This window comes from Lycium barbarum, chromosome 3, assembly GCF_019175385.1.
Source record: "Lycium barbarum isolate Lr01 chromosome 3, ASM1917538v2, whole genome shotgun sequence".
NCBI lineage: Eukaryota > Viridiplantae > Streptophyta > Magnoliopsida > Solanales > Solanaceae > Lycium > Lycium barbarum.
In genome coordinates this window covers 104567620-104632576 of record NC_083339.1, presented here as the reverse complement: position 1 = coordinate 104632576, position 64957 = coordinate 104567620, and the positions used below count along the sequence as shown (strand labels likewise).

Here is a 64957-nt window from a genome sequence, read left to right as displayed (position 1 = left end):
GATAGCATTGTTGCCCCGGTTAATTTTGATAGCATTGTTGCCCCGGTTAATTTTGATAGCATTGTTGCCCCAACTGATATAGAGAGTAATTATTCCTTTTTATAAAGAATGACGTATAAGCGAGGACACTTCTTCTTCTTCCTTTTTTTTTTTTGGGTGAAAACTATTTTCATTAGAGAACGTTTTCACAAATTCACAATTATCGAGCACTAAAATATACTGTAACTTTTTTCAGGAAAAAAAGTACTTTCCAAGAGTTAGAATTCTTCTCGGCAAGATATCAAAAAGTGTTCCATAAGCAGACGCGGCCATAATTGTATTGAGACAAAAAGTTAATTAATACAACATTTTTACTAGTGAAGTTAATATTACCAAACTAAATAAAATTACCATAATTCTTAAAAAGATTGAAAACAAAAAATTCTCACATATATAAGTCAACTCTAAAAATAATTAGTATTATATTATCCTTTCATATGATTACTCTAGTATGATCGTCCAATTGAACTCAATCTCGCCATCCCAATACCAAGTTGGGCCAAGTTTATATTTTAATTAGGAGGAAAAAATTTATATATGCAAAATAAGACTCATAATTACAAAATATAGTAGGAGATTTCCGTTTACAATTCATAACATTAGAATTCTTACCAAAAATATTCAAAGGCAGTGAAAACAAATACAGTACGAGAGATTTAATACCTCGAGCGAATCACGCTTCTAAAATATTCAGCGTGATCTTCTTCGCCAAATTCTATCCCACCTCCTCATGTTTTGACATGTTGACCTGAGGGATGCCTTTTTGGTCAAACAAGAGTTGACTTTGACTCTAGAACTTCCTAAAATTGTGAGATTAATTTTTCTTGACTAGCTTGGACTTGTTAATGTAATTTTGAGTAGATTGAAGCCGTTGGATGTAAGCGAGTTTGATCTTTCAAGATAGGTTTGCGTGCTAGATATAAGACAAGTGAAACTTTAACTCTTAGGGTGTGTTCGGTATGGACGAAAATATTTTTTAAAAAATATTTTTTAATTTTTTCATATTCGTTTGGTCAAATATTTTGAAAAATATTTTTCTTAAAATTGAAGAAAATGACTTCTCAAATAAAAATAGAGAAAACAAGTTCACAAGTTCATTCTACCAACCACTCTACCACCACCCAACCCAATCCGAACCACCAAACCCCAACCACTCCCAACCCCCACCCACCACACCCCCACCCAAAAAAAAAAAAAAAATTGAAAAGAAAGTTTTGACATTTTTTTGGATTTTTTGCACCCACCCACCCAAACCCCATACCCCCCCCCCCAAATATTTTTTTTTGCACCCCACCCCTCCCCCGCACCCCCTACCCCCGGCAAAAAATATTAATATTTTTTTTAAAAAAGTTTTGACAGTTTTTTTGGTTTGTTGCACCCCCCACCCTACCCCCCCCCCCCCCCCCCGCAAAAAAAAAATTTGAAAAAAAACGTTTTGACATTTTTTTTGGTTTTTTGCACCCCACAACCCCCACCCTACCCCACCCCAAAAAATATATTTTTTGAAAAAAAAGTTTTGACATTTGTTTTGGTTTTTTGCAACCCCCCCCCCCCCCCCCCCTTCCCCCCCAAAAAAGAATTGAAAAAAAGTTGACAATTATACAAATTGAATGTTTGCGTGGTTAAAAATTAAAACTTTTGGAAGGGGTGATGGGGTATTCTGGGTGGGGGGCGTGGGGGTGTGTGGTGAAAAGATTTTTTTGGGGTAGGGGGTGTCTGGGGGTGTAGAAACCCGCAAAAGACAATAAAAAACTTCAAAAAAATGTTAGGGTTGGGGAGGGGGGGTGTTGGTGTTGTATGGGTTCCACGCAAGGGGAGAGGGGGATGATGGGGGATGTGGTCGTGTAGAAAATTTAGAAAAAAAAAATTAAAAACTTCAAAAAAAACATTGTGGGAGGGGGTGGGTGGGTGGCGAGGTAGGGTGCGGGGAGGGGGGTAGTGTATGGGTTACGGGAGTGGTTGGGGGTAGGGGTGTAAAAAACAAAAAATAAATAGAAAATGGAGGGGGTGGGGCGTAGAGGTGGGTGAGTGGGAGTGGGGTGTGGGTGGGGGTGGGGGTGGGGGTGGGGGTGTGGGGTTGGGTTGGAGTTGGTGAGGGTTGGGTGGGGGTACAAAAAACAAAAAAAAAAAAAAAATCAAAAGAATTTTTTTTTTGGAGGGGAGTGGGGGGTGGGTGGGTGGGTGGGAGTGGGGTGTGCGTGGGGTTGGGGGTATGGGGCTGGGTTGGAGTTGGTAAGGTTTGGATGAATATTTTCCAGAAAACGTTTTCTATCAACCAAACGAACATGAGAAAATAAGTAAGAAATTCACTTATTTTTCACTAACCAAACGAACATGAGAGGAAAATATTTTCCAGGAAAACATTTTCCTCCGTACCGAACACATCCTTAGTTTACTTGCTTTTCTTAAAATCATAACATGTGGTTGCTTGTATGTATTTAAACCATCTAGTTCATATATGTGGACAAGCGTGAGCTGGGTTGGATAGTTTTAAAATATCAAAAAGTTGATCGTGAGGGTCTTGAGTATGTTTTCACATACTTTTAGAAGATTCAATGTCATGATATATAGATACACGCACACATTGGTTAGTTGTTTAGCGTGCTTTATCTCTCTTTCAGTTTTCAAAAATTTATTGAATCTGGATATGATCTTGTTTAGTAGTTTAGCTTGCCTTATCATTCATTCAATTCTCAGAAGTTAATGCTGTATCTCTATGTGATAATTGCTTAGCTACTTAACATGCTTTATCACTATGTTAGTAGCGTACACAATGCCTGGCATGAGGATGTCTTTAGCCAGCAGTAGTTGCCGGTATTACAGAGACCCGAACAAGATGAACAGTCTGTAGCGTTCAGTGGTATCATGCATACTTTACTTTATTGTGTGTTTTCATGATCTCAGATTCACTTGTTTTTACTGGTATATCATTCCTATACTTGTATATAGGGTTAATTATACTAAACATCTCTATAATATGAGGTAGGCTGGGAGAGCGAGTCGATGATCTTATTCGGTCTTTTATGATCACAGTTATTAAGTGTGTGCATGTGTAGTAGTCGGGGATTCAGTCACTGACCAGTGACTCTAGCTTGTAGTCAATTCGTGAGCCACCACTAGACCGTCGAGGCAGCTTCAGCTCCTATCATTTCATTATAGTATGCTTTCTTTATTTCTGGAGTTGCTTCTGAATTCGGTTGTACTCAGATCTTAGTTTCTTTAGGGTTGACTCTCTATCTTTTTTCATTTCGTTTTCCGTACCTATTTATGATAAGATAGCTTTAGTAGTATTTCATTCTTCTTTTATTCTTTGTTATCCGTAAGATTTAGTCAGAGGGCTCGCCTAATGGGCGGTGGCGCATTAGGTGTTTTTGTCACAGCCGAATACCATATTTGGGACGTGACAAATACTCCATCCTGTCTCAAAATATTTTTTGTCCTTATTAAAAATACTTATCATTTTATTTATTCAAGATAAAATTAAGTAGTTTTTCCCTATATTACTCTTGTATTAATTACATTAATGAGTTGATTTTGTGAGTTCACATACCAACATTTAAGATGTTTCATCATTAATATAGTAAATATTCATTGAGGAGAGAGAACATGATGACATATGTTAAGAGGGTAAGACAGTCAAAATGTTACCCTTATAAATAGGGGTGTCAATGGATTTCAAAAAACCAACTTAACCGACCGAACCGTACCGTACGTACCAAACTGATTTTTAGGTCTTTTTAATGAAACCGATGGTTTTTATATAAATCTATGCCGTACAGAATAATTAGGTTAGTTTTTAATTTTATAAAAATAAACCGAAAAAATACCGAACCGTACTGAATAAGTTTATATGTGTAGAATATATTCTATTTATTAAATCTAAATATAATAAAATATTGAAAGTTTCGCCTTGGATTCGGGATGATGAAAACGACTACAAGCGGGCAACATAATTAACACCTAAAGTTTTAACGCTGAAACCTATTATACTACTCCTATAAAAATTAAATTAGTTCTAGCATGAAAGCTACAAAGTATTAGATATCTTTCTTCTCGTATGATTTTGAATTTATCTTATTGGATACTTAATATTAGTAGACTTCGTTCTTGAGTCCCATCTTGATTGATCTTTTCCCTCTCGTGCGATCTAAATTATACTTTTTGTCTTTGGTTAACGTTGTTTTACACTATCGTAAAATAGTGGGATCAATCTTTACTCTTGCCGTCTTTCATGTTTTCTTGATTCATCATCCTTTTGTCAAAGTCATATAGAATTATGCATGATATCGTATCTTTAACTTTTACTAGTGACTATAACATGATGTTCTTTTCTAAAAAAACCAAAAATTAATCAAACCATATTGATACCGAAGAGAAACGGAGATGATGAGATGGTTTCGAAAAGTCTAATTTTGGTCCTACAAAATCAAATAACCGAAAAATTGGTATGATATAAAGTATATAAAATAACCGTCCGAACCGTATCATTGACACCCCTACTTATAAATGCTTTCTTAATGGACGTGTAAATGAAAAATGCGATAAATATTTTTAGACGGAGGGAGTATGAAACACAATTAATGAAAGAATGACTTTTAATGTTCGTATCATTCAAAGGCGACTTAAGCAGGTTTTATTTTCGTACAAAAATATGCAATTAATGAAAACGATGCCTTCCTCAGCAAGTGAAATCGTGCATCATTTACATGGTTTTTGCCCCTTCTGACGATGAAATCTAGCAGTTAATGAAATTCAATTACTCCTATTTTTTTGGTACCCCATTGATGAAGGGTACGAACTACGAAGTCTATTCTCAGTCCTTTGCTTGTTTAAATGACAAATTTAATGCAATAAATCATTACTTATTCATTTTGTCAAGTGTCCTTTGAATTCGAACAGATATTTAATTTCTTCAATGCATTTACATAGCTCATCTACTTATCGGTTCAACACAAATGACCAGCGAAGAGGAAAGATACCTTGAATACCTGGTTTTCGTTATTTGGGTTAATAATCTAATCATACAGCGGTTAAGGCGTGTTTCCTAAGCAATGTACTAGATACTAGTTTGCTATAGCTGTGTATTTTCAACAAGTAGACTTTGGAAAGAAAAATCATCAATTTTTGACAATTAAAATTACACTTATCGTGTGATATAGATTCCTGCCGATACCATTAGAAGGTAAGCATCCACAGAAGAGTTGTAGCATACACTTAATCGTGTGATATAGGTTCATATCGATACCATTAGAAGGTAAGTATCCACTACAAAAGTAACTCGAGGCCAAAAAACAGAATAGTCAAGCTATGCTTGGAAACGACGACTTAATAGTCTTAGTTACTACGTACTAGTCTATTTATAAGTTCCCCTAAATATGCACTTCTCATCCAATGATGGACTCATTTGAGTCGGTGTTTCTTGGAGTAGCCAGAACTAACCAACTTGCAGCTCCCTGGGGCAAGGATGTGGCAGAGGAAGAGCAGCATTTGCTTGCTTGTTGCTGAATCTGGCTAGCGCTGTCGTCAACTGAAGCTTGCCGTGGTTTGTTGATGTTGACTCCCTTCACCAGAGAGCAACGTACAGAATTAAGGTGGCAATCAATTATCAAGGAACATAAGTAAATAACTAGATTGAGTGCAAGGTATTAGGCATTGAGACAGGATAAATTATACTCACATGATGAGGCATGACAGTAGTAGTTGTGGTTATAGTTTGTCTTGATGTTGGGGTTTGGCGAAATCCTTCACCAACATTGTTAAGAGGGACATCATTTAAGTTGATCATAGTAGTTGTCTTGTTTCCAGCTGAGTAATTCATGTTATCCCCAGCTCCATAGCAAGTTTCACTAGAGATGGTGGAGACAGTAACAGTGACTGCTCGTCTTTCAGGGACAGGCTTGACAGGGGAAGCTGGCAGGCTGTTCTTATGAAAAGGCAGCAATGAAGGAGGAGCTATGGCACTGGAAGAAGACACTGAGGGTGGTGTTTGGACCATATGAAGATCTTCCACCTGGACCACAACCTGAGGGGACATGTTGTTACCACCATTCTTGCGGACCATGTTTGGCCAAAGGAAACTACCCTGGGGTTTACACAGTCTGAACCCACTCTTTAGCCTTTGTATCTTGGCTGCTTTTTCCTCAGCTCTTGGGGCACTATTTCTTGCTCTTTTGGGGTTAAATGTTGCTGTTACCTCCTTGCTCTGATCAGCAGCTACTTTTGATCTCTCCATTGCTGCTACTGCTTGCTCTCCCTGTTTCTCACTTTCTTGTTCCACTTGCTTTTCCTTTACTTCAGCTAATCGCTCAGTTGACAACATTAATGTCGAGATTGACCTTTCCTTTTTTTCCATTTTAGACACCAGGTTCAGAATTTTTTCCTGTATTCATAACTCAATTAACAGTACTCCACAGTCCACAGCAATTATTATTAATAATACCACAATGATCCTGCTTTAGTAACATGCATCTCTACTTCCTCATCTAATCAAACATAAGCACCACCTCTCCCTTTCCCCTTCACTCCTAACCAGAAACAAAAACTCAGAAAACCAGAGAGGAAATAATGCATGTTTGACACTAGATTAGAGAAATCAGAAATAATTAAGTTGGGTATCTCGAATGTAAGTTGAAGCACAATATGAAACTAATAAGGAAGTGTTAGTTGCATCTATTTTCAAGCATTATATGTGCGGCTACATACACCACAATAGCAATATGGGTCCATCTGACCAATTTAGGCTCTGGGGTCCATTAATAAGTTAAGAAAAGTGGGGAACTAGAGTTTATCCAAAACGGGTTATAGTAATTAATTAAAATACCTCCATTTTTGCCATAAAATCTGAATTGGCTATCATTAATTGTTTCTTGCACTTTTCCTGCCACAAAAACAGAACATCAAGTATAATTATCAAACGGGTTATTAATTTGGAAACCATTCAAATGACAAACTTCTGCTTTTAGAAATAAAATATACCATTGTCCTTGAAGTCAAAATGGATTGGCTTTCTTGTTGCTTCTTCTTCAATTCAAGCTCCTCAATCTTTCTGCTCAAACAAATTAAAAAGAACATATTAACACAGCCATATACAGATTATATTTCACCAACATAAAAGCTTTGAATTACAGTACTTATCATCAGTGTATTCACCTTTTCATCCTTCCAACTTCTTCTTCCAACTGTTTCTTTGAAAGCACCATTTCCTCCCAGTCTCTGTTTACCACCAATAAAATTTACAGATATAACAAAACCATCAGAGCTCGACATGAATAACCATAAAACAGCTCTTTTTTTTTTTCCTGGAACATGGACATGCACTTTGAAGAGCTAGTGTAGCATTTTCAGCTAATTACCTTTTGAGTACCATAATCTCATTTTTGAGGCGCTTGAATTCCTGGGCACAGATGGGGTGTTGAGTCGGGGAGTCTCCAAGTTTCCAACCAGGTGGTGGAATCCAATAAGGATCATTAACACCAGCCTCCTTCCTGATGTTAACAAGGTCAGCACTTTCCAGCCAATACTCCATTGCTCCCTCAGCATTGTGCCTGCGTCGAAAACGTTCAGTCCCTCCAGGTGCAATCTTACCGGCCATGTGTTTGAGCAAATGATCCAACAGCCCCGTATCTCCAATGTGCTTTCGTGCCTCTGCTCTCAACTCTGGTCTGATAATAGGGTTATTAGCAGTTGCACCCTTTGACTTCATCACCTCCATTAAGTTCTTCTCCGCCAACTTGTACCTTCAGGAGTAGGTTCAATGAAGACATTAGAAATTAAAGTGAAGTGTTTTGCTGAAACTATAACAGTAGCTTTACTTACCTCTCTGTAGACCAGCGGTCTTTGGGGTCTTTGTATACAGTCAACTGCCTGCATGTGTTTTTCTTCTTAGTTCTGTTTTTCTGCCTTTGCATCTCAACCCTTGTTTTCTTTGCCTTTTTTGTTGTAGTTGCTCTTAAGCTGTATCTTTTCCTCTTCAGGTTCCTGTGAATCTTCTCTGCTACAACCTCATCATCGTTCTCCTCTGTTTCTTCATCTTTTTCTTGCTTTACTCCATCCTCTTGATCTTCCTCATTATCTTCTTCTTCTTCTTCTTCTTTGTCAGCTTTTGCAGGTAGCTCCACCTTTGAGATTTCATCTCCTTGAACGAAACTGGAGGAAGACTTGGTGTTGTTGCTTTCCTCATGTCTGCCGAGAAACTTGACTTGACGGCGTATTCCCCAGGTAACCATTCCATTGACCTTGAGATGAGACAAGCAGTTGCCATGCTTTGGAGGAACAGCCAAATTAGTGGAGTTGAGCAACCAGAAGCTATGAAGATGCTTCTTCTCAGTAAACTCATGAGAAGGAACTTGACGGAGAAGCACTTTATTAGCCAGAGCTATTCCCATCACAAACTTCTCGTCAAGAGCTGGATACATCTCCCGACTGCTGTTGCTGAAGTATGTTTGTAGTGACTCCATGCTCGGAAACCTCACTGCCACGTTCAATGCACTTGTCTCGCTCACCTGATCAAAAATCAAACAATATAATAGCCCGTTATTTCTACGGAGTATATATCAAACCATACATACTGTATATATTTGTTCAAAATAACATCAGATTATTTTCTCACCATTGCTACTCGGATGGACTTGAGTTGAACTGGAGTTCTGGGAGGCAAATATATATGATCAATCTCGTAAATAGAACCAATCCAAATTTTCATCTTGGCTTCCACAATTTCATTGTCTCCTGAAAAGTGGAAAAAGGGATAATGAGAATACATTTTGCCAGAAACCAGTAAACTTTTGAAAACCCAAAAACTTTGATAGAGTAAAATATTGTATACAAGTAAAATAAGCAGTAATGTATAGAAAGACAAAAGAAGAAATGAGGTATAAGAGGTTGATTCAGATGCGGCTAAAATAGAGTACTAGTACTACTACTGCAGAAAAATAGAGAGTGAGTTTGTACCGTGGCATTTAAGGGTAGAGTCATTATCTGCTGTGGGCATAAGTGGTTGGTTTTCATGTCTGGCCATAGCTGGTGTGTCTGCACAGGCGACACTGGTATGCTTTTGCCCTTTCAGGTAATCCATTTCCTGTATACGTATAGATAAAGCTGTATTACAAAATATGAACAACACCCACTACCACCTTTATCCTTCTCACAGACTAGTACTATACGGCACGTACTCTCTTACTTTCTCTCTTTCCCCTTCTCTCTCTCTCTATTTGCATAATACAGTATACTCTACATGACTTTATAATATTATGATCCCTTACTAGAATATTATATTAACATGCATAATCTAATTGTGCCTTTAAATGTTTCTTTCGCCCCACTCATGCGGGTTAGTATTTAAAATCACCATCATGAAGAAGATTTCTTTTTGTCTTTTTGCCGTTACTGCAGCGAGAAATACACTACATGCACGCACTCGCATTGAAAGCAAAATGCTTTTTTAATTGGCGCGTCTACTTTTTTAGCGCGTGTATATTACTCGCATTAAATGAAGCCAAATAATGGCGCAACAGAAAAAGGAATTGTCTGATACAGAAACAATCTCCATGCCAGAAATATACCTATTTAGAGAGAGAAAATGCGTATCTATAGAGAGAGAAAACTTACGAGGTTGGCTTGAATGATTCTTTTGGATCTTTTTCTGTAGTAAGTTTCCATTGCCATTATCTGTGAACACATAAAGCAAAGAAAATGAGTGATTAACGCTAATGATTTACATAAAAAGTTGGTGTTTTTTTGGGATACAAATTAAAAAAGGCTGATGGTGACTATCTGGAAGTGGTGCTGGCATTAGGGTTTCCAGAAATGATGAGTACCATGTATAGTAATGCATTAAACATAGCTGCTAAAAAGCAAAAAAGATCAAAACACACATACAGATAAATACCCAGACATGAACTGATAAACCCTCAGTGTCCTCTCCTATACGCCAAGTTTAACTTATGTATATTCATCCAACAAAAACACTCATAAAAAGGTGAAAAACCCCAGTGCTTTTTGACTAAACTGATCAATCAGAAAAAGCTGTAAACTTACGGAAAAACTTGCAGATAAACGATGCATGAGTTCATATTCATATCAAAACAAAACGAAAAACAAGAAGCAGTAATCTTTTTGGTTTTGTTTTGAAGATTTTAGCTTACAAAGAGAATAAACACATGAAATTAAAAACGGTTGCTATTTCGAAAATAACTCGAACCAGTTTCTAGAAATTAATAATCTTTTTGGTTTTGTTTTAAAGTGAGCCCTAGACTACATTTTTGCTTTCCCAAGAAAAAAACAACAACATGGCTTCGTGGAGAAAAAAATCAGTATCACAAGAAAGAAACCCTAACTGTTATCTATATACATACACACCAACATACATAGTAGAAACATGCATGTGAAACACTATTAAAGGTTGAAGCTAGAAATAAAAAGAAGAAAATGAAAAGCCTGTTCATACCTATCTGAAAACAAAACCCTAGTCTTGGAAAAAATGCAGTGTAAGAATAGTGAGTGTTTGATGGATATTGCTGAAGCAAAGAAGATGGAAAATGAATGGGAAAGTGGAGATCTTTATGAAAACCAGTACGTGGAGAATTTTTTATTTTTACAAATATATTTGAGATGCTTCTGGAAGAAGAATGTTTTACAAATTGCCAATGAGAAATGGAGTTGAGTGAGAGGAGTTTGTTAGGAGAGTTGGAGCAGTGAAATTGAGCTGCACAGAAGATAGAGAGAGATATGATAAAGTAACCGATTATGATGCAACGGCGAACACTGGTGCATGTTGCTGCTCACGTGCCTTCCCAGAATGAAAAGTTTGGTCCCCACTCTCTAAAATGACCTGTATGCCCCGAAGCTCTAACATAGTCCTTATCTTTCGTTCCGTTTTCTCCTCTTCTATTTCTTCCCTTCTTTGTATTGAGCCATGGTTAGACTAAGAGCCTGTTTGGATCGTTATCTATTTTCAAGCTCATTATCTATTTAAAGATTGTTAGCCTTATTTCAAGTTCAGTTCTATCGGTTTAGTCCTGTTGAACTGTAGTAACTTTGTGATAAACCATGCATGAATAAAAAATTTCTTGCCATTGTAATTTAAATTTTTACAATGTTTTGACTTAATACTCAGGTAGTTCAAAGTATGTGAATTTATGAAATTGATGGAGGAGGAGGTTATCCTAGCTATTAACAAAATGACTAAAATTTAAGTACATTATAAACTTTAGCTATATTTAAAATAAAACCATTAAAAGTGGTACCTAATGTCATTTCTATGTTAGACCGATGCGGAACTATGGATGCACAATGGTTATTCAAAAACCGAGTGAATTTAACTTCGATTCGGTGTTTTTTCAGTTTGTTTATGAAATAAAAAACCTATAAAACAAACTTTTTTTATAGGACTATAATTAAAACGTAAACCCACTTTACCTTATTAAAACAAACTAAATAAAGCCTCAAACATTACAACATAACATGGTACAGCTGCAGAAGAAGACTAAAATGTTTGCTTTATTCTCCTCCTTTTTCTTCCTCTACTTCATCAGCATTTTTTAATGGAAAATCACATTAGATGTGACATAATTTGATGCAAATTTCTTCTCTCAAATCTATATAAACTATGAGTCTCAGGCCTAAGAGAACTTGAAACTGTCCAAGACTTCGTTGGGAATATTCATAGATAAGCATTTTCAGTCTATTTCATCCGGTCACTTTTTAATACTTAACTTTTATTATATTTTTGTATTAGGCGACCTTTAAAAATACTGAAAATTAACCGAACCGTACCGATATCGAAGAAAAACCGATTTGATTGTGGCAGTTTCAAAAAGTTTGATTTTGGTTATATATAATAGATTAACCGAAAAGTTGGTACGATATAAATTTTTTCAAATAACCGACCGAACCGAATCATTGACACTCCTACACACAAGTACTTACAAACACTCTACTTCATCCGTCAATCGACTATATTTATAGCTGAATATACAGAATCGTTCATATTGAATATTGATGTACAAGAACTACAATTGTCTTCGTTCTCTTATCTTTTCCCTACTACTTTTTATTTATTAAGGCAGTTTAGAAAAATATCATTATCTGCATGTTAATCGTCACCAATGAAATTTATATAATTCGAAGCATTGATCATAGAGCAAGAGGAAGTATTATAACATCGGGAACGTGTTCGCACGTCTTTACAACTTGCAATGTCACTTATATTCCAAAATTTCCAAAAGTCAAACGCATCGTAGAAGTTCTCCACCCAGCCAACTCAGAGAGTGTGAATTGAAGGAATCATCTTAAATAAGAATTTAAGATACTGGCTTAATTAGTACCTTCAATATTTGGAGAAATATTGATGTTTTTGTAAATAGCTAGTACTATTAAGAATGATAAAAGTATAACTATTTAAGCAGAATATAGTCCAATATATATCCATTTCAATAATAATTATTATATTGGTCGATAAGAATGGGACCAGGGAGTTCAAAGTATGTATTTGTAACAATCGAACCCGCTAGTCATATTGTCTGTTTAGGCCTAAGCCATCATAATTTTATAACGTGTCACTAAATTTTAATACTTGTTTACTTATATACTCAACATCTCTTTTGTGTTTTCCTGATATGAGAATTTGTCTAGCATGTTGTGGCCAGGAAAGGTCATTCCTCCCTGAACGTGTTGTTTAATTTGCAAAATTGGCAACTAGCATTATTATAGTAATTTTTTTTAATTATTATAGTAATATGAATTAAGTGAACTTAATTAGCTAGTAGCTACTAATGATATAGGTGTTCTAGTTCCAATCAAGTGCTGTTTAATTTGGCCACATCCATGGACCAGAATCCTCTCATGGATTCCAACTCCAAGTTGCAAAAATATTTCCTTTTCCCCGTCCTTGGTCTTTTGGTTATCACCATTTTAACTCACGGCCAGCCAGTTTTTGATGATCAATCACGTAATTAATAGTATTGAAAAGCTTTTCTTAATTTCTAATTTCCCGAAAACTAAACTCTTGTCTATCTATGGTGTTAAGTATAAATTAAATCAACTTTTCTTGTGCACTATTTCTTTCAGGATTCGTGAGCATCGATTGTGGATTACCAGAAAACTCAAGCTATACTGGCAGTTTTTTTCCAGTAACTTACACAAGCGATGAAATGTTCATAAACACTGGTGCAAATGCACATGTATTGCCTAAATTCATACACAACGATTTGGATATATACTTGGAGACAGTTCGAAGCTTTCCAGAGGGGCAAAGGAATTGCTGCAACCTAAGAACTTCTAAAGACAGAGACAACAAATTTCTAGTACGTGACATTTTCATGTATGGTAACTATGATAATAAAAGTCAAAGTACCAAAGTTTGATTTGCATATTGGTACTGAGCTCTGGGACACAATTCAACTACACAATGCCTCCCATGTAGTCACAAAGGAGATTATACATGTTTTTCCTACGAATTATACGAACGTATGCCTCGTAAATACGGGTAACGGGACACCTTTTATTTCAGCATTGGAGCTACGACGATTAAGTTCAATGTATCCCTCTGAATATGAAATATCACTGGAGCTTAAAATGCGTTTCAATTTCGTTTCTGATCGTTTGCCACTGAGGTAAAACTACTCTTTCATTTCGGGATTCAGAAACCCAATGCCTTAATGGATCGGACTGACCATGCTAACCGGTCCACATTTATTCCTTTTTAAAAGTGCTCTTTGTCAATAAGTGTTTTTAGTAGAGTAATCTCCGACTAATCAATTTAAAAAAAGGTTTTGCCAGCGTTATAACACTAATTTGTGCTTAGTCAAGAATCGAAAAGTGCTCCCGGTAAAAGTTACTCCCTCCGTCTCAAAAATATATTCTTAGTTTGACTTGATATGAAATTTAAGAAATAAAGGAAGACTTTTGACATGTGTGGTCCAAAAGAAGTTTTAGATATTTGTGGGGCTGTAAAATATCTCATAAAGTTAAATTGTTTCTAAATATAGAAATGTGCCAATCTTTTTGAGACAAACTAATAAAGATAATTTTTTTTGGACGGAGGAGTACTACTTTAATTTTTTTCTGGAAAATGATTCTTGCACTTATTTTCCCCCTGAAAACTTGGCCAAGTACCTCAATTCTTGAAAATAAGCTAGTGTTTGGTCATGAAATTTGATCATATTTTAAAAATTTATCTTCAAAATATTTTCAAGTTCCAAAAATTAGCTCGGACCAGTTTTTGTGAGAAATTTCACTTGTACTCATAAAATTCCAAGTAAATTACATGTACAAACACAATTTCAAGTTCCGAGAAAATAAGAAAAGAAAATAATTCCCAACTTCAGCTTTTAGTTACATTTCCCTCTATATGTCACGTCCCAAAATACCCGCTAGACGTGATTGACACCTAGCAAACACCACCCGCTAGGCGAACCATATATCATACTCTTAATCATTTACAAAAGCACTAAAAGAAAATAAGTGCAGGTCCAACAACGTTATTAATGATAAAAATGAGAAATAGTCGCCAACCAAATCCATAATCGATTTATGAAAACCAACCAACGCTAAGATAAAAAGAATCTCTAGCCCACATCCCACGCTAAGACCATGGAGCATCTAACAGAGTTACATGAGTTTGAGTGTCGGGCATGTAAACCCAAAATAAAAGAAATAACTAGAAATAAACTAGATAAAGTTGAAATGGCTGCCTCCACGAACAATGCGGTGGCTCACCTCAGCAACAAATCCACTCACGAAGTCTTCAATTACCAGCCTCGTTCTCAACGACAGTATCTGCATGGACATGCAGGTAAGGAGTGAGTTATACATAAATATAACCCGGTAAGATTCTCGACCCGCCACTTCAAATACCCCTGGAACAAGTGTTAGAAAATACAAACACACAACAAGCACAAAAATTTTATGCACATGAATATATCACTATATAATAGCAACCAAGGTCCAAACCACCGTTTATCAAATATATGATATATCTCAACACAATTTACACTACGAACCGTCATAAGTGGCGGTTAAAGAATTAGTCAACATTATGAATCCACGACAACATACACAATGTGCCAAATATGTCAGGAAGCATACACAATGCCCCAATATCATGACTCACAGCTATATCACATCACAAAATAATTTATAAAGAGAGTTTTGGATTATTTGAAAATAAAGTATATGCGGTTGGCCTTAAGGACTACCGATTCTGCCAAGCACACGCTCGCCCCAACACATGGACCAGGCAGACAAAACATATTTTTAAAACGGGTTTTGAAAAGCAAGTACCCAAAGCTTAAAGTCTCACTTACCACTAATTCACAATTCAAACACACTTCCCAATAAATCAAAATTGCGTTCTCGAGTCTCCGTATTGCCTCAAACTACAAAAGAATGGATTTAGAATGGTCAAAACCCTTAGGGTAAACCACTTCTATATTTTTAGAGGCTTAAACGGTTAAAGTCAAATTTTAAAGGACGAAAACGCCCTCTGGTCAATGTGTTCAAAACCCGACAAGACTTATGTTTTCGGAAAGGCCTTAACGAGAGGATTCCAACGATATATAGAAGTCTAAAATCCGACACCATTTGCCCTTTCAAATCAATGATTTTGGTTGAAGAACCCTAGAGCTAAACTTTCTCAATTCCTCAAAATATCCCCATGTTTTCATCATAAAAATTCACCCCTAATTATGTAATAAACTTAAATAAAAGACTAGAGTAATTACCTTGATGATTTGGAGTGAAAGTTCTTATTTTTATGCTCTCTTTTCTTCTCTTTTTCTCCCTCTCTTTTCTTTCTTTTACTGGTTTTTTTTCCCTTCTCTGTTTTCTGATTTATACTTCAGGTTCTTTTTCCTGTTTCACGTCTTATGCTGAATCCTTTATATTTGTTTTTTTTTTCCTTTTCCTTTTTGGGCTTGGCCCACTAAATTACTTCTTTTCTATTTTTTTTTCTTTTTATTTCCTTCTTTTATTTAAATTACCAACTAAGCCTAAAAACATTTATGGGTTATTACATTCTCCACCACTTAAAATGACGTTCGTCCTCGAAAGGATCTAGATCATACCTGTCGTGTCAAATAAATGAGGATATTTATCTCGCATATCCGTCTCAGACTCCCAAGTAGCCTCCTCGGTTGGATGATTACGCCACAACACTTTGACTGAAGCTACCTTCTTCGACCTCAATTGTCGCACTTGCCTATCAAGAATAGATATCGGACCCTCCTCATAAGTCAAATTTTCATCGAGCTCCACATCCTCTGGTTGAATCTTATGGCTATCATCACCGACATATCGTCTTAGCATAGACACGTGAAATACAGGATGAACAGCAGACAATCTCGGAGGTAAAGCAAGTCTATATGCCACCAACCCAATTTGATCCAAAATCTCATAAGGACCAATGTACCTAGGACTTAACTTACCTTTCTGACCGAATCTCATAACTCCTTTCATAGGGGATACTTTTAGAAAGACTTTTTCCCCTTTCATGAACTCCATATCACGTACTTTCTTATCTGCATAGGACTTTTGTCTGCTTTGTGCTGTCCGAAGCCGTTCTCGTATCAATGCAAATTTTTCCAAGGCTTGCTGCACCAAATCTGGACCTAATAGTTGTGCTTCGCCCGGTTCGAACCATCCAACCGGTGAACGACACCTGCGACCATATAGAGCCTCAAACGGCGCCATCTGTATACTCGATTGGTAGCTGTTATTATAAGCAAACTCTGCCAAAGGAAACTGATCGTCCCAATGACCACCAAAATCAATCGCGTAAGCTCTAAGCATGTCCTCTAAAATCTGAATAACTCGCTCAGACTGTCTATCAGTTTGTGGATGAAAAATTGTACTCAACTCGACCTGTGAACCCAACGACTTCTGAAAAGACTTCCAAAACTCAGAGTAAATTGTGCACCTCGATCAGATATTATAGAAATAGGCACACCATGAAGTCGTACTATCTCACGGAGGTAAATATTTACTAACTGCTCTGCGGTATGAGTAACCCGAACTGGTATAAAATGAGCAGATTTGGTGAGTCTATCCACAATCACCCAGACTGAGTCATGTTTCTTGAAAGTATTCGGCAAACCAACTACGAAATCCATCGTAATCCTTTCCCACTTCCACTTTGGGATAATCAAGTTTTGCATTACTCCGCCGGGTTTTTGATGTTCATATTTGACCTGCTGACAATTTAAGCAACTTGTCACATGTTTCAAAATATCAGCCTTCATACCTTTCCACCAATATAATCCACGCAAGTCTTGGTACATCTTCGTAGCACCTGGGTGGATGGAGTATCGCGAGATATGAGCCTCTTCAAGGATTAGTTGCTTCACATCACCCACCATAGGAATACACAGTCTACCATGACAACGTAACACGCCTTTGCCATCAATAGAGAATGACTTAATGCCCCCATTTTGCACTCGATCTCGCAATCTAGCAAGACGGGGATCTTCATATTAGCAAGCCTTGACCTGCCCCACTAAGGACGATTGTGCCATCATAACTGCAAGTAACCTGCCCTGTACTGCATGATCAATCCGAACTCCGCGGATGGCTAATGCTTGAATATCCTTAGCCATAGGTCGTTCTTCAGCAGTAAATCGGGCCAAGCTGCCCATAGACTTTCTACTCAAGGCGTCTGCCACCACATTCGCCTTACCAGGATGATACAAAATAGTAAGATCATAATTTTTAAGTAACTCTAACCACCGTCGCTATCTCAAATTCAAATCTCTTTGCTTGAATATGTATTGCAAACTCTTGTGATCAGTATAGATTTCACACGGCTCACCATAAAGATAGTGACGCCAGATCTTGAGTGCAAATACTACTGCAGCCAATTCTAAGTCATGAGTTGGATAATTCTTCTCATGTTTCTTTAGCTGTCGAGACGCATAAGCTACCACTTTACCATTCTGCATCAAGACACAACCCAACCCGACTCGAGATGCATCACAATAAATGGTGAAACCACCCTCATCAGTAGGTAAGGTCAAAATCGGTATCGTAGTCAATGCAGTCTTTAATTTCTGAAAGCTTTCTGAACATTCATCTGACCACTGGAATACCACACCTTTTTGAGTTAAACGTGTCAATGGAGTAGCTATCTTCGAGAAACCCTCCACAAACCTTCTGTAATATCCAGCTAGTCCCATGAAACTGCATATCTCTGTGGGAGTAGTTGGTTGAGGCCAATCTCAAACTGCTTCAATTTTCTTTGGATAAACTTGAATCCCATCTCGGGACACCACGTGTCCTAAAAAGGAAACTGTGCTCAACCAGAACTCACATTTTGAGAACTTGGCATAAAGCTTTCGTTCCTTAAGTGTCTGTAGCACAACTCTCAAGTGTTGTCCATGCTCAGCCTCACTCCGAGAGTAGACCAAAATATCATCAATGAACACAATCACAAAATGGTCTAAGTATGGCTTGAATACCCTGTTCATGAGGTCCATAAATGCTGCGGGGGCATTAGTCAGCTCGAATGACATCACCAAAAATTCAAAGTGCCCATATCTTGTCTGAAAAGCTGTCTTGGAGATGTCCTCAGTCTTGATTCTCAGCTGATGATAACCTGATCTCAAGTCTATTTTGGAAAAATGAGTAGCACCCTGTAGCTGATCAAACAAATCATCAATACAAGGCAATGGATACTTATTCTTGGTAGTCGGCTTGTTTAGTTGCCTGTAGTCAATGTACATTCTCATCGTGCCATCTTTCTTCTTCAGAAATAACACAGGTGCACCCCAAGGCGATACACTAGGCCTAATGAACCCCTTATCAAGTAGCTCTTGGAGTTGAGCCTTCAATTCTCTCAACTCAGCTGGAGCCATACGATATGGAGGAATAGAGATAGGTTGAGTCTCTAGAACTAAATCAATGCTGAACTCGATTTCTCGCATCGGGGGTAGGCCGAGTAAATCTTCAGGAAAAACATCCGCAAATTCGCGAACAACAGGGACACTATCAATAGTAACATTCTTCGCTCGAGTATCATGAACGGTGGCAATAAAATCCAAACACCCATGGTTAATCATTCGACGTGTCTTTACATAAGATATTATTTTTCCTTGAGTCACAGGAGTCATGCCTTTCCACACTAAAGGTTCTCCAGGAAAATTAAAACGTATAAGCTTAGCATAGCAATCAACCGATGCATAACATGATGCCAACCAATCCATTCCCATAATCACATCGAAAGCGGACATCAGTAACACACATAGATCAACTACGGTGTCCCTGCCCTGAACAGATATCACACAATCTCTATAAACTCTATCCACTAATATACTCTCCCCCACTGGTGTTTCTACTACATATGGCACATTAATAGACTCAACTCCCCGTTCTAAGAATATAGCAAAAGAAGGAGATACATACGAATACGTAGAACCGAGATCAATAAGAGCATATGCACCATGAGAACCAATAGTAATAATACCTGTGACTACTGTTTTAGATGCCTCAACATCCTGTCTGGTCATAGCAAAAAATCTCGGCGGTCCTCCCCCTCCTTGAGCAACATGTGCACCCTGTCGTCCCTGTCCACGAGCACCCTGTGGAGCGGTCCTAGCTGGCTGAATCTGACCCTGTGTAGCTGTAGTAGTTCCCTGCGACTGTGTAGTAGCTCGACTAGCACCAGAATTTCCTTTAGGACAGTATTTAGCAATATGCCCCTTTGCACCACAAGTAAAACAAGCCCCATCTACCCCAAAGCAACGGACCACTGTGATTTCTACCACAGTTAGAACACCTCGGATGATAACCTGACTGATATGAGCTATTACCCTTCCTCTGCATCTGCTGCTGGCCCTGTCTAGCTGAATAACCACTAGAAGACTGCACCACTGATTCTGACTGAGTAGATCTAGACTGGCCACGATAAAAACCACTCTTGCCCCCAGATGGAGCACCATTAAACCCACCCGTGTTACGTGACTTTTTGCTTTCACGCTCAACTTTGTCCATTTCTAGATAGGACTCGTAACGGAGAGCAGTGTCAACTACATCTGAATAGGTACCATATCGCACATCTCGTACCACAGGACCACGATAGGGATGCTCAAGTCCATCCACAAATCGTCTCACCTTCTCTCTCGGATCTTCTACCAAATAAGGTACATACCTGGATAAATCTGTAAACTTGGCCTCATATTCTGTAACGGTCATAGTTCCCTGCCACAGATTATTGAACTGACGTCTCATGTCATCTTGCTTGCTTAATGGAATAAACCTGTCCTTAAATAGTGCTAAAAATTCTGACCAAGTAATAGGTGGTAACCCTGCTTGTCTACCTCTCTGAATCGAAATCCACCAAGACTCTGCAGATCCTGAGAATAAGAAAGTGGCAAATTCCACACCACGAGTCTCCTTCAGCCCCAACGTAGTCAATATCTTTTCACAACGATCAATGAACTTCTGAGGTTCAATAGAAGTTGGTGAAGCATCAAACTCTGGTGTCTTAAGATCCATGAAATTCTTAAACTCCTTAGATTGCCCTGCAGACTGGACAACCGGTGGAGGGGCCAACTCAGGTGTCTGATTATCTGTAACATTCAACTGAACTTGAGTTTGTGCTTGTGAAGTAGCCCGAGGACCTGGAATTCCACCATGATTAGGCGCCAATGCCTCCAACACATTCAATAATCTGGTCACCACATCTGCGGGTATAGCAATAGTAGGGGCAGCAGCTGGTGCCGGTGGGGTGTTCTGAACCACTTGTTCCTGCACTTGCTCTGACGCAACTCGGGGCTGACCCCCATTCACAACTTCAGGCTGAGGAGTGGCCTGAGTCTTAGTCTGAGCTCTAGTCTGATGAGCACTAGCTTGTCTACCACCGCGGGTAGCACTTTGTCTAGCACCACGTTTTGCAGATGAAGATGAGCGTTTCTTAGCCATCTGCGAAATAAATATTACAAGGTTAAACTTGATTCAACTCACGCACGAACAAGAAATGAAAGAAGGGAAAACTTCCTAGATGTCCAGTAGCCTCAAGGTCATAAGTATGGGCGCCTACATACTCATGACCAAGACTCTACTAAACACTGCTCCATGACCCGGGACTTAAAGCCTAGGCTCTGATACCAACTTTGTCACGTCCCAAAATACCCGCTAGATGTGATTGGCACCCAGCAAACACCTCCCGCCAGGCGAACCATATATCATACTCTTAATCATTTACAAAAGCACTAAAAGAAAATAAGTGCAGGTCCAACAACGTTATTAATGATAAAAATGCGAAATAGTCGCCAACCAAATCCATAATCGATATATGAAAACCAACCAACGCTAAGATAAAAAGAATCTCTAGCCCACATCCCACGCTAAGACCATGGAGCATCTAACAGAGTTACATGAGTTTGAGTGTCGGGCATGTAAACCCAAAATAAAAGAAATAACTAGAAATAAACTAGATAAAGTTGAAATGACTGCCTCCACGAACAATGCGGTGGCTCACCTCAGCAACAAATCCACTCACGAAGTCTTCAATTACTAGCCTCGTTCTCAACGACAGTATCTGCATGGACATGCAGGTAAGGAGTGAGTTATACATAAATATAACCCAGTAAGATCCTCGACCCGCCACTTCAAATACCCCTGGAACAAGTGTTAGAAAATACAAACACACAACAAGCACAAAATTTTTATGCATATGAATATATCACTATATAATAGCAACCAAGGTCCAAACCACTGTTTATCAAATATATTATATATCTCAACACAATTTACACTATGAACCGTCATAAGTGGCGGTTAAAGAATTAGTCAACACTATGAATCCACGACAACATACACAATGTGCCAAATATGTCAAGAAGCATACACAATGCCCCAATATCATCAAGAGGCATACACAATGCTAAGGGAAGCATACACAATGCCCCAATATAATCAAGAAACATACACAATGCTAAGGGAAGCATACACAATGCCCCAATATCACGGCTCACAGCTATATCACATCACAAAATAATTTATAAAGAGAGTTTTGGATTATTTGAAAATAAAGTATATGCGGTTGGCCTTAAGGACTACCGATTCTGCCAAGCACACGCTCGCCCCAACATATGGACCAGGCAGACAAAACATATTTTTAAAACGGGTTTTGAAAAGTAAGTACCCAAAGCTTAAAGTCTCACTTACCACAAATTCACAATTCAAGCACACTTCCCAATAAATCAAAACTGCGTTCTCGAGTCTCCGTATTGCCTCAAACTACACAAAAATGAATTTAGAATGGTCAAAACCCTTAGGGTAAATCACTTCTATATTTTTAGAGGCTTAAACGGTTAAAGTCAAATTTTAAAGGACGAAAACGCCCTCTGGTCAATGTGTTCAAAACCCGACAAGACTTATGTTTTCGGAAAGGCCTTAACGAGAGGATTCCAACGATATATAGAAGTCTAAAATCCGACATCATTTGCCCTTTCAAATCAATGATTTTGGTTGAAGAACCCTAGAGCTAAACTTTCTCAATTCCTCAAAATATCCCCATGTTTTCATCATAAAAATTCACCCCTAATTATGTAATAAACTTAAATAAAAGACTAGAGTAATTACCTTGATGATTTGGAGTAAAAGTTCTTATTTTTATCCTCTCTTTTCTTCTCTTTTTCTCCCTCTCTTTTCTTTCTTTTACTGGTTTTTTCCCTTCTCTGTTTTCTGATTTTTACTTCAGGTTCTTTTTCCCGTTTCACGTCTTATGCTGAATCCTTTATATTTGTTTTTTGTTTTCCTTTTCCTCTTTGGGCTTGACCCACTAAATTACTTCTTTTCTTTTCTTTTTTCTTTTTATTTCCTTCTTTTATTTAAAGGGATAACTACATAGCATAACTAACATTACTATATATTTATATTTAGTAGCTATAGTTTAAAATAATTACATTCCATAGCTAATAATTATATGTTAAATACAACTTATAGCTATATATATATATATATAAAAAGTAAAATACTCCATCATCAATGAAATATGCTTCTCTCTTCGCTGCTCTCTTCCCTCTTTTCTCTCTCGCCCATCTCTCCTCTCCTTCTCTTTTCACTCCTCTCTTCCCTCTTTCCTCTCTCGCCCATCTCTCTTCTCCCACAACTTTCTCTCTTTTTCCCTTCTACGCCATTGGAGCAAAGCAATTGAAGCTAAAATCACTTTTTCTTCAATCAAAGCTTGTAGGAAAGTGTTTTTTTTTTCTTCACTTTTTCTTCAATCAAAGATTCGACATGGTGGAATGAATCCATGGCCACCGCCACCATCGTCTCACCATCGTCAAATCAGATTTTTTAAGATCTGAGTGTATTTTCTCAGATCTAAACATATTTTATTTTTTGTATCTTAGATCTAGATGTATTTTAAGGGTTGTTGTTGTTGTTGCGAAATTTCCGGCAGATCTGGCAGAAATCGTTGTCATACCGCCGGTGGCTTTTCCGGTCAAATTCCGGTACCGGATCTGAAAAATCACGTTTCTTTTTCAGTGTATTCATTAATTTTTTAGCATACAATTCATTGTATTCATTAATTTTTTTTTTCGTTATATTTGTTGTATATTTGCCGTGTATACAATGTTTTTAGCTTGTATTTGTTAATTTTTTGGTGTATCTATATTGTATACGGTATTTTTCGCCTGTATCTGTTGTATACATATCAGAAAATATGATGCATTTGTGTAATTATTAGTGTATATGTATTCAGTTTTTTTACTTGTTGTATTCATAAATAAAATAAGCCAATTTATGAATACAGATAAATATTTCATGAATACAGTGGGAAAAAAATTATTTTAGTCATGAATACAGCGAAAACAAAAATTGAATACAGTGAAAAAAAATGAATACAGCAAACAAAAAAGTAGCTACGAGCTGTAAATAAGTAAAATATTGCTACTCCAGATTTTTAACCCTTAAAATGTAGTCATTCCCTTATTTAAATTACTAACTAAGCCTAAAAAAATATATTGGTTATTACACTATAGTTCATACGAACGCAATATTGAAGTCTGATTGATTCACCGAAAATATTTTTGCTTGTCCTCTGTTTGTTGCAGATATAGCTTTGACGCTTATGATAGAATTTGGGAAGCTTTTCAACTTCCAGAATGGGATATAGTTACCACAAGACGAGAGGTTGACATAGATGTTGAAAACGAATTTTACACACCAACCCTTGCAATGGGGACAGCAGCAACTCCACGAAATTCTAGTACCTTGACTCTTTCATGGGGTCCTACTGATCCCAATGTTGAACACTTTACCTACTTGCATTTTGCTGAAATAGTGAGCCTTAACCCAAAACAGACCAGAAAATTTGACCTAGTCATTAATGGTGAAACTGTCTGGGAAGAATTTGAGCCAGAGTACTTGACCACTTTTGTGATGGAAGACAAGAGAATGGCTAGCAATTTTAACTATACGTTACGTCGAACAAATAAGTCGAGACTAGGAGCCCGTTTGGATTGACTTATAAGTTGCTTATAAGCTGTTTTCAGCTTTTTTGAGTGCTTGGCTGGCCAGCTTAAAGTTATTTTGTGCTTAAAATAAGCTCAAAAAAATAATTGGGCCCATTTGACTTAGCTTATCCAAAAAAAATAAGTTAGACTACCCCAACTTATCTTTTTTAGACATAAGCCCATCCAAACAGGCTCTAAGACTACCACCGCTTATTAATGCGCTTGACGTTTATTCTGCTAAACGCTTCGCCAATCTTCATACTCATGAAAATGATGGTGTGTATGCCGTTTTGCACTGTCCTTTCTCCATTAGGATTGCTCCAACAATTTTTTTTTTTTTGTTTTTGTTTTGAGATAATGGTCAAAAACACTCTTGAACTATTATTTTTTCGTGAGTTTCACACCCCAACTATAAGTTGTTCCCTTTTGTTTCCTGAACTATCACCATCGTTCAGGTATGAAAAGAGAACAACTGATAGTTGAGGTGTGTTTTATACATATATGGTGATAGTTCAGGTAGAAAAAGGAACATCTGATAGTAGAGGTGTGAAACTCGTGAAAAAGTGATAGTTCAGTGTGTTTTTGACCATTATCTCTTTCTTTTAAGTTCAGTTATTGATAATTGTTAGAGTGAAGCATGATTATTTGATTTCCATAATGTGAAAATAGACTGGATTAGTTGGAGGCTGAATGATAAGGCCAAATGATATTCATGATCTAATCAAAAGATAAAAACGCAGAAGCTTCAGAGAATTTCGTTGTGTGGCAACAAGATGTGTGATTTCTTTTGGTGTAGTTTTCTTACCCACAATGTGGAGTAATAAACAAGGGAAGTTAATTGTAAGGGACAAATCCATCTATTAGTTCACTAAAATATAGCTTTGCTGTCCAGAATTTGAGAGTAGACAGTTCATGTAATAGTTGAGTTAAAATCACAAAGGAGGCATTTCTAATTTGTCAATTACAGTAACACTTTCATCTTTCTCCTTTTTGCTTTTACAATTTTAAGTGCATTGATTTTTTAGCCACCGTCTGCTCGTGTTTAGCTAATTGTTGTATCTGTTTTGGAGACTCTTGTAGGGAGAATATTAATCCCTCTAGGTAATTTTAATCTACATAATTTGGTAGTGCAAAAGAGTTTAACAAAGAATTTGATTTTTCAGTGTTCTTTGAGATTTGTTTCCTATCCATAATCTCATTTATTTGTCCCAATTCTGCTTTCTTGGAGTGTAGTTGATGCAATTATGGATATTAAGGGACCTTATGATGTGAAGAAAAACTGGAAAGGAGATCCATGTGTCCCAAAAGATTACTCATGGGAAGGTCTTCGCTGCAATTACAGTTCCAGTAGTTCCACCCGAATCATAGGCTTGTATGTTTCCGAACTTATATCATTTGAGTTGTCCAATGTATTTTCCATTGACAGAATAATATGCTTAATGAATAAGGTCACTCCAAGGTTCTTTCGGAATAAAGTACCTTAAGCTCTTCTAAATTCTCCATGCTAAATGTTTCAAACTCTTTCCAGGGACATGTCCTCCAGTGGATTGAGTGAGGAGATTCCACCTACTCTCTCAAATTTAACTGCTTTGCAGTACTTGTTAGCTCCTTGAACCTGAAATATTTAAAATCTATGAAGATTGACCAAAAGAGGATCATAGTTAAAATGATTTTGACAATCTCAGGGATCTATCGGACAATGATTTGACTGGTCTAGTGCCTAGCTTTCTTGCAGGATTTACGTCCTTGAGGTTCCTGTAAGTATTGTACTTCCTTCTTCCTCTTGGTTTCGTGATCATTTTTTCAGTTAGAATGATCAAAATGAATAGAGTATCTTTGCTATTTTTATGGCAGAAACTTAATTGGGAACAAGTTCTGGGGTTCAATTCCACTCGAACTTGCTCAAAAAGTAAATAGTGGAACCTTGTTGCTCAGGTATGCTGATAAATTTCCATATCAAGAATATCAATAGCTAGCACTAGTTTAGATATGGAGGATTACAATTTTCTCTCTGTCTGCATTTTCATTTGTGGAAAACTTACTAGTTGGAGTCCAGTAAATAATATGTTCTTCACGTTGCCAAATGATGTGTAGAACTAACTAGAACATATTATCTACTGAAAACTCTAGTAAGTTTGATGTGGATTATGGTAAGTACATTTAGCAATACTCACCTTCATATTCTGCAAGCCGTGTGTTACCCATTCACAACCATGTAGATCACAATTTAACCTATGTGCCTTACAGGATGTATATAGGTGCACTTAATCTCATCTGAGATATATTTTACTCCCACCACTCTTGTGAGATAGATTATCAGTTATACCAGTCAATCTTGAACTAAAGTACTTTTTCTTGGGGAACCGTGATTTGTAACTTCTCCCGTTGGATTTTCCCAGGGGTTAATTTGCCTTTTGAGGCTTAGCAAGCATTGACTGGTAGGAGGAGATGCAATTGGGAGAGCAAAAGAGCTCGTTCTTCCATTTTGAGATCTTGAGGTTCAGAAGATAAGCCTGAACATGTGAAGCATATTTCCACTTATCTTTTGTCCCATTCCTTCAATCAAAGAAAAGTTCATGCCAAGGCTAGTGCCAGCAATTTTTCATGTTTATGCCACGCGTATAATTAAGTCAAGAACAAAATATTTCAAAATATGAAGAAAACAATCTAGCCAGGTACTCAGCAGTAGGTATTCTTCTATGAGGTCTCTTTCAAGCACCATTTTACGCACTAAAAGTAACAACATTGTATGTTTTAAAGTATGTTTCTGGTTTAAGGTGCTTCTGCCTGCAATTAAATTCAAGTAGAGGGAGGTATTATTCCTGTTAAAGGCTAATGACCTTTCACTCGGATTGGTTCCTTGCTCAAGTGCCAAGTCCAACAATGCTGCTTTAGTCCAGAAATAACTTGCTATTTGCCCATCGAGTTTTTGTTGGTTCGATTAACTAAATATCTCTTTGATGTAAATAGCGAGATTATTGATAGCTTTTGATTAAAACCTATGCTGGAGTAACACACCTATTCCCAACAGCATGGATGGATTCGTAGCGCTAATTCCAAATCACTGTCAATCAGTTCAATGTACAAAAAAGAAGCTTACTATTCCAATAGTTGCATCAGGAGCTGTATTGTTGATGCTCTCGATTGTGGTTATCACCATTTGTTACTTTACCAAATGCAAAGTTATGCTGTGTGCAAGTCTCTTTATTGTTAGCATACTCAAGGTGAAGAGTTTCGCACTGAATTAGGACAATGCTACTATGATCAGGGGATGAAAGGGTCGAGTCTTTTGAGTCAAGAAGCCAGCGTTTTTCATACACTAAAATAGTGAGTATGACCAACAATTTTGAGAAGATTTTAGGCAGAGGTGGTTTTTGAATAGTATATCATGGCTACTTGGACAGCAAAGAAGTCGCTGTGAAGATGCTTGCTGAGACAGGATACAAGGAATTTCAGCTTGAGGTTTCAAACTTGGCCCTATTGAATTGATGAATTCTTCTAGGACCCCTCACTATATCACAACAATTTTTTAGGATCTGTATAGACTTACATAAAACTTGGAATTAATTCAATATTCTGAATATCTGGTTTTGTAGGCTGAGCTATTGGGAAGAGTTCATCACAGAAACTTGATTTCACTTGTTGGGTATTGTTATGAAGGTGCTAATATGGCGCTTGTGTACAAGTACATGGCAAATGGGACTGTAAAAGAGCATCTCAATAGTGCGAATTGGCAGTTTCATGTTTTAGTCTTCTTTATCTATTAAAACATATCTGACTAACTAACCAGTAAGGTTTAGCTTTTTATGTTTCCATTAAGAGAACAATGTGAAACTGTTTTGACAATGGACAATCTTAAAACAGAGGAATATGTGGTTATTTAAAGATATTGCATTTGCTATTGACTAGTTAGTTCCATCTGTTTTATAACCAACATTACTTCAAATCTTGTAAGAGAATTCCTACTAATTTATCTCCTATATTCTCTTAATTGGAGATGTTCAACCCTCAAAACTGTTGTCCATAACTCCAAATAATATTCCTGAGCAATTTCTGGTGCACCTAAGTAATGTATTGAAACATTTTAATTTGCTGATGTAGGTGATGCTCCAAAATCACTGACTTGGATAGAGATATTACAAGTTGCCCTGAATGCAGCAGAAGGTAAGCAAACATCTGTGATGCTGTTAATCATATGTTTGAGTTCCTTCAACTTTTTGTGTCACATGCTTAGATAAGTATTCATTGTCACATGCTTAGATAAGTATTCATTCTTCTTTAGAGAGCCAATGCGTAGACACGGACCTTAATAGCATTTGTTGCCTACTTCACTATGTTGTGGTTCTAAAAAGAAGATGTAGCTTTCTATATTCCATCAAGAGAAAGTCATATCCATTTTCATGCCTTGGAGGAGCTGCTCATATATTGAGATGGGATAGAATGTTATGACCCTAAAAAGCTGAGTTGCCCTATATTTCTGTCTATATTCCGTTCTCACTCGCTTTGTGGTGGCTTCTTCCTAATTTATTACAAATAATAATCTTTGTTCAAGGATTGGAAGAGGACATAATTTTGAACTTAAAATCTACATTATCCGTGATTGTAATATTTCCTTTTATCTCTGTTCATTTCTCTCATCTTGGTCTTTTGTTTATCTTTTTACTGAAATTGAGGTGGATTTATGTGTATGGAAAACTTGTTAGGTTTGGATTATCTACATTATGGTTGCACGCCAGCTATTGTCCACAGAGATGTTAAGAGTACCAACATCTTACTAGATGAAAATTTCCAAGAAAAACTAGCTGATTTTGGAATTTCTAGAGCTTTTTCTTTTGATGAGAGCTCTTTCGTGTCAACTGCAGTTGTTGGCACAATCGGTTATCTTGATCCCGAGTAAGTAGTTTCTATGATCTGCACTCGTTTTGTATATTTCATTCTTTGGGTTGAGCATAATATGAAAGGTAAGTAATTTGCTATAACATGTTAAATTACAATGAACTCTTTGCACTATCAATATCATGAAAAAATTCCTCACGGACGTCACCGTTCTTGGGTTGTAGGTATTATCATTTAAAGAAGTTGCATGAAAAGAGTGATGTTATAGCTTCGGAGTCGTGCTTTTGGAGCTAATCACAGGGCAGCCTCCTGTGATGACAAGCAAAAACTGTCACATATTTCAATGGGTTGGTCATTCCCTTACTACAGGTGATGTTGCCCATATTATTGACACCAGGCTAGATGGAACCTATAATAGTGAATTGGTGGAAAAATATGTAAGATTAGCAATCAGTTGTTGCTCATCCTCCTCTGCTAATAGGCCAACCATGCATTATGTGGCTAGCAAACTGGAGAAATATTTAGAAGCAGCAAATGGGGCTACTAAAGGCACAGTAGTTGATTCAGAAAATTCAACTTCAACAATCCTTGTGCTTTCTGATAGCGAGTTCTCAGGCAGGTTTTGATATTACTAATTATTTACAGGAGTCTGCAATATCAAGACTTGCTTCGATGCATTTGTTAATATCTTGTATATTATTTCTTTTTTATCCATCTCTTTTGTCTTGTAATTTGTATATCTGATCTTTGTTAAAACAGAAATTCACTATTTTTGCGTTGTCGATTCTCCATCTCTTTTTAATTCCCTCGTGAAATTATAATGATACATACGAGGATTGAAAATGTGCTTCCCAATTTATACCAAGTATATCCTTTGGTCGAGAAGTACCACCTCTCAAATCACTCTATAAGTTAGGCCATTTTTAGTTGCTTCTTTGTTAACTACAGAATGAAATGAATACATAGAATAATATAAATGAGAAAACTTTTCTACTCGATTAAGTATAACAGACAGCCATATTATCACACCTTTGAAATTCATACAAATTCATTTTTTTTGGGTACAATTTCATACAAATACACACACTATATGTATGCTTAGCACGGGACCATCTTTGGCCCGGCCACCAATGGTGAACAATGTAGAGAAATATAGCAGAAGAAAGGTAAATCGGAAAGACCTTCTGCTAGCCCAAGATCGTTAACTAAGATCGGAAGATTCAACTAAAGAAGAGGAAGTTATGAAAAGGAGAATTTGGTTGAAGAAGACTCTCTTGAATTGGCTTGAATGACTTACAATTGGGTTGGTTACTAATGACTAAGGCCACCTCTATTTATACTTGTGTAGGGATGATTCTAGAAATACTTCTAGATACATCCATAAGAAAAATCTAATTATCACTATCTTCTAGCACTACTTAGAATATCTAGATATTTTTATCCTCTACTATAAATATCTAAAGGTCTAGAATTTCTAGACATTTCCAAAATACAATATATATCAAAGATATTATATTATAACTTTCTAGAAACTCTTCTAAATATCTATGATATTTTCGTTCTTCCAAAAAATTAACTTTAATTTTTCACACTCCCCCTTAAAGTAATTTTTTGGAAGTTATCCCGAACTTGTCGTGGAAGAACTCAGACGAAGCTTTTGAGCGTGCCATGGTGAAGATCTCAGCAATACTTTCTCGACACTTCTTCCTTCTTCAAATGATGATGGTTTTCCGCTAATAATTGGGCCTCCAAAGAAACATGAATGTGTGTTGATAAAATTTTCATCTCTGTTACGGCCAGACTTGACAATACTTCTTTTTGGCCTTTGCGAACCACGTGAATCATCTTCACGCTGAGTTTCACATTCTTGAGTTTCCAGACTCCCCGTTTCTCTTAGCTCTTTAACAGTTGTGTTATTTGGAGAAGCACCTGAGTCGGTGACGATCTGACCATTAATTTCCTGCGAAGACTCAGCACTACCGTAGGATCCACCACCAGATTCCCTTTTCAGCTTCTCAATAAATTGTTTGGCAGCTTCAGAGCTTTCAAAAATCATACCATTTGTATCTGTATATGAAATTGAGCCTTCAAGGTCAACCTCTTCATTTATTTGACCGTCGGCTTCTCCATCTGCTTTCAGTATTTGATCTGAGCTAGTGATTGACTCTGATACGACAGATAATTGACCAGAGACTTCAACCTCCACTACAACTCCCTCAATGTTTTCTCCGGAATGGTCACCATTGCCATATATAGTTTCAGACACTTCATGCTCAGGTTCTACTTCAACACCCTCTATGTCCAGACTTTTATTACCAGTTTCAGGATCTGCTTCCTTGATTTCCTCGGTAGCAGCTACCACATCACTAGTCTGAACGTCTTTGGAATCTTCTTGTTTTTTGTTGATGACACAAATGCCTTCCTTCTCCACGTGATAGACCGTATTATCTCTTGAGTCCATAATCCAGTCTCTTTCGAAATTGAAGGAAGCCATGGCATCTACTGCTCGAGTCTCAGCTACAAAGCACTTTCCCCAGTCTTCTTCTTCTTCAACAGCTTTCTCAGTTTGAGCCATATTACTCTCTTTGACTCGGCAATATCTTTTTATGTGTCCTATTTTGCCGCACCAATAGCATTTGGGAAGCTTCTTACCGTGATTGTTAGAAGACTCTTCCTTCTTTCCTGGCGAGCTTGAACCACCTCAGGAGCGAGAGTGTAGCCTATCTCTTGCTTTTTCTTTAAAGTTCCTCTTATCGGCTACAAGAGCATTTCCTTCCCCTTCTTTAAAACATACACTAGCCATCTGTTTGGCTAGTAGCTGTTGTGATGACAATAAATTCTCAAACTCCTCCAAGGATGGTAGTTGAGCCCATCCTTGAATTGATGTAACAAAAGGAATATATTTTGGCTTCAAACCACGAATGATAATTCTTCTCATTCGTGCTTCAGAGATAGCCTCGTCGGGGTTTAATAAAGAGATCTCTGAACATAAATTCTTAATCTTCAAAAAGTACTCAACAATAGATAGATTACCTTGAGTAGTGTTCGCCAATTCATTCTCCAATATCTGTAGTCGGGCTTCATCCTTCTTGTTGAACAGTCGATCGAGGGTCCTCCATATCTGATGAGCTGATTTGCATCTAATAATATGATCAAACAAGTTGTGAGAAATGGACCTCTTTAGGATGAACTCCCCTTTCGCATTAGTCTGCTTCCACTTCTTGTATGCGCTGCTATTTTCCGGTCCGTCAATAGGAGGACTTGTGTAACTACCATTAACAACATCCCACAAGGTATGACTCCATACATGTCTTCCATACCTTGTAATTGGACTGATGCGACAACTCCATCCCCAGTCCATTAACATGGCCGCTTAAATCCATTTAGAGAAACTAGTTGAATCTACCACTAACCCGATCTTGAAACAAAATCTAGAAGCCAACCTGTGGCTATGGCTCTGATACCATGTAGAGAAATATAGCAGAAGAAAGGTAAATCGGGAAGACGTTCTGCTAGCCCAAGATCGTTAACTAAGATCGGAAGATTCAACTAAAGAAGGGGAAGTTATGAAAAGGAGAATTTGGTTGAAGAAGACTCTTTTGAATTAGCTTGAATGACTTACAATTGGGTTGGTTACTAATGACTAAGGTCACTTCTATTTATACTTGTGTAAGGATGATTCTAGAAATACTTCTACAATACATCCATAAGAAAAATCTAATTATCACTATCTTCTAGCACTACTTAGAATATCTAGATATTTTTATCCTCTACTATAAATATCTAAAGGTCTAGAATTTCTAGACATTTCCAAAATACAATATATATCAAAGATATTTTATTATAACTTTCTAGAAACTCTTATAAATATCTATGATATTTTTGTTCTTCCAAAAAATTAACTTTAATTTTTCACAAACAATAGATAGGGCGAATACATAATTTACTCCTATCTTACAAGCCAAATACAAACGTAACTTAATTAGATGTGATTTTTTCAAGTTATATACACTGACTGTAAATACTTTTTATACTATCAGTGCATACAAGGCTGCCAACCAGTGGGAATCACATTCTTGGCTATTAATATCTGGTCTGAATATTGTGAAGTTAATCGGATGGAAAATGAAGGGTGTAATTCAGAGCCAGCATCCAACTTCCAAACTGCACCCCAAGACTGTTGCATTTGCCTCCATTTACTGTTGCTGGTTTTTTCTTTCAATTCAACTTTAGCAAGGTCACCATCTCCTTCTTCAAACTCTATTACCACTGCGAAGTAGGGGTGTACATGGACCGGGTTGGTTCGGATTTTTTAAAGACCAAACCAAACCAATTGCATCGGGTTTTTAAATCTATACACCAAACCAAACCAACAAAAGTCGGGTTTTTCAACCTCGGATTTTCTTGGTTTTTTCGGGTTGCTCGGGTTTTTCGAGTTTTTTGGATTTTTCCGGTAAAGTCTTCATACAAAACATATAACTTGTACTTCAAATATTTCTTTAGTCCTAGTAAGATACGACTATCTAATTAAGATATTTATTAAGAAAATAACACAAAACGTGATGAGAGATGACATTGTGCTAAAATATTCGATAAAAAAAATTAATGAAATTGCATAAATAAAATTTTCATAATCTAAAAGTACTAAGTCATGCTACAATAAATACAAATAATTTATAAGGCATGTAGAAAATGATCATAATCTTAGGGGTCGTTTGGTTCAAAAACAAATTACGCTGGCATAAGTTATACTGAGATTAATTACGTTGGGATAAGTTATGCTGGGATTAGTTATTCTGGAGTTATTTTTTATTGACTATTTAGTATGTTGGACTAAAAGTATTATACATTGGATAATTTCTAAAAAGAAGAGGTTTCTTTCTTATCCCGGGATAACTTATCCTGGGATAACTTATTCTGGGATAACTTATTCCACCCTGTGGTAGGTATAAGTTATCCCAGCACTATTTTTACTCCTAGGATAACTTATCCCATGATTACTAACCAAACGAGGGATAAGAAATTGCTAAATTCTTATCCCAGGACTATATATGTTTATCCTTCATACCAAACGACCCCTTAAAGTACTACGTCATGCTAAAATAAGTACGACTAATAAGTATTAATTACATGACTAGATATTAAAGAAAAAAATAAAATTAAGTTATGTATTTTCACTTTCTAAACTAATATAAAACTAAAGAATAGATATCAAAATTATTGTCATTCCAGTGTTAGATATGAATTTCTTCTGTTAGCATTAGTATTGATTTAATTTTTGTTGAGTTTTATTTGAATTACTAATATCATTGAGCTATAAAACTTATTAAACCATTCAAAATTCTAATTCCAAGCTTGAAATAATATGTTAAAAGACAAAAAACTATGAAAAAGTTAAAGAAACATTTATAAATTACATTATAAATAAATATTTCTATGTATAAAATATGTTTGAAATTTTATAAATGTAATGTCGGGTTGGTTTGATTCGGTTTGACTTTTTTTAGCTAAAACCAAACCAAACCAATAGTGTTCGGGTTTTTCTTTTTAAAACCAAACCAAGTCAAACCAAACCACTAATCGGGTTTTTTTCTCGGTTTGATTCGGATTATCGGTTTGGTGCGGTTTGTCGGTTTGCTTTGTACACCCCTACTGCGAAGTATTCCGAATTTGAACCTTAGTCGACATGGAACGCGATATTTTTCCTCGAATAATCACACGCCACCCTGAAAAATTTAGAATAATCAAAATGGGTGTGATTGACACATTCCGTCCCAATTTATATGGCCCGCGTGATTGGACATGACGTTAAAAAAGAAATAACGACTTTTTAGATAAGAAATTATGGCATTCTTTTTAGAACAAACAAAAAATAAATAAAGTATGACATATAAATTGGAATGAAGGGAGTACTAGTTTCACTTTTTTATTCTACCAAAAAAAAAAAGAAGGAATTTTAAGTCATGTATTCTGGTGGCATAGGGTGGTTGACATTATCAATGCAGTTTAATTTATTAAATTTAAGATATATTAATTTAATTGAAAAATCTAATTTTATTGGACGACTAGTACTCCATCTAGTTAAGCTTCAAAGGTGTGTTACCATCTTATGATTCCCGCTCACTGTTTATTAGTAACAGTTTACACAAAGTTAATAAGTATAAAATCCTGACAATTGAGTGTATAATAATTAAACTTTTAAACAAAAAAATGTTTGATTTTGTACATATTTCTAGTGTAACATAACAGTATAGTTACTTAAAATCAGATAACGGTACGTAATAATTGACTATAGTAAGTTTGGAATGAGTCTTCTAGAAATTAAAAAGAGAGCAAGTAAATATCTTACACCACAATGACTTAAGTGTTATGGAGAATTGCACAGATAGTGTAAAAGAAAATTAAACTATATATGTAATTAAATCCAAATGAGATATAATTAATTTCCTTTGTTCTTTTTTTTTTTGTTGGGAGTGGGTAGTTGAGAGAGTTAGTGGAATTTGCCTAGCATAAAGAATTTGCAAGACACCAGCATTCCTGAGTTTGTGTTCTTGTCCAGGAATAGCCATTGAACCAAATGCAGTTCCACTTAAGTCAAAATGTGCTGATTGTGAGACGCAAGGACCACCTGGGCAAAAATCTGTTATAACCACCCTTACTCCCTTCTCTGAACACGATCGATGCACCTTCTTTGTACATTTCACCTATCACATGATACATACATATTAGTAATTGATTAATTACTTGGTCTTTTTTACGTTATTGCTTAACACTGGAATTCAAGTCTAAAGAACCTGGTAGCAAGCTCCACATTCTCTTCCAGATTTATAGAGGGATGGGCCAATTCCAGTAACCAAGGAAGAGAAAGGTGCTTGTGATACTGCTGTTCCATATCCACAAGATCCCCCTGCACTCATAAGCATACAGGGTTACACTGTAACTCATGGATATAATTTGTATACACTAATTATAATGCAAGTTGTTTTTACATTCTCAGTTATTCAACTTGTTGTATTCCCTCCGGTTAAAAAAGAGTGTCAACATAGTCATTTGCACACCTCTTAATAAGAAAATACTAACTCCTACGCAAAAATAGGTAATTTGACTAAATTACCCTAATTAAATAGTTATTGAGATTTGGTCACTTAACACTTAATAAGGGCAAATATGAAAAAAATAAATTTAATTTTTTATTGATTTATTAAGTGGACACTCTTTTTTAACCAAACAAATAAAGACTGAGTGGACAGTCTTTTTGAACCGGAGGGAGTAACATATAAACTGCCTTATTTTGTGCGTATTGATATCATATTTTATGATAACAATTGCTTGACGTTATCTTTTAGATGATTTTCATAACTCATTAATAGTTGCACACCTTTCTCTCACAAAATTGTGAGTGAAACAAATTGTTGATTATAATGCCAGGAAATTCTGGGGTGGGGAGGGAATATAATTAATCTTGAGACATATTATAAGAAAGTAGTTAAGTGTACTTCTCTAACCGTTTAATTAAGTTTTAAAATGACCGCTTTAACATGATATCAGAGTAGGACAAAAGTTCTGAGTACAAATCTCATTGTATTTCACGTATTTGGCTATGAAAAATAATCGTACCACACGTAAGGGGTTTGTTGAAACATAAAAACAAAAGAGGAATGAGGTATAAGTTACCGTCGCTACCGGCACCATCGGGGCTGCCATACCAAGTAGCTCCGGCCGACGCCCAGTGAGTGGCATAGGTGGACAAATTGAAGTGTTTTGGTCTGAAGCTGAAACATGGGCTAGTGAAACAAACTAAAACAATTAGTAGATGAGAAAAGATAACCAAATGTGATATAGCAAATAAGCCCATGTTTTTGCCTCAATAATTTAGCTTATTGTTTCTTAAATTAAGCAGCACTTTAATATTGTTACTGCTTGTTTAATTTGCAGTATTTGGCAATGCAAAATGGAGAGCGCAATGTGTAAGTATATATAGAGGAGAAAATATAGACAAAGTATTGTCTGTTGCTATCAGATTAATCCTCCACGTGCACATGATTTTCCTAATAATGTCAAGGCCGTTTTAACTTGCTTTTACTTAGGGCTAAATTCGAAATATATATGTCAAATCCAATTCAAATTCGGATTTAACTTCTATATACACATAGAGTAAAAAAAATTCTAGATTAAATCATCTGCATAGATAATTACAAGTAACTACTCATAGTATATAAAATCAGTTACTTGCAAGCAACCTGTTATAATAAATATTGTAAAAATTTGTTATTATATATGAGTTAGATTCAAGTCCAAATATGCATGTCACTGACATGCAACTGGAACACTCATCACTTCTACGTTGAGGGAAAATATGAGTGACCAGATTAAAAAAGTGAAGATAAAAAAAATGAAGAATATATATGTTCTTGTAGCGTTTTGTCTTTTTAAATAATTGCGACAGGGTATCAGACACCTACTAATATATGAGTAATTAAGCTTAACTATAGTTGAAGTGATATGTCTCTTACTTTAAGCTTGGTTTGATATATATAAACATCATATGAGGGTCTTAAAATATAAGTAAACAAAAGTATTTTCTTGAAAAATGTATCCTGTGAATCTACTACTTCCAGGGCCGTCTCAACAACATTGGGGGCCTAAAGCCAAACTTCAAAGGCCCTAATTTTTTTTAAAAGGAAAGGTCATCATGTAAACAACAACATACACAGTGTAATCCCAACGTAGTGTAAGCAGACCTTTGGCTTAGAGAAAAGCAAATCAAGGCAATCCGGAAAAAGAAATAATAGAAGTAAACAGCCATGATAAAATACTAAATAAAGCAGTCCGGAAAAAAGGAACGAAAAGATCGTCATATATATTTTTATTTGACATCTTCTTTTCTAGTTTTTTAGATGCGAATTCATTAATTATATAATCAATTTGTTTTAACAATTCCTTTTCAGTTGTTAACATAGCTAATTCATTCAATCTCTCTTGAGACATTATTGATCTTAGATAAGATTTCGAAAAACTTCTTTCGATTAAGGCAACAGTTTATATATAAAATACATCTTAAAAAAAAAAAAAAAAAAAAAAAGGGTGTCCCAACAATTGCTTTATTGACCTTATAGTCAAGTCACCCCCGACTACTTCCAGCAGGTAGATAAAATGAAGTTATGAGAAGAAAAAAGAGAAATCGATTTGAGATAATTTGAGCTAATCACATAGATTTCTAGCTTGCTTACGTGGTTTCCGGGGAGATTTAGTTGGTTTCTGGCCATAGTTATTTTCTGAGAGAATATTTATAATTTGAGTGACTTTATAGTGATGAAAATAGGAGTAGTTTAGTGACTTTATAGGAAAAAAATATAAATTTAATCACCATTAGAGGAATGAGCTCTATAGATTCAGACTGTTTATAAACACGTCTAATATACATAATACATTGCGATTTTTTTGTCGGATCGATAAATTAAATTGCTTCTAAATGATTTTAAAAAATAATTGATGACCACGAATTCTGTTTGAACGAAGTACATAAAGCACAAATATACCCTTAGTTACCAGAAGATTTGGAACTTCAGAATTATGCTTCATTGGCTTTATTTTCTCCCTTTCTCTAGTATATATATTTATCATTACATATGTGAAAACTCCTTCAAGGCATCTAAACTTACAAATATTTTATTTTAAACGGAGTAACACAAATTTAAAAATTTAATTTAAATTTACATATGCTGACAATATATGAATTATGCGAGTATGCCAGAATAAGCCGATTTGGCTCAACGTGATTGAATTAAAAATTTGCATGGCTTGGTATTTTCTAATTAGTGTATAGCATGAGCCTTGAGCAACAGTTCTTGACTTTAAAGTAAAGGGCAAAGGGTCAAATATACCCCTCTACTTTAATTTATTGGTTAAATTTACCCTCCGTTAGCTAAATTTTATAAATATACCCCTCTGTTAGCCAAAGTACACAAATATACCCCTTAGTGGATGGAAAATCCCAAATCAATTAAAATTACCCATTTAATTTAAAAAAAACCATGCCCATCACTTTGATCCGATCCGACCCACAAAATTATTTCCCCCCACCCTATTATACCCCTCTACGCCTTAGAACTCTTCAGTCAAAACTCAAAACACAAAGCCTGATATTTGAGAGAGAGCTGTGTGTACTTTGATTTCTATATGTTGCTTCCTCACTTGATTCTTGTGTACAGTTTTATTAGTTTTTCATTCTTGAGCAGTTTTGTAATAGGTAATTCATTATCATGGAAAAGAAAATTAATGTATGAGTTCCAAATCTTTATTTTAGATGTAAATGGATAAATTAAACAGTGTTTCCAGTAGCTCTTGTCTGTAATCAGCTCCTAAGTTACACAGACAGGGAGGTTCTACTCTCAAGTTTTTGCCAACCCTTGTACAGTGACGTGTAATAGGGTTGGGGCAAATAATTTTGGGGGTCGGGTCGGGTCAAAGTGATGGGCATGGGTTTTTTTAAGTTAAACGGGTAATTTTAATTGATTTGGGAATTTCTATCCACTGAGGGGTATATTTGTGTACTTTGGCTAACAAAGGGGTATATTTGTAAACTTTGACTAACGAAGGGTAAATTTAATCAATAAACTAAAGTAGAGGGATATATTTGATCCTTTGCCCTAAAGTAAAAGGCAATTTGTCGGCAGAAATGGGGCCATTGCATGCAAATCTTTGTATGTCATTTTTCTTCATATAAAATAAGATCCCCAGTAACCTGCCGTTGATGGTGGTTATTGGTCGTTGAAAGAAACTTCCCCAATTTCTGTTTGTCCATTTCTTGATCTTACATTATATACCCAAAACTATATCCCCTCCCTATATATATATATGTTGGCATTTAATAATTTTGTGAAGTTGATGTTCATGATTATCATTACTTTTTTATGAATCCGTTTGGGGTGTGACAAGAGAAGTTAGACAAATTCACATTATACTTACAATTTTAATAGAAAAAAGTAGTCTTACTATAAAGATATTTCTTGCTATATTTATAAGTCTGTTATATTATATTTTACTGATTTCTTATGACATAATGGACTACAAAATCAAATTTCCCTGAATTGAAACGTCTTTAAAATCTTGATTTCTTCAATGGATTATTGTTGTAGGTGATACGCTCAAATTACACCTATTAATGGCGTAAAGCGGACGTTGTCAAATATAGTAACCCAAACGAGATTGGCAGTGGCGGAGCCAGGAATTTTATTAAGGGGTGTCAATTTTTTTTATTTTTTTTTTAAAAGGCCAATGACTGAAGTAAAAAAAAATAAGCATGTCACCAACTGGGATCGAACACACAACCTTGTTAGCCTGAACCTTTGACACCCCTCAACCACCCAACTAAGCCCTCAACTTATTACAAGAGGTGTCAATAGTAATACATATATGTATAAAATCAGAATTTCACATACCTATACAACGTAATTTTCCGGCGAAGGGGTGTCGCTTGACACCCCTCGGGACCAGGTAGCTCCGCCCCTGGAGGTTGGGGTCGAATCCCACAGGGAATATGGAGAGAAAAGGATACTAATTGTATGCGATACTATTCTTTAAAGGCTTTAATCCTATTCCGGACAGTTTGAAATAATTGTTGAGTAATGTAATTGAATACTTTGACTTGAATTGTATTTAATGCGAGAGAGAGACCAAGGTTGTGTTCCTCATTTTGATTAGATATTATGCTTCAGGTTTCAATGTGATATATTTCTAATGGTTGTTCTAAGAATATGCACTTGATCTCTTAAGGACTTCCTAATGTTTCCCAACAGTTAGGCCGTATTTCCTCTTTATAATTTTTCCAAATATAAAAGAGTTGAAATCGAAGAGCGACCAATAATGCCAATTTAGACTTGTTCTTATCCCTAAGTTAGTCTATTAAACGAGGGTTAACGCCCCGAGTCATTGTTATTCAATCTTACCAATACTAACTCTCTTTTCCAAGAAAAGTTAGTATAATGGCTTAGGCTAATGCTTGCAATCATTACCTATCGCTAACGGACAAAGACAGAATAAATACTAACAACCATTATGCATATATCAATAGTAAAAACTCATTCACATAAGACCCATCATGGGATCCACAACCTTAGTATTAAAATTAGCTACTCATCATTTTGGTTAACAAAGAAAGCTTAAGAGTTAACATAGTATACTTACGATGCTAATACAATAAGGAATGGAAGTGAAGTTGTTGCTTTAAATGCTCCAACCACTTCAAATATTCAAGACTTAAAGTTAAAGCTCTCCAAGAAAAATCAGAATTCTGAATTAAAACCCTACTTTAAGTATTTATAGGGCCAAAAATCGCGCCACGTTTCTGGACAAAAACACCCTTACGCGGCATCGTTACGGACCGTAACACAGGTTACGGTCCGTCCTTTGATTCGTCCTTTGTCAGCTTGATGTCCCAGCCACTATGCGATGGACCGTAACACAGGTTACGGTCCGTATCTCCCAAGCGGATCATGGCCTCAGTCTTCAGTGGCCAATATGTTACGCCATGACGTTACGCCCCGTAACCTAAGTTACACTACTTGGGCAACTTTCTGAAAATTTTCCTCAGCTTACGGTACACGTTACGACCCATAACATGAGTTACAGATCGTCCTTCATAGCGGCACGTATCCTCTCTGGTACGGATCACGTTACGGCCCGTAACATGAGTTACGGACCGTCGTTTAGCTCCAAGTTGTCCGTTTTTCAGCATTTCTTATCATTTCCGATCCTTATTCAACCAATCCTATAAAACACAAAAATAACATAAGAAATGATGTAAAAACACTTAAAAACAAGCAACACTTCTAGTTACAAAGGCATAAAATGTGTCGAAATTCACGGCACATCAACACCCCCAACTTAAGCTTTTGCTTGTCCTCAAGCAACTATAACAAGACTCACTACTAACACACGACATCTAGCAAAATAAGAATGACTACGGTGGTTTTGGCATGTGTTTCTAGCACGGACTCTTCAATCCAAGAAAAATATTTAGGCTCTTATCCATCTCCTATTTGTGACACAAGACGCACATTTCAGAAAAATTGCAATTCACAATGCAACCTCAATTAATGACACAATAATAGTATGGGAGTCTCTATGCACACGAATTTCAACTTTCCGAAAGCCAGTTACTTTGCAATCTACAATCCTTACGCCCTCACATAGACCAAAGAATGTACCAACACACATTTACAAAATAAATGGGACAGAAAACTAAAGAGACAGAAGGACACTCACACTCACAAAGAAATTTGCATACCATGCGTGCACATACCATAGGCTTGCCTTTATTTTCCATGCCTTCAACTTTGAACAGTTTGATTGTGATCAAATTAGGACTCTTTAGGCTTGTAACATTGGCTTAGGGACGGGTAGGATGAATAATTGGATAGTGGTGACTCACCCTCCTTGACACTTCTTTTTGACTTCATTCACCTTTTTTCCTCTTATTTCTGACCCTACAGGTTCAGCGTGGATTTATTTAGAACTTATATATCTATATATCTACTTTTTTTTAAATATATATATCCACACTGAATCATGCCCCCACAATACTCACGATCACCCCCAACAGGCCTTTGGCCTTATTTTCCACATCTTTCACTTATCACCCCCAACTTAAGCTTTTAGCCTCATTTTCCGCATTTTTCACTTATCACCCCCAACTTAAGCTTTTAGCCTCATTTGTCATTCTTCAGTGTCAAGGAGGGACTTGGTGCCAAAATGGGTATATTCACAGAAGGGAAGGAGGTTAGTTCACGGCTAATCAAAGAAAAAGTCTATAGGCTCAAAATGGGAGACTAGGGATCATTTTCTGTACGGGCTAGGCACATTTAAGATAAACAGGCTTTGGAGTCAATACAAAGAAAGCCTAAGATCACTTCACAATCAAACTCTCCTTAGAATTCACGCACGACCAACCGGGCAAGTTCTAGATTACACGCATCATACACAAATAGAAACTAAGAACTCACAACACAATGGCATAAGGATTGTTTAAATACTCTAACTTCACTTCCGTTTGAAGATTTCACATACATGGACACCCTTTATTTGCAATGTCATTAAAAGAACCATACATGTCAATATCAACAACTTATTCTTGATGTACATCACAAATTATTTTTCGGAGGGATATCATTGACTTGTAAAAACCACTTTTATATATAGTAGAAACACGGACCACCGCCACTTAAGTCATCATTACTTTACTCTTAACTAAACATCCTAAACATGCCAGGTTTAACATAAAAATAACATTCTTTGGGAAAAGAACACATGACAAAGAACAGCCGAAGAAAGTCCTAACACATACTTAATAATAAAAACAATACCAACAAAAACAACAATAATAACAATTGTCCTAAACACATACTTACTATCACAATTTGGGATAAAATACCCACAAAAACAAAAACAATAACAACCAATATCCAATAGACCAAAGCAATACCAACAAAAACAGCAATTATCCACACCCGCAACTTAGAAACATGCATTTCCCTCAAGGCATCTATATAATCCATCAAAAGAACGGAGGGCCTCCCTGGAGCGCACTAGGCGCTTGGATCTGCGGCAGCATCATGAGGTGGAGCAATGGTGGTATCAGGCTGGCCGACACTAGAAGTCCCAGTCTCAGTGGGTGGGGGAGAAGTATGGTGAGCCGACTCAATGGGATGGGCTGAGCTAGAAGTAGCTCCAGTGGTGTCAGAACCCAGCCGGGACTCATGTCGGAGCTTCTTCAAATTTCGCCGCTCTTCCTCCTCATTCTGTGGGCGCAAAGCAGCAAATGGATCAAGACTCTGGAGAATGGGCTCAAGGTTTTCATCATCTGGCGTGGCTCTCCTGCGCTTCCCTTTAGCCAAAAAGTGGGTATCCTCTTCCAACTTCTCGTCTTGCTCCTCCTCAATCGTGTCCTCGATCTCATCATCCCCGAGTAGACTCTGAACCGGCTGGTATAAGCTCTGTACCATCTCTGTGTGTACTTTCGGAATATGGTCCATTACAACAGCTACTTCCTGTGCCTTCAACTTCTGCACATCATCATTGACAGTCCGCAACTCACTCCGAATAGTGCCCAACTCCACAGCAGGGTGTGTCCTAGTCAGCTCCGTCATTCTATTCTTAATACCATCTATCCGAGAGTGGATCCGTAGGTGGTCATCTGCCATCTGTTCTTTTATTGGCCGCAACGCTGCACCAATAGCTCTTTTTGTGTACAATTTCAGCTCAGTCATGAGCTGCTTGACCTGCCTATCTGTTCGATCTTCTTGCAGGACCACTGCCCCAAAATTATCCCGGTTGAACATCATTTTTCCTGCAAGCTCGGGTGGGACTCCCGGTATGGGCTGAGCCGGTGCAGGGCTCGCTCCAGTGGAAGAGGTAGGACCACCCGAAGTAGGTGCGGCTGGAGCTGGCATGGGCTGTGTAGCATAATCAGCCGGTGGAGCCTCAGAATCCGTGGGCTGACCCGCAGTAGTGTCCTCAGCACCCATGATAGCCAAGGGTAAAACATCTGATCCCGTCCGGCACATCAGAAGACGAGGCAGATGGCATTGAACCCTGGCTCAACATATCATCCCTCCCCTTTGTGATGTCATAGATACTCCTGGCGATCACACTGTGATCGATCAAAGGGAGGGGTTCTGGTCCCTCACGCAAGCATAAGAGCGTAAGCAAACATGGATTAATGAGGGAAGTGGCTGGCTGGGTGGCTCTCTCCCGGAGATCTGTTGCTACCAGTCTTCCAAAGTTGATCTTATACCTCGACATAAGGGCAGCCACAAGAATAGCCCTGTCCGGAGTCAAATAATTATCTGCCACCAAAACTTTGCCTCTGGCATGAGGGTGTTTTTCCAAATTCGCGTAGCGGCTGTCAACTTTGGCACTATTGCCCATTCGGGATCTGCCGATCGTGCAATCACTGAGGCCACCCATTTTTTGACGGAGATTGTATCTTTCTGTTCAATTTTGTAGACAAACTCCCCTTCCTTCGCCGCTGTAGGCGCGGTATAATCCTTCCCGAATAGTATTTTATTGATGGTTGTCAGGGAAACATCAATCTTCTTCTTTCGCACGACTACCTCATTCATGGCCGGCACTTGAGTTGCTCGCTGCCCTTTTTTCTGTGCTTTGAATACAGCAGCCCCATAAGAAGCGTAGAATTCCCGAACAAGAGCCGGGATGTAGGACCCCACAGAGTTTTTCAAAAACTCTAACTTATGGAAGCGGATAGTGTCACGAATGCCTGGATATCCATCGAGACCATCGAAGCTGACGTTCCTCTCCTCGAAAATACTCCGCTTTGGGTCCTGCCCCTCACTCTTTGCCAGCTCACACCCTTTGTTGTACAAGTCTTCAGATCCCTCCACAGAAAACCGGAGGTCCTGCTCATACATAGCCCTCATCCGAATGTCAGTTTCTCTCCTTTCCTGCTCGCGCTCTTTTTCGCGCTCCTCTGCAGTAGGCTGTCTAATGGGTGGTTAAGTTCGGTGTGTTGGTGTGATAGCCCGGCTGGGTTCACTATGGCTCGACGAACTCTCCGCATCAGACCAGGAGGAACTTTCGAATGGTGAGGCTGGCCTGGTAGATGCAGCAGGCTTCTTTGTAGCCTTGGTGTCTTTGGTTTGATCTTCGTCACGCAACCGTGAGGTTACTTTGCCTGTACCACGACCCTTTCCTTTGCCTGCAACCTTGGGTGAAACCTTCTTTCCTTGCCTTGGGTTACCCATACCTGTGGAAGGTAAAGTTAGATATGATACACGAGAAGCTTTTCAGTTGTACAACTTATTGGTTTGAGTTGAGGACTTCAATTAGCTCATGCGCCGTAACACGGTCGACGGACCGTTGATGGTGTTACGGGCCGTAGCTTCAATCGTAACTCAAATTGTTCATTTATAACACAGGAAACGTAACATGATCGACGGACCGTCATACGAGTTACGGTCCGTAACATTGAACCGTAACAGGACCCAAATTTCCAGAAAGTTTGCTGGAAATCATAGGTGTTACGGTATGATGTTACGGACCGTCACATGTGTTACGGTCCGTAACACCTCACCGTAACGTCACTCAAATTTCCAGAAAGTTTTCATGAAAATCCTCGAAGTTACGATGTGGTGTTACGGTCCGTCAACTGGGTTACGGTCCGTAACACCTCACCGTAACATCAGCCAAATTTCCAGAACGTTTTCATGGAAATTATCGGTGTTACGATGGATGTTACGGTCCATAACACACGTTACGGCCCGGAACACTGAACGACGGGCAATCAGTTCACAAAATGCATAGCGTGGCCAAATTTTCTCGTTTAAGCATGAGGCCAAGATTTTCGACTTTATGCTCCTTGGGTATGGTGGAAAACACCCTTTTATCCCCTCACAAACCTCGGGTTACTCAGACTTCACCCGGTTTTACCAAAGTTTTCTTTGGAACCTTCTATCGAACAGTTGGTGGGCAAACCAATTTAGTAATTTCACGAATGAAACTTTCAATCGGGATGCCCTCCGACTCAGTGGGAGACAATGTGCTTGTGCCCACGAGTCTCTCAAATAGCAAACATACCAATCCCAACCCCCAACCATTGTTAAATCCCGCGCCATTATTCAATGGGGATTTAAACTCATTCAACACACTAATTTCAAAGCATAGCATACGAATTTACTCATGAAAGATCATAGCAATTGCGTCGATAGATAAAAGAAGAAAGCGAGTCAAAACATGGTGATACCTGATCGTTGGCGATGATTGGCTGAAACTCGAAATTAAAGCAGGGATTTTTGACAAGAAAACAGCAACTATTGTGACAGAAATATAAGGGAGAGTGGGAGATGAAGAGAGAGGGAGATGAAGAGAAGAAGAGGGAAGTTATGAGGGAGAGGGAGTTAAAACGTTAAAGCACCGGTTAATTTTTGAAATGGTAACCATCGGGTGATGTATTTAAACATGCCCGACTGTTACGTTCCATGTTATGGATCGTAACATGAGATACGAAACGTAACTCGTGTTGCGGTCAACCAAACGACCCCGTTTTCCTTTTTCATTAATGACATGGCACTACAGCCGACGGACCGTAACTCGTGTTACGGTCCGTATTACCTAGCGTAACGGGTGCAAAATTTCCAGTGAGTGCCCAGATTTGTGTCAAAGTTACGATCATGTGTAACGGTCCGTAACATGGGCGACGGTCCATAACTCAGACCTTAACACTTTTCCTCATCCTTCAGTGATTTCTGGATTTTCTTTTCGCTTGTTACGCTCCATGATACGAACCGTAACATGAGTTATGGGCCGTAACGTGGAGCGTCTCGTCTGTGAAAACTCAGCAGTTATTTTGCTTCTTCAGTTCTCAGAATCCTACCACATTAGCAACATCAAAAACACAAAAGAAAACAAAGGAACTACAAAATTTAAACTACTTACAAAGCGGTAAACATGGGTTACCTCCCACACAGCGCTTGGTTTAACGTCACAGCTCGACGTGATACCTCGACTTCGATCTCAGGAACCGTATTTCAAACGTTACCTATCAACGACCTTACCATCATCAATACACCAATGGTAATGCTTCACTCTTTGTGCATTCAGTTTAAAAGTCCGAGTGCCATCCTCGGATTCCACCTCAATGACGCTTCCATTTGGGGAAACATTTGCGATTTCAAAAGGGCTTGACCATCGAGATTTTAGCTTGCCCGGAAAGAATTTTAGGCGCGAATTGTACAACAAGACCAAGTCCTTCGGCTGAAAATCCCTTTTGAGGATCTTCCTGTCATGATAGTATTTCATCTTTTCCTTGTACAGTGTTGCACTTTCATACGCATTGTACCTAAATTTATCCATCTCGTTGATTTGAAACAACCTCAGCTTTGTTGCTTCATGCCAATCCATGTTCAGCTTCTTCAATGCCCAAAGGGCCTTATGCTCAAGCTCAATAGGCAAATGACATGCTTTCCCAAATACCAACTTATATGGTGAAGTTCCAATAAGCGTTTTGAACGCCGTGCGATACGCCCATAGAGCATCATCCAACTTTTTGGACCAGTCAGTGCGATTCACATTGACCGTCTTTTCCAAGATTCTTTTTATCTCTCTATTGGAGACTTCAACCTGACCACTCGTCTGAGGATGATATGGAGTGGCAACCCTGTGATGCACGCCATATTTTTCAAGAAGATCAGCAAATGATTTGTTGCAGAAATGAGAACCATCATCACTAATAATAGCTCTAGGAGTGTTAAATCTAGTAAAGATGTTCTTTTTAGAAAGGCATTGACCCTCCTACCATCATTGTTAGGCAAGGCCACTGCCTCCACCCACTTGGATACATAATCCACCGCAACAAGAATATATTTGAGGTCGTAGGAGCTCACGAAGGGCCCCATAAAATCAATCCCCCATACATCAAAAAGCTCTACCTCAAGCACAAAATTCATCGGTGTTTCATGCTTCCTACCTATTGGGCCCTGGCGTTGGAATTTATCACAAGAACGTGCCAACATATTCGCATCACGATAGATGGCTGGCCAATAGTAGCCACACTCTAGCACCTTGGCTGTGGTTCTATTTCCACTGTGATACCCACCAACCGGAGAATCATGACAAGCCTTCAAAATATCCATCACCTCAGATTCATCCACACATCTCCTAATCATATTGTCTGCACAAGTCCTGAATAAGTAAGGCTCATCCCAATAATACTGTCGGCAATCTCTCAAGAATTTCTTCTTTTGACATGCCTGCAAATCTTCAGGAACAATGCCAGTTACCAAATAATTGGCAATATCGGCATACCATGGTGCCACATCATTGGATATTACCAAGACCCTTTCATCCGGGAAAGTGTCATCAATGTCCAGCACATCAATTGGTCTTCCCGGTGCTTCCAGTCTGGAGAGATGGTCAGCTACTTGATATTCTGATCCTTTGCGGTCTTTGACTTCAAAGTCAAATTCCTGTAGCAGCAACACCCATCTTATCAACCGAGGCTTAGCATCCTTTTTAGCCATCAAATAGCGCAAGGCAGCATGGTCAGTGTGAACCACTACCTTGGCACCCAACAAATAAGCCCGAAACTTTTCAAAGGCATAAACAATAGCAAGTAGTTCCTGCTCCGTTACTGTATAGTTCAGTTGAGCTCCATTCAGTGTTTTGCTGGCGTAATAAATTGGGTGCACGATTTTGTTGAGCCGCTGACCAAGCACAGCGCCAATTGCGAGACCACTGGCGTCACACATTAATTCAAAGGGCAACGACCAATCCAGGGACACAACTATAGGGACTGAGGTTAATTTTAACTTCAACTCGTCGAAAGCCTTTATGCACTTCTCATCAAAATTGAATTTGGACTCCTTTTCCAAGAGTTTTCACATTGGATTTGCAATTTTGGAGAAGTCTTTGATAAATCTTCTATAGAATCCGGCGTGCCCCAGGAAACTCCGAACTCCTTTTACTGAAATGGGTGGAGGGAGTTTTGAAATCACATTGATTTTGGCTTTATCAACCTCAATCCCTTTTTCGGAAATCTTATGGCCAAGGACAATTCCCTTCTTTACCATAAAATGACACTTTTCCTAGTTGAGAATGAGGTTTGTCTCCTCACACCTTTGCAGCACCCGATCAAGATGGTCTAAACATTCATCGAATGAATCTCCCACCACAGAGAAGTCATCCATGAAGACTTCAAGAAATGTTTCAACCATGTCATAGAATATCGACATCATGCATCGTTGGAAAGTAGCTGGGGCATTGAAAAGACCAAATGGCATTCGGCTGAAAGCGAATGTCCCATAGGGACAAGTGAAAGTAGTATTTTCTTGGTCTTCCAATGAAATGTTGATTTGGTTGTAACCTGAGTACCCATCCAAGAAACAATAATAGGACCTTTCAGCTAGCCGATCAAGCATTTGATCAATAAAAGGCATAGGGAAATGATCTTTGCAAGATACCGTGTTCAGCTTCCGGTAGTCCATACACTCTCTCCAACCGGTGACAGTTCTTGTCGGAATCAACTCATTTTTTGAGTTAGGGACAACAGTGATGCCCCTTTTCTTTGGCACACACTGGACTGGACTTACCCATGGACTGTTGGCAATCGGGTAAACCACCCCAGCATCTAGCCACTTAATAATCTCTTTCTTCACCACCTCTTGCATCGGTGGATTCAATCTTCGCTGATGCTCAACACTTGGTGAACTTTCCTCCTCCAACTGAATTCGGTGCTCACAAATTCCGGAGGGAATCCCCCGAATGTCTGCAATAGTCCAACCCAAAGCTCTTAAATAATTCCTCAAAACTGCGATGAGTCTTTGAGTTTGGCCCTCGTTCAGAAGCGATGACACAATAACTGGGAGGGTGTCATTTGCTCCAAGAAACACATATTTAAGATGGGATGGAAGTTGTTTGAGTTCCAACTTCGGTGGCTCAATAATTGATGGTTTTGCTGGAGGAGTTGTTCGTTTCTCTAAATCAAGAGACAACTTCTTGGGCTCATAAGAGTTAGACCCCAGACCGGTAAGTGAATTCACTATCTCAATATATCCCTCCATTTGTTCTGCATCAAAATTCACCAAGATGGCCGATAATGCTTCACCCAAGCATTCTTCCTCCATTTTGAATTCTACCGCTTCATCCACCACATCAACGGAATTAATGACTGAAATACTTTGATAAAGACTAGGTAATTTCATGCCTTTGCTGGCGTGAAAAGTCACCTCCTCATCGTTTACCCGGAACTTGATTTCATTCTTCTCGGAATCCATAAGAGCCCTCCCCGTCGCAAGGAAAGGTCTTCCTAGAATAATAGGAATTTCTTGATCAATAGCACAATCAAGAATCACGAAATCTGTCGACAGTAGGAATTCCCCGATTTGAACAAACACATCATCAACTACCCCCACTGGCCTTTTTATCGATCTGTCAGCCATCTGCAACCTCATGGTAGTTGGCCTTGGCATCCCTGATCTTGATCTCTTGAAGATCTCAAGGGGCATAAGATAACCCCGTTATCACACAAAGCCTTGGCAAAATCCTGCTGCCCTATGGTGCATGGAATTGTGAATGCTCCAGGATCTTCCCTTTTTTCCACTGTGGTCTTGGAAAGAATAGCACTAACGCGATGAGTGATACCCACAGTGTCGTGTTTCAATGTCTTCTTCTTCTTTGTTAAGAGATCCTTCAAATACTTAGCAAACCCAGGCATTTCTTGGACAGCGTCCATGAAAGGAATGTTCATCGTCGACTGCTTGAGTTTATCATAAAATCACAAACACTTGTCATCTTCTGTTTTCCTCACTAGCCTTTGAGGAAAAGGCGGTGAAGATTTGAACAATTGGCTCAAAGGGCATAGAGCGCCAGAAAATTTTGCTTTCCCCTTTTCCTGGTTTTCTCCGTGTGCCTTGAGATTATCAAGATTCTGCTCCTCTTCAGCTATAATAGGGACTTCCTCCTCTGTTTCTTCCTCCACAATATCATCAGATACATCAGGTTGTACCTCTTCTTCAACAACTGGCTCGAGATCAACCACCTTTTTATTAGCACCTTGAAGTATTTTACCACTTCTGGTGCTAATAGCAGCTACATGCTCCACAGAGTTTACCCCACTACCTTTTGGATTTTGAACTGTATCACTTGGTAGTTGTCCACGTTGAGGAGTATGCACTTCTCTGGAAAAGTCTCTGAATTGCGATTCAAGCTTCTGAATGGAAGCTGAATGAGATAGTTGAACCTGAGACATTCCCTTGATTGTGCTCTTTGTTCTGTCCTGATTCATTAGCATTTTCTGCATCATACTTTTCAGTTCCGCAGAATCATTAGCAGCGTTGCCAGCAGAGTTGCTAGCTGAATTGTCTCTCCACTGTTGGGAATTTGATACTTGCCCCCTTGGTGGAATGTAGGGGTTCGAGCTCTTGTTGCCATAATTATTGTTATTGTAATTCCCTTGATTTGGATTTCCCTAATCATTTCTGCTATAATTGTTCCCTTGAAATTGTTGTTGAGGCTTTTGCCATGGGTGATGACCCGAACCTTGATAATTTTGCCTTTGATAGCCCCCTTGCGAGTTGTTGACATAATTAGCATCTTCATACTGTTGTTTCCCATCTTGGTACATCCCTTCAGGGACTTGATACATGCCCTGTGGAAGAGGTGGTAACTCCTCAACAACATTTACCCCTTGTGCATCCTTTTCTGCCAACTTCTTTGATAATAGATCCACTGTGGTTTGCAATTGAGCAAAGGCATGATCTCTCTCATGGTTTTCTTTTGCAACGGCAGCTAGTGATGGACTACCATAAGAGAGACTCTCACTATCAGTTGAATGCCAAGCTTGATTGTGGGTGATGAGTTTATCAAGCAAACGGGTGATGACGATAAATGACTTGTCCATGAAGCATCCTCTCGCAGCAGTATTTACAGCAATCTGATTCATTGTATCTAAGCCCTTGTAGAATTTCTCCGTGAGAATAGCATCCGGAAACCCGTGAGTTGGAGATTGAGCTAGATAATACTTGAACCGCTCCCATGCCGAATATAATTGTTCCCCTGGGAGCTGTTTGAACTCAAAGATCTTGTCTCAAAGTTCAGCCTTTTTGCTCGGTGGGAACCACTTCTTCAGAAATGTGTTGGCTAGCTCGCTCCAGGTATGGATAGAATTGCTGGGAAGCTATTCATACCATTCCCTTGCTTAGCCAGCCAAGGAATATTTAAAGACCCTTAACCGAAGTGCATCGGCAGAAACAACACCTTGGGATTGTTGAGCACATACATGCAAGAAGTTCTTCAAATGTCGAAGTGGACAATCCTCCGAAGAATTTCGGAAATAACCTTCAAGTTTCAGCAGCTGATAGATAGAACTATCAATTTTGAAGGTAGCATTTCCAGTTCTAGGAGGAACCACAGCAGAAGCATAATCAGCTTCATTGATGAATTCTGCAAATATATTTTCATCATCATCCTCTTCTGGTGCAGGTGGGTTCACTTGGTGTCCACCTTGGTTTCCTTGATTCCGATTCGGTCTTCCTGCCATGTTCACCTGGTTCACCACAACAGCAAACGAGGTGTAATGGAATAGAAAAGGTTTTAAAGAAGAGTACACAACAATTAGTAGTTTCTAAACCGTATTCCCCGGCAACGGCGCCAAAATTTGATACGCTCAAATTACACCTATTAATGGCGTAAAGTGGACGTTGTCAAATATAGTAACCCAAACGAGGTTGGGGTCGAATCCCATAGGGAATATGGAGAGAAACGGATACTAATTGTATGCGATACTATTCTTTAAAGGCTTTAATCCTATTCCGGACAGTTTGAAATAATTGTTGAGTAATGTAATTGAATACTTTGACTTGAATTGTATTTAATGCGAGAGAGAGACCAAGGTTGTGTTCCCCATTTTGATTAGATATTATGCTTCAGGTTTCAATGTGATATATTTCTAATGGTTGTTCTAAGAATATGCACTTGATCTCTTAAGGACTTCCTAATGTTTCCCAACGGTTAGGCCGTATTTCCTCTTTATAATTTTTCTAAATATAAAAGAGTTGAAATCGAAGAGCGACCAATAATGCCAATTTAGACTTGTTCTTATCCCTAAGTTAGTCTATTAAACGAGGGTTAACGCCCCGAGTCATTGTTATTCAATCTTACCAATACTAACTCTCTTTTCCAAGAAAAGTTAGTATAATGGCTTAGGCTAATGCTTGCAATCATTACCTATCGCTAACGGACAAAGACAGAATAAATACTAACAACCATTATGCATACTTCAATAGTAGAAACCCATTCACATGATACCCATCATGGGATCCACAACCTTAGTATTAAAATTAGCTACTCATCATTTTGGTTAACAAAGAAAGCTTAAGAGTTAACATAGTATACTTACGATGCTAATACAATAAGGAATGGAAGTGAAGTTGTTGCTTTAAATGCTCCAACCACTTCAAATATTCAAGACTTAAAGTTAAAGCTCTCCAAGAAAAATCAGAATTCTGAATTAAAACCCTACTTTAAGTATTTATAGGGCCAAAAATCGCGCCAAGTTTCTGGACAAAAACACCCTTACGCGGCATCGTTACGGACCGTAACACAGGTTACGGTCCGTCCTTCGATTCGTCCTTTGTCAGCTTGATGTCACGGCCACTATGCGATGGACCGTAACGCAGGTTACGGTCCGTATCTCCCAGCGGATCATGGCCTCAGTCTTCAGTGGCCAATGTGTTACGCCATGACGTTACGCCCCGTAACCTAAGTTACGGACCGTCCTTCTGGGGCGTAACCTCTGACACTACTTGGGTAACTTTCTGGAAATTTTCCTCAGCTTACGGTACACGTTACGACTCGTAACATGAGTTACGGACCGTCCTTCATAGCGGCACGTATCCTCTCTGGTACGGATCACGTTACAGCCCGTAACATGAGTTACGAACCATTGTTTAGCTCCAAGTTGTCCATTTTTCGGCATTTCTTATCATTTCTGATCCTTATTCAGCCAACCCTATAAAACACAAAAATAACATAAGAAATTATGTAAAAACACTTAAAAACAAGCAACACTTCTAGTTACAAAGGCATAAAATGTGCCAAAATTCACGGCATATCAGTAGACTATGCGTCCACCAAACACAGTATGGAGGGGGACCTGGTTGTGTACCAGTTCCCTTATGCAATGCAGTATGTAAAGGGCATAGGATGTTATCGTGAAAAACTCCTTGCTCAAGGGATTAAAAACCACGACCTACCCCCGTAGGATTTCAACTCTACTAAACGAGCAACTTCAAATTACAATCGATTGTAAGCTTAGAATTGACTCCCATAACCCCTCGCCCTTACAATGACTCTTTTGTAACCTAGGAAATAACCTCCGTAGTCCCTCAACACTTACAATACTCCGATTACAAGCAACTCCACTTGACTAACTCTAGCCAAGGACCACTAATACACCTAGACTAACTCTAGCCTAGTGTACCACTCAAAAGCTTGTGGAAATACACTTCCAACAAGTACACTTTGAGACTTTTCAAAACACCTACAAACAGCTTCTTAACACAGAAGAGTAGGTTTACAATTTAAGCACAAACGAACAAAGACTTACAATAACATAAAGAATTTTAACTAAATCTGTGTCTGGATCGGGTTCTTCAGTTTTGCAAGTTACTTGTTCTTGAGAGAACTTCAGAACTTGTGACGGCAAGGATTTGCTCGATTTTGATTAGGTTTTCATGTCTACTTAATATGTTGCCATCATGTTCTATATAGTGGGAGCATGTGGGATGGATAGAGACCACTCATTCACTTTGACCTAAAGCATAGGCCAACTCATAGCTGCACTTTTGTGCAACAAGTGGTTCGGCTTTACAGTTGTTCTCTACTGACGGTGCAAGGTGCACAGAGAGCAGGTTACAGACCAGGTCTCTATCTGGTTCTGAAACAGTTTGATAATCATCAAAACACGAATGCACTTGGAACTATCAATTTTCTCCCTTTTTGATGATCATAAACTCATAGACTATGTTCCCCCTGAGAACCAGCTTCCCACTTGTTCCCCCTGTGACGCAGACCATCATTTTCAAGGTACCTGCAACATGTTAGCAACATAATATCATTTTCAACTGGAAGACAAAAATTGACACAATATTATCACATATCAATCTTCAAGTTCTTCCCCCTTGCTCAACACATCTTCCCTCAGTTGTGAATTTACAGCATCACAATCTTTTATTCGACATGTCTTCCCCCTTAATCACCGCATGTTCATTCAGTTCAGTTCACTTTTTCACTACAAAATTATATCTTCCCCCTTTTGGCATCATCAAAAAGATTAAAGCACAACCAACAAGAAGTTTAGATATATTAACTCAGAGCCACAGGAGCAACATAATCATGAGTAAGATAGAGAAAAGCAAGCTAGCAATAATGCACAGGAACACAACAATATCCCAATAGATAGATCAGCACAAGTGCAGATAGTAATCAATTCAGTATATATAAATGATAGTTAAACTGTAAATCTGCCAAAATTCAGGAAAATGTGACTTCAATTTTATGCAAAAGAGATGGGGGCTAGGAAGGATTTTCTTGAAAGTGTAGAGACTTGAAGGGACTAAACAAGTATAGGTCAATTTCTATGGGCTTGGCGATCCTTCATCATCTCATCTCTGAGTGTGTCCACTTGAATTCTCAACTAATCCCTCTCTGCCCTTAGTTTCTCAATTTCTTCTTTTGCTTCTCGACCAGAACGTGGTTCTTTCGGTTGTTCATCCAGTTGGGCTTTATAGAAGGGCATTTTCCTCCCTGAGCTGTTTAAGCTCTGCATTTGCCGCTTCTTAGGCTTCAATTAGAATTGAGAGGGTGGATGGACTGTCAGCACCTGGTCCCTGTGGCACAAACTCACACTCCTTCAAGGTGGCCAGAGAGAACACATGGTCCTTAGTTCCCAAGGAGGCTCTACCAGTTCTTACATTAAAGTGCGCAAGGACTTTCGTTAAGAAAAATCCATATGGGATACCAGGTCCTCCTTGCACAATTTGCGCCACCCTACTCATTCTTTCGATCATGATGGCCGACAAGTTGATTGGTTCAAAAGGTCTAAGAGCTGCCATTAGACCCAGGTCTGCTATCGTGACGGTAGAGACTTTGAAGAATTGGACTTGTACTCCGTCCTTGGTTCGCCGGGAGTCTTGGTAGATTGAACATGTAGTGAACTTTTGAAATAGCACGATTTTAAAAATTGAGGCCTGAATCGTGCCCAAAACTTTTGTTGCTTTTCCTCATCTTTTGGAAGCTTAATTACAAAATCTATGAATGCATTTCGTATTTTCCTTAACTGTCTATTAATTGTTATTTTCTATTTTATATAGTATATAAATTATCAAATCTGCCAGTTTTATGATTGACATATAATGAAATGAATGAATAAAGTTTATGTGCCGAACACAATTCTGAAGGATGGGAAGACAACATACATCTTGAGAAAACAAAGGAGAAATTCAAGGACAAGACGAGATTCCACTAGGAGGAAATTGAAATGGCCAATGGATGATGACACAAGCACGAAGGCTATCAATTCCAGAAAAAAAAAATCAAAGGATGACATTAGATTAGGTTGCTTTAGTTTGTAACCTTTCCTTTAATGTAAATATGAACTACGCTGACCTGATTCCCTTGGTGGGATACGTAGGCGACCCACATAGGGTTCGGTTGCATTATAGCAGAAAATCCAAAAATCCTTATTATTTGTATATAAGGAGAACTATGCCTGACCTAATTCTCTCGACGAGATACGTAGGCAATCCATCGGTCCCTTTATTAGAAAATTTTCAAACCTTTTTTATGTACCTTACGAACTACGTCCTGACCTGATTCCCTTGGCGGGATACGTAGGCAACCTATATAAGGTTTAGTCACACCACAACATAAGTTTAGTGTACCCTCCCGAAGTCAAAATTGGGGCAGATTTTGGAAAGATATAGACAAAAGAATGGTTGGACATCGACAATATTAAGGCTACCAGACAGGAAGTATTATAGACAAATGACGTTTCAATTGTTTCGAAAGTGTCACAATCTAAAAGTTGGCAGAAATTTTTTACAACTTATATACATATATTTACATATAGATCTTTCCTTATATACATATACTTACCTATATATCTTTTAAATAATAAATTTTCTTTCAATTGTTTTCACTACTATTCATCTACCGAGGCTTGAACGGAGATCAGAAGGTCCAAACAAACAAGATGAACAGAGCGCCAACAACGTCAAGCTTTGAGTCAACACGAATCAACTCCCCCCTCCCAAACTAAAAAGTTTTCTTTGAGTGCAGGAATAAAAAGACTGTGAGATCAAAAGTCAAGTCTATCAATCATGGCCTAAAAGCGTCATTTGGCTCGTCGTGGCCTCGACTTAAAATCCAGACGGCTTTATTTCTAACTTTATCTTTAATTTTATTTTTACCAAAACAACTTTATGACTTTATTAACAAATACACCTATTTTTGCAGGTTGTCGAGATCAAAGACGAATTAACATCAAGATTATATGTCGAAGATCTAAGACGTCATTAATTTGGCCTGTCACGATCTCGTCAACATCATTAGCCGAGCGAATTGACTCTTACTTTACACTCCATTTTATTATTTAATTTTATTATTCATTTTAACTACTTTAATGACTTTACCTTAAATTTTGTAGAAATCAACGTCACACTCTGAGGACAACTATAGAAGTTAGGATCGTCCGCCTTTAATAGGACATTTAGGCTCATCCACCTTCAATAGGATATTTGGGTTAGTCCACCCTAAAATTGGGAATATCGGGTTGTTCGCCCTAAAATAAAACATATCGGGTTAGTCTACCCTAAAATAGGACATATCAGGTTCGTCCACCCTAAAATAGGACATATCGGATTCGTCCACCCTAAAATAGGACACATCGGGTTAGTCCACCCTAAAATAGGATATATTGGGTCTATCCACCCTAAAATAGGATATATCGGGTCGTTCGCCCTCAAATAGAACATGGCGGGTTCATCCGCCCTCGAATAGGATACTTTATGACTTTATTGACGACTTTACTCTGAAATTTACAAGAATCATCATCAGGTCCCCGAAGACAACCGGAGACATCATTTGGCTATACAACCTCTTCTGCATAAGCCAAACGGCTACACTCTTACTTTACTCTCTACTTTATCAATTATTTTATCATTAACTTTACCTACTTTAACGACTTTACCTTAAATTTTACAGACATCATTTATCATCGAGTCCCGGAAGACAGCCGGAGTCCTCTTTTATCGTTAAAGTCTCCGAAGACAACCGGAGAGATTATTAAGTCTTTTGCATAAACATCACTCATCATTCAAGTCCCTGAAGACAACCAAAGACAATATTCGGCCACACGGCTTCATCCTCATCTTTATACACATATCATTATCATTTTATATTATTTTACGCTTCTGACTTTACTCCAAATTTTACTAACGACTTTAACATGAATTTTAAGCTACTTTGCTTGAGACATTAAAACACATCATTCGTTGAGAAAACCACATCAAGATTCCAGTTTGAAAATAGGGACATCACTTCGACTCATCAAATTTTCACTTTCCTAGCCATACGACTCTACCTTTATCTCAATTTATATTTCATTTTACATTCTACTTTACCTTACTTCATTAACTACTTTACCTTAAGTTTTGGCAGAAAATACAACCCACATACATTAATTACAATAGGTGCAGTGCAACGTGGAACTCTCTCTTATGCAGTGAACTGGGGCAATATGCTAAAGAGGAATATCAAACTCACAAGAAAAGGTCACAGATCTACTCTCGAACTCAACTCTGCCTACCCTACGTAGGTTATCCAAATTTTCTTTCATATCCACAGCTAAAACCCTACTCAATCAACTCTTTTCACAATCTTGTATCCCTTTTCTATATCCCAGTGTCTCCATAACTCAACACTAGGGCAATTTTTTAGAATCTGCATCGTGCCTAGTAGAGTCCTACTTATGGGTGTGTTGCGCGCCACATTTATAATTAGGAGGCTATAAACATACATTCCATTCTCAAACATTCTTGTCACATGTCTTTAACTCCTTGAGGCCACAAATCCTATAGTTGTACTCTTCTCAAATTCGAACTGCATTCCTCCTGCGCTCAAGTTTGGTCATACCTATATACAAATCACGACTCATCCAACATCTTTCCAACATCTCAATACTCCACCAATCTTCACAACTCCCTAGTCTCACCATAATTCAACATTGGGGAAAAAAACGGTGTCAACATCACCCGCTTCTGTCGAACTACATATGGCCTGATTCTCATGGAACCCGAGATATGTAGGCAACTCAAAACCGGGGTTCGGCCATAATTTTTCCAACATCCCTTCTACCCCATAATTTTCCAACATTCCTTCCATCACATAATCTTTTCCAATATCTCTTCAACCCATAAACTTTTTCTAATATCCCTTCTACCCCATAATTTTTTCAAAGTCCCTTCTTCGGCCATAATCATTTTCACCATCCCTTTTACCCAATAATCTTCAAAACACTTCATATTAGTCTCATGAACTTTCCAAAATCATCTAGCTTATAATCTTTCCAACATCCAAACATTCTCAAACTCTTTCAAGGTCATATTTGTCGGTCGGGACAAAATTGGCTACTACGTCAACTTCTTCGCCCGAAAAACTCTTACGTCGTCTTCGATCGAAAAGGGGCAACCTGTTGACACCCAATTGCTCCTTATTTCCAACTTACTTTCTCGGGCTTCAAAATTAATAATAAATCAAATTAACCTTATTTTCACTACTATTTTTCTTTGATTTGTTGTTGTTATTATTATTAAGTATCGTTATTTTATTAGTGCATGTTGTTACTCTTACATTAGTACATATTTGTTACCTGTTAATAATAAAGTAACTTGAATAATATATTATTTCTACTCTATTATTACATTACCTATGTATTTATAGTTTTCTCTACTATTAGTAAACTTATAATATTAAATTATACCTCATTACTATTAAATACTAATTGTATGATTATTACATATATTTTTCAAGTTATTTGTAAAAAGAAGCCAAAGGAATGAATTAGGATAAGAGGAAAAGACCAATCAATTTGGCCAAATCAGCCCACTATTTGTACTATTTTCAGATCAGCCCAATTGGCCCATTTTCTCCCAAAACACAGCAGGTCAAGTTCCTTTCAAATAGCCTACTACAACATTTTATCATTTTCCAACTAGAGTTTGAAATCCTCTCTAACCTATGTGGCCGTCATCCCCTCTTTTGTCTCCTTTCCCATTTCAATACAACTCCAGCTTTTGTCAGTCACAAGCAAAAGGTGTTATATCATTTTCATGCAAGGAGCAGCCTTTGAGAAGAAGTCAAAGAGGTAGAAATATCATGGATGATTTTCACATGGCTAAAAATGACTCTTTCCTACCACATATTGGACCGTTCTTGAATGGTCATTTTTCGAAACCCCAGCTTCAAATCCCGCCTAAATAAAAAAAATCCTAGCCTCTTCCTCCATCTATAAATAGCTTGTTAACACTTCAGTCGTGAGGAAGTTTTTTGAACCATGAAAAATTCTCTCACCTAAGATATTTATATTTTCTATTGTCTCTAAAAGAAACTTTAGCATTTTGATTACTCTTACTCTCTATCCAACTCAATCTTGCTCACAAAGGAGTAGATCTGAAGAGGACCTCAAAGCCCTTGTTCACTGCACCCACAAGAGGTAAATCCGACTCTATTTTAGTTCATTTATTTGATTCGTGTCAAGTGTCTTTGTTGATTTAGAAGATCCATGTTGAGGATTTTATTTTGTGCATTTGGATAACGGACATTTAAAAGCATGACTACGATTCTGATTTGGTTAAGTTGATATGTTTTCTGTTACATGCCATATGTAAATCTGTTTGAAATTATATTTAAGTATATTTCGGTAAATACTAAGTATGAGTCCATGTGAAATATAACTATTGTAATTTTAAGTACTGGTTATTCTTATTTAGGCTCTCATATGCTTAGACATCATGGCCTAGAATTTTTCTCTTCAGAAACTATGTTAATACCCATTTTCGTGTGTTCAAATGTTTGCTTTCTTTTATTTGGAGGAATGAATCTTCATTAAAGAAATATTATACTGGTTGACTTGAAAGTCAAATCATGTTTCAAAGCTATTTTTTTTAATCAAATTAATACTAAGTGTTATTAAACGAACCATGTTTAAGATATTAACAATAGAAACAGCCCTCGATTTGGTGATGTTTAGCATGTCTATGTGTTAATCTTTCTGTGAGTGGAATATTTATCTTCTCTTTATGTTTATTTATGTCAAGAAACACATTTCTTTCTAATATACCTCTTCTTTCTTTTTCTTTGTTTGCATGAACACCGGAGCCGAAGAGTCTCGGTTTGAGACTCGACGTTGTCACTAGATTCGAGACCAGCATTTCCTCCTCATTCTCCTTCCATCTACTTCTTTTGCCCTCGCTAACTACATCCGAACAGAAATTCAAAAGAGGGGTGAGGGGAGTAATGAATATTCTGTTACATTCGCTACAAGTGTTTTGCTTTGTATTGTGAATGCTATTTTTTTTATGTTGGTTTTTGTTTAGGTGCTTAGAAAATTCCTATAATTTCTCACTTGGTAATAATAGCATTTCTTGAACAAAGATAGGACTTGACATTTAGATATGTGAACCTAGCAACCTTTAAATTCGACTATGTCCTATTTTCTATCTGTTAACCTCATTCTAGCTTTGGTCATTTATTAACTGTAACTATCTTCCTTAACAATGATTTCTAGTTTGAAATTAATATGGCCATGCACCTTTTTATTGACTTTGAATCAAATTGCCAAACTGATTTGAACTTGTGCAAGATATTTTTAAGTCTAAAAAATGATTTTAAATAGAATGATGTCTCTTTAATCCAAAGGCGTTCCGGGAGGTTTCTTTATGTCCATTTGAATATCTTCATCGTTTAGAAATCAAGTACTGTTTTCCCTAGTTATCGACTTAATACCAATTTTCTATAACTATCTACTTTAATTTTCATACTATTATATTACATATACTTTAAAGGCTAGGTTATTTTATTTTTGCCTACATTTCCATAACTTGCTCTCGCCTTAGTTAAATAATTAAGTCCGGTCAGTTAACCATTTTTAATGGATCTTACAGGATACTTTATAGCTTCCCTTTAGATTAATTGAACCCTTACCTGGAATCTTTTGGTTTCGTAGACTTTAAGATGGAGTTAACTTTAGACGAGCACTTTAATTAACTTTAGATGTCCTAATTCACCATAATAATTAGGTGGCGACTCCTTAATTTTAATTAATCCCAGAATTACCGAACTGTTGTAAACCATTTTGACCCCTGTTAAAATGGGGTATAACAGAAGTCTTGTGCTTCGAAGGTTTGGGAAGTAAAGAGAGGGCAGGATGAGAGGGATGTCCTTTAAAGAGGCTGAGGTGACGCTTTTGGAATAAGTGTAACAGAAGACAACAGATTGGTTTAAGGAGTGGTGACGATTTAGCACAGACACTATTGAAATTTCTTGGAAAAGGAAAGGACACATAATTTATTTGGTAATTTCACAATTCAAATACATTTATGAGTACTGAAAGGATTACTAACCTGAGACACGGAGACCAGGTCTCTGAATGGTAATTTGAATCAATTAGCAATCACTGTGAACTGTGCAGAATTACTTGCGCTTAAGTTCTCCTGATCCTCCTATGTATGTATACCTGTAATGGTACAAAAGTGAGTTAGATATAGCCAAAAAACACTAGCCAACGATGTACCTAACCTCCTTTGTAGCTATTGAGAGATCCCTTCTTGCACCATTTGTAAAAAATAAACTCATCTCTATACGACACACATCCTGCTATAAGGGCTTTGAAAAAGAGACCTTTTGACCTCAGTCTTGCATCTTGGAGCTGTCTCGATTTATCAATTTATGTTGACTTCTTCTTCTCTCTCCCACCCCTTTAGGCGATGTCAGTAGTTGTATTTGGGAACCGAAACCAGCTTGGTTCCTTTGTAGTTGTAGAAAGGATGGATCAAGTTCCTTCTAGCCCACTCGAGCAGCATGTTCCTTTTCTTCCTTCGAGAGCCTTTCTTTTGAGGACCTGTTCCTTTCTCTCTCGTCCTCTTCTTGACAAAACTTCTTTCTGTTTGAACAGATTCAGTCCTTGTTCACATGCTTCCCGTTAGTGAGCAGCTTGTCCACCGTATGTGCATGTCTAGTTTTCCATATTGAAAACATGATTGTTGTGAAGAATGTAGGACGTCTTCTCCTCCACAAAGCCAAGTCCCCTTTTGTTGTTTCCATTACTCTCATTTCTGGAAGTATATTCATCAGACAACTAGATCCCTTTGAGAGATTTGTCAATATCGAACTTAGCCCTTTCTAAGTCCTTCTTGAGTTGCTCATTCCTTTTAGTTTCAACAGTGAGGTTTAGCTTTACTTTCTTCAGCTCCTCTTCAATCTCCAAGAAGGTCTTGCTTGCTTCTCCTCTTCTTTTGAAGGAGATTTCCTCATCTTTTCTCACTTGACTTTCCAATAAGATATTTTTTTGGTTTGTCTCATGAACTTGATTCTTCATATCTTTAGCTAACACATACAAGTCCTCCATATCCAGTTCTATTTCATCAAGAGAAAGATTTAACTCTTGTGTTTCTGCGACCAGATCGTGATACGCATTAATCAGCATGCCTAGTGATATGAATTTCCTTTGAGAGTAAACTCTCAGGTTTTTCTTTAAATCGAAGAAATTTCCATCTTTGTTCTCATCATCATCATCATTCGTGTCAGATTTAGCCATGAGTGCAAGGTATGACTTATGCTCAGTTGCTCCATCATTAATTTTGATCATGGACAATTCCCCTTTGTCATTTTCATCCTCGGACTCACTTGAGGAGTCTCCCCAGGTTGCAAGTGCTTGTTTCACAATTTCATCAGCCGCCTCTTTCCTTCTAAAGCTCCTGTCGGGGACCTCTTTGCAGTCCTGTTATAACTGTCCTGCTTGTTTTGAGGATAGTCTTTCATGAAATGACCAGGTTTCTCACATA

At 37.8% G+C, this 64957-nt stretch overlaps 1 protein-coding gene, 1 non-coding gene and 2 pseudogenes across 2 annotated transcripts; 2 read left to right on the top strand and 2 right to left on the bottom strand.

The window, feature by feature from the left end:
- Positions 1-5339: 5339 nt before the first annotated feature.
- LOC132633973 (protein DYAD-like) lies at positions 5340-9696 on the bottom strand. The gene is made up of 10 exons (XM_060350315.1): positions 9646-9696; positions 8989-9115; positions 8648-8766; positions 7855-8540; positions 7392-7775; positions 7189-7251; positions 7015-7084; positions 6860-6916; positions 5699-6418; positions 5340-5600 (listed from the first exon to the last, which is right to left on the bottom strand). The coding sequence occupies exons 1-10, from the start codon at positions 9694-9696 to the stop codon at positions 5424-5426; spliced, it is 2454 nt and encodes an 817-aa protein (XP_060206298.1). The 3' UTR covers positions 5340-5423.
- A 14349-nt stretch (positions 9697-24045) lies between these two features.
- LOC132631690 (putative leucine-rich repeat receptor-like protein kinase At2g19210) lies at positions 24046-30103 on the top strand (annotated as a pseudogene).
- Positions 30104-33327: 3224 nt separating this feature from the next.
- Positions 33328-37256, bottom strand: LOC132633971 (putative expansin-B2; annotated as a pseudogene).
- A 15569-nt stretch (positions 37257-52825) lies between these two features.
- LOC132634497 (small nucleolar RNA R71) lies at positions 52826-52932 on the top strand. The gene has a single exon (XR_009580216.1). It is a non-coding gene; the product is annotated as a small nucleolar RNA R71 (small nucleolar RNA).
- Positions 52933-64957: the final 12025 nt, after the last annotated feature.

Excerpts from the sequence above, each read along its gene's own strand:
- LOC132633973 (XM_060350315.1), bottom strand. The coding sequence starts at position 9,696 with ATGGAAACTTACTACAGAAAAAGATCCAAAAGAATCATTCAAGCCAAC. Across the intron at positions 8,767-8,988 it reads CTCTACCCTTAAATGCCACG|GAGACAATGAAATTGTGGAA; the intron begins GTACAAACTCAC and ends TCCACTTTTCAG. Across the intron at positions 7,252-7,391 it reads GAGATTATGGTACTCAAAAG|AGACTGGGAGGAAATGGTGC; the intron begins GTAATTAGCTGA and ends GGTGGTAAACAG.